The sequence below is a fragment of the Anomaloglossus baeobatrachus genome, unplaced genomic scaffold (assembly GCF_048569485.1).
Source record: "Anomaloglossus baeobatrachus isolate aAnoBae1 unplaced genomic scaffold, aAnoBae1.hap1 Scaffold_2945, whole genome shotgun sequence".
NCBI lineage: Eukaryota > Metazoa > Chordata > Amphibia > Anura > Aromobatidae > Anomaloglossus > Anomaloglossus baeobatrachus.
Window position 1 is genome coordinate 1 of NW_027442388.1, and position 69,881 is coordinate 69,881.

At 53.6% G+C, this 69,881-nt stretch overlaps 2 protein-coding genes across 2 annotated transcripts; one reads left to right on the forward strand and one right to left on the reverse strand.

Moving 5' to 3' along the window:
* Nucleotides 1–830: 830 nt before the first annotated feature.
* On the forward strand, nt 831–20,547 carry PREB (prolactin regulatory element binding). The gene is made up of 6 exons (XM_075332331.1): nt 831–932; nt 1,017–1,141; nt 1,743–1,916; nt 12,696–12,768; nt 19,314–19,473; nt 19,772–20,547. Exons 1-6 carry the CDS (start codon nt 861–863, stop codon nt 19,864–19,866), a joined length of 699 nt encoding a protein of 232 aa, XP_075188446.1. The 5' UTR covers nt 831–860; the 3' UTR covers nt 19,867–20,547.
* Nucleotides 20,530–37,363, reverse strand: LOC142267330 (phospholipase ABHD3-like). The gene is made up of 10 exons (XM_075332330.1): nt 37,297–37,363; nt 35,042–35,158; nt 33,465–33,625; nt 33,177–33,359; nt 32,254–32,299; nt 32,072–32,184; nt 29,639–29,812; nt 26,944–26,992; nt 26,078–26,243; nt 20,530–22,773 (listed from the first exon to the last, which is right to left on the reverse strand). Exons 2-10 carry the CDS (start codon nt 35,141–35,143, stop codon nt 22,574–22,576), a joined length of 1,194 nt encoding a protein of 397 aa, XP_075188445.1. The 5' UTR covers nt 35,144–35,158; nt 37,297–37,363; the 3' UTR covers nt 20,530–22,573.
* Nucleotides 37,364–69,881: the final 32,518 nt, after the last annotated feature.

Sequence of the window (69,881 nt, forward strand, 5' to 3'; positions counted from 1 at the left end):
CGGGGCTCTTCTCTTGATTGTGGCTGGTTTTTGGCAGTGATGTCACCGTGTAAGGGGTGGGGCTCTTCTCTTGATTGTGGCTGGTTTTTGGCAGTGATGTCACCGTGTAAGGGGCGCGGCTCTTCTCTTGATTGTGGCTGGTTTTTGGCAGTGATGTCACCGTGTAAGGGGCGGGGCTCTTCTCTTGATTGTGGTTGGTTTCTGGCAGTGATGTCACCGTGTAAGGGGCGGGGCTCTTCTCTTGATTGTGGTTGGTTCCTGGCAGTGATGTCACCGTGTAAGGGGCGGGGCTCTTCTCCTGATTGTGGCTGGTTTTTGGCAGTGATGTCACCGTGTAAGGGGTGGGGCTCTTCTCTTGATTGTGGCTGGTTTTTGGCAGTGATGTCACCGTGTAAGGGGCGGGGCTCTTCTCTTGATTGTGGCTGGTTTTTGGCAGTGATGTCACCGTGTAAGGGGTGGGGCTCTTCTCTTGATTGTGGCTGGTTTTTGGCAGTGATGTCACCGTGTAAGGGGCGGGGCTCTTCTCTTGATTGTGGCTGGTTTTTGGCAGTGATGTCACCGTGTAAGGGGCGGGGCTCTTCTCTTGATTGTGGCTGGTTTTTGGCAGTGATGTCACCGTGTAAGGGGTGGGGCTCTTCTCTTGATTGTGGCTGGTTTTTGGCAGTGATGTCACCGTGTAAGGGGCGGGGCTCTTCTCTTGATTGTGGCTGGTTTTTGGCAGTGATGTCACCGTGTAAGGGGCGGGGCTCTTCTCTTGATTGTGGCTGGTTTTTGGCAGTGATGTCACCGTGTAAGGGGCGGGGCTCTTCTCTTGGTTAGTTCCTCATTTTTATCTGTTCTTCATCTTTTAGTTTCCAGGAATGAAAAAACTTTATGATTTCAAAGCTCATGAAGGAGAAATTGAAGATATCGCGGTCAGCGCTGACAACAAGGTGACCTGCGGGAATGATGACTCACGGGTGGATATGGGGCGTCCATAATCTGCGCCCGGTGATGACGCTGTGTGTGCTCTGCAGGTGGTGACAGTCGGCCAGGATTTCCGCTGCTGTGTCTGGGAGTCCGACCAACTTCTTTCTGAGCTCAGCTGGAATGAAAATCTGCCCAGTATCCCCGAGAAGATGTATAGATACCGCGCCTGCAGGTGAGGTCAGGGAGGGGGGTGGAGTCAGTCTAGGTGGGAAGGTGGGGGATGAAGGCCGTGTATGAGGCGGGGGTTGTGGGTTGGGAGTGGAGTGTGTTGTGGGTGGAGTTTTCTCTTGGGTGGAGTCAGTATTTCACGGGGTGGGTTTTGTGGGTGGAGTTTTTTCTCCTGGCTGGGTCAGTCTTTTAGGGGGTGGGTTGTGGATGGAGTTTTTCAGGGGGTGGGTTGTGGGTGGAGCTTTCTCTCCTGGGTGGAGTCAGTCTTGTAGTGGATGGAGTTTTTTCTTGGGTGGAATCAGTATTTCACGGGGTGGGTTGTGGGTGGAGTTTTCTCTCCTGGATGGAGTCAGTCTAGGGGGCTTGTGGGTGGAGTTTTCTCTCCTGGGTGGAGTCAGTCTAGGGGGCTTGTGGGTGGAGTTTTCTCTCCTGGGTGGAGTCAGTCTAGGGGGCTTGTGGGTGGAGTTTTCTCTCCTGGGTGGAGTCAGTTTAGGGGGTTGTGGGTGGAGTTTTCTCTCCTGGGTGGAGTCAGTCTTTCAGGGGATGGGTTGTGGGTGGATCTTTCTCTTGTGGGTGGAGTTTGAGGAGTGACTGTACATTTTCAGGTTCGGGAAGGTGCTGGACCAGAAGAACAGTCTCCGTCTCTACACAGTGCAGATCCCTCATAAAAGAGAACGCCGCCCCCCGCCGTGTTACATCACTAACTGGGACGGACAGAGCTTCCTGCCCCTCCTCACCGAGCCGTGCGGTAATGAGGTCATCTCCTGCCTGGCAGTGAGGTCAGGACGCTGCCTTATTCAGGGTCCCATCTTCCCGTTATTGGTGACCCCTCACATTGTGTGTTTCTGGGTTTTCCTTCCCTAATCCCCATCACGTCTTCTCTCCTCCTGCTGATGACTCCTCCTCTGCACGTCTTCTCTCCTCCTGCTGATGACCCCTCCCCTGCACAGCTTCTCTCCTCCTGCTGATGACCCTTCCCCTGCACGTCTCCTCTCTTCCTGCTGATGACCCCTCCTCTGCACCTATTCTCTCCTCCTGCTGATGACCCCTCCCCAGCACGTCTCCTCTCATCCTGCTGATGACCCTTCCCCTGCACGTGTCCTCTCCTCCTGCTGATGACCCTTCTCCTGCACGTCTCCTCTCCTTTTGCTGATGACCCCTCCTCTGCACCTCTTCTCTCCTCCTGCTGATGACCCTTCCCCTGCACATCTCCTCTCCTCCTGCTGATGACCCTTCCCCTGCACATCTTCTCTTCTTTTGCTGATGACCCCTCCCCTGCACGTCTTCTCTCCTCCTGCTGATGACCCCTCCCATGCACGTCTCCACTCCTCCTGCTGATGACCCCTCCCCTGCACGTCTCCTCTCCTCCTGCTGATGACCTGTCCCCTGCACGTCTCCTCTCCTCCTGCTGATGACCCTTCCCCTGCACGTCTCCTCTCCTCCTGCTGATGACCTGTCCCCTGCACGTGTCCTCTCCTCCTGCTGATGACCCCTCCCCTGCGCGTCTTCTCTCCTCCTGCTGATGACCTGTCCCCTGCACGTCTCCTCTCCTCCTGCTGATGACCCTTCCCCTGCACGTCTCCTCTCCTCCTGCTGATGACCCTTCGCCTGCACGTCTCCTTTCCTCCTGCTGATGACCTGTCCCCTGCACGTCTCCTCTCCTGCTGCTGATGACCCTTCTCCTGCACGTTTCCTCTCCTCCTGCTGATGACTCCTCCTCTGCACCTCTTCTCTCCTCCTGCTGATGACCCCTCCCCTGCACGTGTCCTCTCATCCTGCTGATAACCCCTCCCCTGCACGTGTCCTCTCCTCCTGCTGATGACCCTTCTCCTGTACGTGTCCTCTCCTCCTGCTGATGACCCTTCTCCTGCACGTCTCCTCTCCTTTTGCTGATGACCCCTCCCCTGCACGTGTCCTCTCCTCCTGCTGATGACCCTACTCCTGCACGTCTCCTCTCCTTTTGCTGATAACCCCTCCCCTGCACGTGTCCTCTCCTCCTGCTGATGACCCTTCTCCTGCATGTCTCCTCTCCTTTTGCTGATGACCCCTCCCCTGCACGTTTCCTCTCCTCCTGCTGATGACCCTTCTCCTGCACGTGTCCTCTCCTCCTGCTGATGACCCTTCTCCTGCACGTGTCCTCTCCTTTTGCTGATGACCCCTCCCCTGCACGTGTCCTCTCCTCCTGCTGATGACCCTTCTCCTGCACGTCTCCTCTCCTGCTGATGACCCTTCTCCTGCACGTCTCCTCTCCTCCTGCTGATGACCCTTCTCCTGCACGTCTCCTCTCCTCCTGCTGATGACCCTTCTCCTGCACGTGTCCTCTCCTCCTGCTGATGACCCTTCTCCTGCACGTGTCCTCTCCTCCTGCTGATGACCCTTCTCCTGCACGTGTCCTCTCCTCCTGCTGATGACCCTTCTCCTGCACGTGTCCTCTCCTCCTGCTGATGACCCTTCTCCTGCACATGTCCTCTCCTCCTGCTGATGACCCTTCCCCTGCACGTCTCCTCTCCTCCTGCTGATGACCCTTCTCCTGCACGTGTCCTCTCCTCCTGCTGATGACCCTTCTCCTGCACGTGTCCTCTCCTCCTGCTGATGACCCTTCTCCTGCACGTGTCCTCTCCTCCTGCTGATGACCCTTCTCCTGCACGTGTCCTCTCCTCCTGCTGATGACCCCTCCCCTGCACGTCTCCTCTCCTCCTGCTGATGACCCTTCTCCTGCACGTGTCCTCTCCTCCTGCTGATGACCCTTCTCCTGCACGTCTCCTCTCCTCCTGCTGATGACCCCTCCCCTGCATGTTTCCTCTCCTCCTGCTGATGACCCCTCCCCTGCACGTCTCCTCTCCTCCTGCTGATGACCCCTCCCCTGCACGTCTCCTCTCCTCCTGCTGATGACCCTTCTCCTGCACGTCTTCTCTCCTCCTGCTGATGACCCTTCTCCTGCACGTCTCCTCTCCTCCTGCTGATGACCCTTCTCCTGCACGTCTCCTCTCCTCCTGCTGATGACCCTTCTCCTGCACGTCTTCTCTCCTCCTGCTGATGACCCTTCTCCTGCACGTCTCCTCTCCTCCTGCTGATGACCCTTCTCCTGCACGTGTCCTCTCCTCCTGCTGATGACCCTTCTCCTGCACGTGTCCTCTCCTCCTGCTGATGACCCCTCCCCTGCACGTCTTCTCTCCTCCTGCTGATGACCCTTCTCCTGCACGTCTCCTCTCCTCCTGCTGATGACCCTTCCCCTGCACGTCTTCTCTCCTCCTGCTGATGACCCTTCTCCTGCACGTCTCCTCTCCTCCTGCTGATGACCCTTCTCCTGCACGTCTCCTCTCCTCCTGCTGATGACCCTTCTCCTGCACGTCTTCTCTCCTCCTGCTGATGACCCTTCTCCTGCACGTCTCCTCTCCTCCTGCTGATGACCCTTTTCCTGCACGTCTCCTCTCCTCCTGCTGATGACCCTTCTCCTGCACGTCTCCTCTCCTCCTGCTGATGACCCCTCCCCTGCACGTCTCCTCTCCTCCTGCTGATGACCCTTCCCCTGCACGTCTCCTCTCCTCCTGCTGATGACCCTTCTCCTGCACGTCTCCTCTCCTCCTGCTGATGACCCCTCCCCTGCACGTCTCCTCTCCTCCTGCTGATGACCCTTCTCCTGCACGTCTCCTCTCCTCCTGCTGATGACCCTTCTCCTGCACGTCTCCTCTCCTCCTGCTGATGACCCTTCTCCTGCACGTCTCATCTCCTCCTGCTGATGACCCCTCCCCTGCACGTCTTCTCTCCTCCTGCTGATGACCCTTCTCCTGCACGTCTCCTCTCCTCCTGCTGATGACCCTTCCCCTGCACGTCTCCTCTCCTCCTGCTGATGACCCTTCTCCTGCACGTCTCCTCTCCTCCTGCTGATGACCCTTCTCCTGCACGTCTCCTCTCCTCCTGCTGATGACCCTTCTCCTGCACGTGTCCTCTCCTCCTGCTGATGACCCTTCTCCTGCACGTCTCCTCTCCTGCTGATGACCCTTCTCCTGCACGTCTCCTCTCCTCCTGCTGGTGACCCTTCTCCTGCACGTGTCCTCTCCTCCTGCTGATGACCCTTCTCCTGCACGTGTCCTCTCCTCCTGCTGATGACCCTTCTCCTGCACGTGTCCTCTCCTCCTGCTGATGACCCTTCTCCTGCACGTGTCCTCTCCTCCTGCTGATGACCCTTCTCCTGCACGTGTCCTCTCCTCCTGCTGATGACCCTTCTCCTGCACATGTCCTCTCCTCCTGCTGATGACCCTTCCCCTGCACGTCTCCTCTCCTCCTGCTGATGACCCTTCTCCTGCACGTGTCCTCTCCTCCTGCTGATGACCCTTCTCCTGCACGTGTCCTCTCCTCCTGCTGATGACCCTTCTCCTGCACGTGTCCTCTCCTCCTGCTGATGACCCTTCTCCTGCACGTGTCCTCTCCTCCTGCTGATGACCCCTCCCCTGCACGTCTCCTCTCCTCCTGCTGATGACCCTTCTCCTGCACGTGTCCTCTCCTCCTGCTGATGACCCTTCTCCTGCACGTCTCCTCTCCTCCTGCTGATGACCCCTCCCCTGCATGTTTCCTCTCCTCCTGCTGATGACCCCTCCCCTGCATGTCTCCTCTCCTCCTGCTGATGACCCCTCCCCTGCACGTCTCCTCTCCTCCTGCTGATGACCCTTCTCCTGCACGTCTTCTCTCCTCCTGCTGATGACCCTTCTCCTGCACGTCTCCTCTCCTCCTGCTGATGACCCTTCTCCTGCACGTCTCCTCTCCTCCTGCTGATGACCCTTCTCCTGCACGTCTTCTCTCCTCCTGCTGATGACCCTTCTCCTGCACGTCTCCTCTCCTCCTGCTGATGACCCTTCTCCTGCACGTGTCCTCTCCTCCTGCTGATGACCCTTCTCCTGCACGTGTCCTCTCCTCCTGCTGATGACCCCTCCCCTGCACCTCTTCTCTCCTCCTGCTGATGACCCTTCTCCTGCACGTCTCCTCTCCTCCTGCTGATGACCCTTCCCCTGCACGTCTGCTCTCCTCCTGCTGATGACCCTTCTCCTGCACGTCTCCTCTCCTCCTGCTGATGACCCTTCTCCTGCACGTCTCCTCTCCTCCTGCTGATGACCCTTCTCCTGCACGTCTTCTCTCCTCCTGCTGATGACCCTTCTCCTGCACGTCTCCTCTCCTCCTGCTGATGACCCTTCTCCTGCACGTCTCCTCTCCTCCTGCTGATGACCCTTTTCCTGCACGTCTCCTCTCCTCCTGCTGATGACCCTTCTCCTGCACGTCTCCTCTCCTCCTGCTGATGACCCCTCCCCTGCACGTCTCCTCTCCTCCTGCTGATGACCCTTCCCCTGCACGTCTCCTCTCCTCCTGCTGATGACCCTTCTCCTGCACGTCTCCTCTCCTCCTGCTGATGACCCCTCCCCTGCACGTCTCCTCTCCTCCTGCTGATGACCCTTCTCCTGCACGTCTCCTCTCCTCCTGCTGATGACCCTTCTCCTGCACGTCTCCTCTCCTCCTGCTGATGACCCTTCTCCTGCACGTCTCCTCTCCTCCTGCTGATGACCCCTCCCCTGCACGTCTTCTCTCCTCCTGCTGATGACCCTTCTCCTGCACGTCTCCTCTCCTCCTGCTGATGACCCTTCCCCTGCACGTCTCCTCTCCTCCTGCTGATGACCCTTCTCCTGCACGTCTCCTCTCCTCCTGCTGATGACCCTTCTCCTGCACGTCTCCTCTCCTCCTGCTGATGACCCTTCTCCTGCACGTCTCCTCTCCTCCTGCTGATGACCCCTCCCCTGCACGTCTCCTCTCCTCCTGCTGATGACCCTTCTCCTGCACGTCTCCTCTCCTCCTGCTGATGACCCTTCTCCTGCACGTCTCCTCTCCTCCTGCTGATGACCCTTCTCCTGCACGTCTCCACTCCTCCTGCTGATGACCCCTCCCCTGCACGTCTCCTCTCCTCCTGCTGATGACCCTTCTCCTGCACGTCTCCTCTCCTCCTGCTGATGACCCTTCTCCTGCACGTCTCCTCTCCTCCTGCTGATGACCCCTCCCCTGCACGTCTCCTCTCCTCCTGCTGATGACCCTTCTCCTGCACGTCTCCTCTCCTGCTGATGACCCTTCTCCTGCACGTCTCCTCTCCTCCTGCTGATGACCCCTCCCCTGCACGTCTCCTCTCCTCCTGCTGATGACCCTTCTCCTGCACGTCTCCTCTCCTCCTGCTGATGACCCTTCTCCTGCACGTCTCCTCTCCTCCTGCTGATGACCCTTCTCCTGCACGTCTCCTCTCCTCCTGCTGATGACCCCTCCCCTGCACGTCTCCTCTCCTCCTGCTGATGACCCTTCTCCTGCACGTCTCCTCTCCTGCTGATGACCCTTCTCCTGCACGTCTCCTCTCCTCCTGCTGATGACCCTTCTCCTGCACGTCTCCTCTCCTCCTGCTGATGACCCCTCCCCTGCACGTCTCCTCTCCTCCTGCTGATGACCCTTCTCCTGCACGTCTCCTCTCCTCCTGCTGATGACCCTTCTCCTGCACGTCTCCTCTCCTCCTGCTGATGACCCTTCTCCTGCACGTGTCCTCTCCTCCTGCTGATGACCCTTCTCCTGCACGTGTCATCTCCTCCTGCTGATGACCCTTCTCCTGCACGTCTCCTCTCCTCCTGCTGATGACCCTTCTCCTGCACGTCTCCTCTCCTCCTGCTGATGACCCTTCTGCACGTCTCCTCTCCTCCTGCTGATGACCCTTCTCCTGCACGTCTCCTCTCCTCCTGCTGATGACCCTTCTGCACGTCTCCTCTCCTCCTGCTGATGACCCTTCTCCTGCACGTCTCCTCTCCTCCTGCTGATGACCCTTCTCCTGCACGTCTCCTCCCTCCTGCTGCTGATGACCCTTCTCCTGCACGTCTCCTCCCTCCTCCTGCTGATGACCCTTCTCCTGCACGTTTCCTCTCCTCCTGCTGATGACCCTTCTCCTGCATGTTTCCTCTCCTCCTGCTGATGACCCTTCTCCTGCACGTGTCTTCTCCTCCTGCTGATGACCCTTCTCCTGCACGTTTCCTCTCCTCCTGCTGATGACCCCTCCCCTGCACGTCTCCTCTCCTCCTGCTGATGACCCTTCTCCTGCACGTCTCCTCTCCTGCTGATGACCCTTCTCCTGCACGTGTCATCTCCTCCTGCTGATGACCCTTCTCCTGCACGTCTCCTCTCCTCCTGCTGATGACCCTTCTCCTGCACGTCTCCTCTCCTCCTGCTGATGACCCTTCTGCACGTCTCCTCTCCTCCTGCTGATGACCCTTCTCCTGCACGTCTCCTCTCCTCCTGCTGATGACCCTTCTGCACGTCTCCTCTCCTCCTGCTGATGACCCTTCTCCTGCACGTCTCCTCTCCTCCTGCTGATGACCCTTCTCCTGCACGTCTCCTCCCTCCTGCTGCTGATGACCCTTCTCCTGCACGTCTCCTCCCTCCTCCTGCTGATGACCCTTCTCCTGCACGTTTCCTCTCCTCCTGCTGATGACCCTTCTCCTGCACGTTTCCTCTCCTCCTGCTGATGACCCCTCCCCTGCACGTCTCCTCTCCTCCTGCTGATGACCCTTCTCCTGCACGTCTCCTCTCCTCCTGCTGATGACCCTTCTCCTGCACGTCTCCTCTCCTCCTGCTGATGACCCTTCTCCTGCACGTCTTCTCTCCTCCTGCTGATGACCCTTCTCCTGCACGTCTCCTCTCCTGCTGCTGATGACCCTTCTCCTGCACGTTTCCTCTCCTCCTGCTGATGACCCCTCCCCTGCACGTCTCCTCTCCTCCTGCTGATGACCCTTCTCCTGCACGTCTCCTCTCCTCCTGCTGATGACCCTTCTCCTGCACGTCTCCTCTCCTCCTGCTGATGACCCTTCTCCTGCACGTCTCCTCTCCTCCTGCTGATGACCCTTCTCCTGCACGTCTCCTCTCCTCCTGCTGATGACCCTTCTCCTGCACGTCTCCTCTCCTCCTGCTGATGACCCCTCCCCTGCACGTCTCCTCTCCTCCTGCTGATGACCCTTCTCCTGCACGTCTCCTCTCCTCCTGCTGATGACCCTTCTCCTGCACGTCTCCTCTCCTCCTGCTGATGACCCCTCCCCTGCACGTCTCCTCTCCTCCTGCTGATGACCCTTCTCCTGCACGTCTCCTCTCCTCCTGCTGATGACCCTTCTCCTGCACGTCTCCTCTCCTCCTGCTGATGACCCCTCCCCTGCACGTCTCCTCTCCACCTGCTGATGACCCTTCTCCTGCACGTCTCCTCTCCTCCTGCTGATGACCCTTCTCCTGCACGTCTCCTCTCCTCCTGCTGATGACCCTTCTCCTGCACGTCTCCTCTCCTCCTGCTGATGACCCCTCCCCTGCACGTCTCCTCTCCTCCTGCTGATGACCCTTCTCCTGCACGTCTCCTCTCCTCCTGCTGATGACCCTTCTCCTGCACGTCTCCTCTCCTCCTGCTGATGACCCTTCTCCTGCACGTCTCCTCTCCTCCTGCTGATGACCCCTCCCCTGCACGTCTCCTCTCCTCCTGCTGATGACCCTTCTCCTGCACGTCTCCTCTTCTCCTGCTGATGACCCTTCTCCTGCACGTCTCCTCTCCTCCTGCTGATGACCCTTCTCCTGCACGTGTCCTCTCCTCCTGCTGATGACCCTTCTCCTGCACGTGTCATCTCCTCCTGCTGATGACCCTTCTCCTGCACGTCTCCTCTCCTCCTGCTGATGACCCTTCTCCTGCACGTCTCCTCTCCTCCTGCTGATGACCCTTCTGCACGTCTCCTCTCCTCCTGCTGATGACCCTTCTCCTGCACGTCTCCTCTCCTCCTGCTGATGACCCTTCTGCACGTCTCCTCTCCTCCTGCTGATGACCCTTCTCCTGCACGTCTCCTCTCCTCCTGCTGATGACCCTTCTCCTGCACGTCTCCTCCCTCCTGCTGCTGATGACCCTTCTCCTGCACGTCTCCTCCCTCCTCCTGCTGATGACCCTTCTCCTGCACGTTTCCTCTCCTCCTGCTGATGACCCTTCTCCTGCACGTTTCCTCTCCTCCTGCTGATGACCCTTCTCCTGCACGTGTCTTCTCCTCCTGCTGATGACCCTTCTCCTGCACGTTTCCTCTCCTCCTGCTGATGACCCCTCCCCTGCACGTCTCCTCTCCTCCTGCTGATGACCCTTCTCCTGCACGTCTCCTCTCCTCCTGCTGATGACCCTTCTCCTGCACGTGTCATCTCCTCCTGCTGATGACCCTTCTCCTGCACGTCTCCTCTCCTCCTGCTGATGACCCTTCTCCTGCACGTCTCCTCTCCTCCTGCTGATGACCCTTCTGCACGTCTCCTCTCCTCCTGCTGATGACCCTTCTCCTGCACGTCTCCTCTCCTCCTGCTGATGACCCTTCTGCACGTCTCCTCTCCTCCTGCTGATGACCCTTCTCCTGCACGTCTCCTCTCCTCCTGCTGATGACCCTTCTCCTGCACGTCTCCTCCCTCCTGCTGCTGATGACCCTTCTCCTGCACGTCTCCTCCCTCCTCCTGCTGATGACCCTTCTCCTGCACGTTTCCTCTCCTCCTGCTGATGACCCTTCTCCTGCACGTTTCCTCTCCTCCTGCTGATGACCCTTCTCCTGCACGTGTCTTCTCCTCCTGCTGATGACCCTTCTCCTGCACGTTTCCTCTCCTCCTGCTGATGACCCCTCCCCTGCACGTCTCCTCTCCTCCTGCTGATGACCCTTCTCCTGCACGTTTCCTCTCCTCCTGCTGATGACCCTTCTCCTGCACGTCTCCTCTCCTCCTGCTGATGACCCTTCTCCTGCACGTCTTCTCTCCTCCTGCTGATGACCCTTCTCCTGCACGTCTCCTCTCCTGCTGCTGATGACCCTTCTCCTGCACGTTTCCTCTCCTCCTGCTGATGACCCCTCCCCTGCACGTCTCCTCTCCTCCTGCTGATGACCCTTCTCCTGCACGTCTCCTCTCCTCCTGCTGATGACCCTTCTCCTGCACGTGTCTTCTCCTCCTGCTGATGACCCTTCTCCTGCACGTTTCCTCTCCTCCTGCTGATGACCCTTCTCCTGCACGTGTCTTCTCCTCCTGCTGATGACCCTTCTCCTGCACGTTTCCTCTCCTCCTGCTGATGACCCCTCCCCTGCACGTCTCCTCTCCTCCTGCTGATGACCCTTCTCCTGCACGTCTCCTCTCCTCCTGCTGATGACCCTTCTCCTGCACGTGTCATCTCCTCCTGCTGATGACCCTTCTCCTGCACGTCTCCTCTCCTCCTGCTGATGACCCTTCTCCTGCACGTCTCCTCTCCTCCTGCTGATGACCCTTCTGCACGTCTCCTCTCCTCCTGCTGATGACCCTTCTCCTGCACGTCTCCTCTCCTCCTGCTGATGACCCTTCTGCACGTCTCCTCTCCTCCTGCTGATGACCCTTCTCCTGCACGTCTCCTCTCCTCCTGCTGATGACCCTTCTCCTGCACGTCTCCTCCCTCCTGCTGCTGATGACCCTTCTCCTGCACGTCTCCTCCCTCCTCCTGCTGATGACCCTTCTCCTGCACGTTTCCTCTCCTCCTGCTGATGACCCTTCTCCTGCACGTTTCCTCTCCTCCTGCTGATGACCCTTCTCCTGCACGTGTCTTCTCCTCCTGCTGATGACCCTTCTCCTGCACGTTTCCTCTCCTCCTGCTGATGACCCCTCCCCTGCACGTCTCCTCTCCTCCTGCTGATGACCCTTCTCCTGCACGTTTCCTCTCCTCCTGCTGATGACCCTTTTCCTGCACGTCTCCTCTCCTCCTGCTGATGACCCTTCTCCTGCACGTCTTCTCTCCTCCTGCTGATGACCCTTCTCCTGCACGTCTCCTCTCCTGCTGCTGATGACCCTTCTCCTGCACGTTTCCTCTCCTCCTGCTGATGACCCCTCCCCTGCACGTCTCCTCTCCTCCTGCTGATGACCCTTCTCCTGCACGTCTCCTCTCCTCCTGCTGATGACCCTTCTCCTGCACGTCTCCTCTCCTCCTGCTGATGACCCTTCTCCTGCACGTCTCCTCTCCTCCTGCTGATGACCCTTCTCCTGCACGTCTCCTCTCCTCCTGCTGATGACCCTTCTCCTGCACGTCTCCTCTCCTCCTGCTGATGACCCTTCTCCTGCACGTCTCCTCTCCTCCTGCTGATGACCCTTCTCTTGCACGTCTCCTCTCCTCCTGCTGATGACCCTTTTCCTGCACGTCTCCTCTCCTCCTGCTGATGACCTGTCCCCTGCACGTCTCCTCTCCTCCTGCTGATGACCTGTCCCCTGCACGTCTCCTCTCCTCCTGCTGATGACCTGTCCCCTGCACGTCTCCTCTCCTCCTGCTGATGACCCTTCTCCTGCACGTTTCCTCTCCTCCTGCTGATGACCCCTCCCCTGCACGTCTCCTCTCCTCCTGCTGATGACCCTTTTCCTGCACGTCTCCTCTCCTCCTGCTGATGACCCTTCCCCTGCAGTCTTTTTCTGGTTGTCACCCCTCCATTGTGACTCTCTTCTGCTCCGAGTTGTGATCTTTCCATTAATGCCCCGTTGCTTGGTTGTTGCAGTGATTGTGGAACGTTCCTGGGCCTGGGCTCCGTCACCGGCTCCGTCGCCATCTACATCTCCTTTTCTCTTCAGGTTTGTAGCGCTATGTTGTAATGGGCGCAGGGGTGTTAACGGTTCTTGTGGCAGTTTATGGAGCATCATGTGGAGCGCAGCACAGGGGGAATTAACGCTCGCGAGTCCATATCTCAGACGGGACCATAGAATATGATGTTCTGGGTGCAGCTCTAGCAGTGACTGGAGTAGGATATGTGCAGGTCAGTGCAGCAGCCTCCAGACCGCGATCATTTTCCTGACGTGTAATGTCCCGTAGTCATCCATTTAGCGGGGGAAAGCTGAACGTCTGTTCTTTCGCCTTCATCAGGCCGCCTCGTGTGAGCTTATACTGTATAGCAAAGAACAGTCTAATGCATAGGACCCCTGTACAGAGATGTATGCCACGCAGCATGTGGGTCCCTATGGTGGACGGACGCCGCGATAGTCCTCTTTACTGTTCACAGTGTCGGGGGCTTACCTCTCTGACAGCCGGCACATACGCAGTGTGGACGGAGGGGGTCGGGGGCTTACCTCTCTGACAGCCGGCATATACGCAGTGTGGACAGAGGGGGTCGGGGGCTTACCTCTCTGACAGCCGGCATATACGCAGTGTGGACGGAGGGGGTCGGGGGCTTACCTCTCTGACAGCCGGCATATACGCAGTGTGGACGGAGGGGGTCGGGGGCTTACCTCTCTGACAGCCGGCACATACGCAGTGTGGAAGGAGGGGGTCGGGGGCTTACCTCTCTGACAGCCGGCACATACGCAGTGTGGACGGAGGGGGTCAGGGGCTTACCTCTCTGACAGCCGGCACATACGCAGTGTGGACGGAGGGGGTCAGGGGCTTACCTCTCTGACAGCCGGCACATACGCAGTGTGGAAGGAGGGGGTCGGGGGCTTACCTCTCTGACAGCCGGCACATACGCAGTGTGGACGGAGGGAGTCGGGGGCTTACCTCTCTGACAGCCGGCACATACGCAGTGTGGACGGAGGGGGTCGGGGGCTTACCTCTCTGACAGCCGGCACATACGCAGTGAGGACGGAGGGGGTCAGGGGCTTACCTCTCTGACAGCCGGCACATTCGCAGTGTGGACGGAGGGGGTCGGAGGCTTACCTCTCTGACAGCCGGCACATACGCAGTGTGGACGGAGGGGGTCGGGGGCTTACCTCTCTGACACCCGGCACATACGCAGTGTGGACGGAGGGGGTCAGGGGCTTACCTCTCTGACAGCCGGCACATACGCAGTGTGGACGGAGGGGGTCGGGGGCTTACCTCTCTGACACCCGGCACATACGCAGTGTGGACGGAGGGGGTCGGGGGCTTACCTCTCTGACAGCCGGCACATACGCAGTGTGGACGGAGGGGGTCGGGGGCTTACCTCTCTGACAGCCGGCACATACGCAGTGTGGAAGGAGGGGGTCAGGGGCTTACCTCTCTGACAGCCGGCACATACGCAGTGTGGACGGAGGGGGTCGGGGGCTTACCTCTCTGACAGCCGGCACATACGCAGTGTGGACGGAGGGGGTCGGGGGCTTACCTCTCTGACAGCCGGCACATACGCAGTGTGGACGGAGGGGGTCGGGGGCTTACCTCTCTGACAGCCGGCACATACGCAGTGTGGACAGAGGGGGTCGGGGGCTTACCTCTCTGACAGCCGGCATATACGCAGTGTGGACGGAGGGGGTCGGGGGCTTACCTCTCTGACAGCCGGCACATTCGCAGTGTGGACGGAGGGGGTCGGAGGCTTACCTCTCTGACAGCCGGCACATTCGCAGTGTGGACGGAGGGGGTCGGGGGCTTACCTCTCTGACAGCCGGCACATTCGCAGTGTGGACGGAGGGGGTCGGAGGCTTACCTCTCTGACAGCCGGCACATTCGCAGTGTGGACGGAGGGGGTCGGGGGCTTACCTCTCTGACAGCCGGCACATACGCAGTGTGGACGGAGGGGGTCGGAGGCTTACCTCTCTGACAGCCGGCATATACGCAGTGTGGACGGAGGGGGTCGGAGGCTTACCTCTCTGACAGCCGGCACATACGCAGTGTGGACGGAGGGGGTCAGGGGCAGAACGAGTATGACCATCTTATCTGGAGCTTCCAGTTATTGATGATTGTGCCCCCAACCCCCCCACACAAGGGGGAAAGGTGCAGATTAATCCTGTAGAGATTTGTCCTAAGAGATGGGCTAAGCTTGACGAAAGATGGTTATACCAGCAATAATGTGCCATGTGGTGGGTATATGGTAAAAATCTGATAATGTGTTGTCCCATCTGCCCTGTGTTTGTGCATCTCATTATCCTATTCCTTATTCTCCTTTTTATCATTCTCCCCAACCCCTCCATCTTTATTTTTCCCCCCTTTCTTCCACTTTCTTCTTCTCTTCCTCCTCTTCTTTCTACACTTAGTCCTCTTCTTTCTTCTGCACCCTCTGTCCCTCCTCCTGCGCCCTCTGTCCCTCCTTCTGTGCCCTCTGTTCCGCCTCCTGTGTCCTATAAATCTTTCTTTCTGCAATTCCCCCCTTCTCTTTTCCACTGTGCTCCCCTTTCTTCCTCATTTCACTTTCACTCCATTTTCTCATTTTTCCACCCCACATCCTTATTACCTTCTTTTCCCCCATTGCTGTATTCTCCTCCTGTTTCCCTCCGCTCCCTTCCCCTCCTCTGTTTCCCTCCGCTCCCTTCCCCTCCGCTCCCTTCCCCTTCTCTGTTTCCCTCCGCTCCCTTCCCCTCCTCTGTTTCCCTCCGCTCCCTTCCCCTCCTCTGTTTCCCTCCGCTCCCTTCCCCTCCTCTGTTTCCCTCCGCTCCCTTCCCCTCCTCTGTTTCCCTCCGCTCCCTTCCCCTCCTCTGTTTCCCTCCGCTCCCTTCCCCTCCTCTGTTTCCCTCCGCTCCCTTCCCCTCCTCTGTTTCCCTCCGCTCCCTTCCCCTCCTCTTTCACTCCGCTCCTTTCCCCTCCTCTGTTTCACTCCGCTCCTTTCCCCTCCTCTGTTTCACTCCGCTCCTTTCCCCTCCTCTGTTTCCCTCCGCTCCCTTCCCCTCCTCTGTTTCCCTCCGCTCCCTTCCCCTCCTCTGTTTCCCTCCGCTCCCTTCCCCTCCTCTGTTTCCCTCCGCTCCCTTCCCCTCCTCTGTTTCCCTCCGCTCCCTTCCTCTCCTCGGTTTCCCTCCGCTCCCTTCCTCTCCTCGGTTTCCCTCCGCTCCCTTCCTCTCCTCGGTTTCCCTCCGCTCCCTTCCCCTCCTCTGTTTCACTCTGCTCCTTTCCCCTTCTCTGCTCCCTTCCCCTCCTCTGTTCCCCTGTGCTCCCTTCCCCTCCTCTGTTTCCCTCCGCTCCCTTCCCCTCCTCTGTTTCCCTCCGCTCCCTTCCCCTCAGCTGTTTCCCTCTGCTCCCTTCCCCTCAGCTGTTCCCCTCAGCTGTTTCCCTCTGCTCTTTTTTTCCCCTTGTTCTGTTTTTTCCTGTTTTCCCCTCCGCTCCCTTTTCCCCTCCGCACCCTTTTGTTCTTCTCTTCCCCTCCTTTACATTCTCTTCGTCCTTTTTTTTCCTCTTTTCCCCTCTGCTCCCTTTTTTCCTCTTCTTTTCCCCTCCGCTCTTTTTTTTTCCTCTTTTCCCCTCCACTCCCTTTTCTTCCTCCTTTCCCCTGCACTTCCTTTTTCTCATTCTTTCCCCTCCGCTCCCTTCTCTTATTTGTTCCTCCTTCGCTCCCTTTTTTTCCTCATTCTTTCCGCTCCCTTTTCGTCCTCTTCCGCTCCTTTCTCTTATTCCTTTCCCCTCCGCTCCTTTCTTTTATTCCTTTCCCCTCCGCTCCTTTCTTTTATTCCTTTCCCCTCCGCTCCCTTCTCTTATTCCTTTCCCCTCCGTTCCCTTCTCTTATTCCTTTCCCCTCTGCTCCCTTCTCTTTTTCCTTTCCCCTCCGCTCCTTTTTATCATTCTCCCCAACCCATCCATCTTTCCCCCCCGCCCCCTTTATTCCACTTTCTTCTTCTCTTCCTCCTCTTCTTTCTACACTTAGTCCTCTTCTTTCTTCTGCGCCCTCTGTTCCGCCTCCTGTGCCCAATTAATCCTTCTTTCTGCAATTCCCCCCTTCTCTTTTCGACTGTGCTCCCCTTTCTTCCTCATTTCCCTTTCACTCCATTTTCTCTCTTTTTTTACCCCACATCCTTATTACCTTCTTTTCCCCCATTGCTCTATTCTCCTCCTGTTTCCCTCCGTTCCCTCCGTTCCTTTCCCTCCTCTGTTTCCCTCTGCTCCCTTCTGCTCCCTTCCCCTCCTCTGTTTCCCTCTGCTCCCTTCCCCTCCTCTGTTTCCCTCTGCTCCCTTCCCCTCCTCTGTTTTCCTCTGCTCCCTTCCCCTCCTCTGTTTCCCTCTGCTCCCTTCCCCTCCTCTGTTTCCCTCTGCTCCCTTCCCCTCCTCTGTTTTCCTCTGCTCCCTTCCCCTCCTCTGTTTCCCTCCCCTCCCTTCCCCTCCTCTGTTTCCATCTGCTCCCTTCCCCTCCTCTGTTTCCCTCCGCTCACTTCCCCTCCTCTGTTTCCCTCTGCTCCATTCCCCTCCTCTGTTTCCCTCTGCTCCATTCCCCTCCTCTGTTTCCCTCTGCTCCATTCCCCTCCTCTGTTTCCCTCTGCTCAATTCTTCTCCTCTGTTTTCCTCTGCTCAATTTCCTTCCCCTGTTTCCCTCCCCTCCCTTCCCCTCCTCTGTTTCCCTCTGCTCCCTTCCCCTCCTCTGTTTCCATCCGCTCCCTTCCCCTCCTCTGTTTCCATCCGCTCCCTTCCCCTCCTCTGTTTCCCTCTGCTCCTTTTTTTCCCCCATTTTTCCCCTTGTTCTGTTTTTTCCTCTTTTTCCCCTCTGCTCCCTTTTTTCCTCTTTTTCCCCTCTGCTCCCTTTTTTTTCCCTCTTTTTTCCCCTCCGCTCTCTTTTTTTTTTTCCTCTGTTCCCCTCCGCTCCCTTCTCTTATTTGTTCCTCCTTCGCTCCCTTTTTTCCCTCATTCTTTCCCCTCCCTTTTCTTCTTCCTCCGCTCCTTTCTCTTATTCCTTTCCCCTCCGCTCCTTTCTCTTATTCCTTTCCCCTCCGCTCCCTTGTCTTATTTGTTCCTCCTTCGCTCCCTTTTTTCCCTCATTCTTTCCCCTCCCTTTTCTTCCTCCTCCGCTCCTTTCTCTTATTCCTTTCCCCTGCACTTCCTGTTTCTCATTCTTTCCCCCCTGCTCCCTTTTCTTATTCCTTTCCCCTCCGCTCCCTTCTCTTATTCCTTTCCCCTCTGATCCCTTCTCTTATTCCTTTCCCCTCCGCTCCCTTTTCTTCCTCCGGTCCCTTCTCTTATTCCTTTCCCCTCCGCTCCCTTCTCTTATTCCTTTCCCCTCCAATCTCTTCTCTTATTCCTTTCCCCTCCGCTCCCTTCTCTTATTCCTTTCCCCTCCGCTCCCTTCTCTTATTCCTTTTCCCTCCGATCTCTTCTCTTATTCCTTTCCCCTCCGCTCCCTTTTCTTCCTCCGGTCCCTTCTCTTATTCCTTTCCCCTCTGCTCCCTTTTCTTCCTTTTTCGCACCCTTCTCTTATTTCTCCCTCCTTCACTCCCTTTTCTTCCTCCTCTGCTCCCTTCTCTTATTCCTTTCCCCTCCACTCCCTTCTCTTATTCCTTCCTCCTTTGCTCCCTTCTCCTATTCCTTTCCCCTCTGTTCCCTTCTCTTATTCCTTTCCCCTCTGTTCCCTTCTCTTATTCCTTTCCCCTCCGCTCCCTTCTCTTATTCCTTTCCCCTCTGCTCCCTTCTGTTATTTCTTTCCCCTCCGCTCCCTTCTGTTATTTCTTTCCCCTCCGCTCCCTTCTGTTATTCCTTTCCCCTCTGCTCCCTTCTCTTATTCCTTCCCCTCCTCTCCCTTTTCTTCCTCCTTTCTCCTGCACTTCCTTTTTCTCATTCTTTCCCCTCAGCTCCCTTTTTTTTTTCTCTCTTCCCCTCCGCTCCCTTTTTTCCCTTGCGCTCCCTTTTTTCCCTTACGCTCCCTTTTTTCCTCTTTTCCTCTCCACTTCCTTTCCCTCATTCTTCCCCCTCTGCTCCCTTCTCTTATTCCTTTTCCCTCCGCTCCCTTTTTTTTTTCCTCTTTTCCCCTCTGCTCCCTTCTTCCCCCTCCGCTCCCTTCTCTTATTCCTTTCCCCTCCGTTCCCTTCTCTTATTCCTTTCCCCTCTGCTCCCTTCTCTTATTCCTTTCCACTCCGCTCCCTTTTTTTTCTCTCTTCCCCTCCACTCCCTTCTTTCCCCTCCGCTCCCTTTTTTCCTCTTTTCCCCTCCACTTCCTTTCCCTCATTCTTCCCCCTCTGCTCCCTTCTCTTATTCTTTCCCCTCTTCTCCCTTCTCTTATTCCTTCCTCCTCTGTTCCCTTCTCTTATTTCTTTCCCCTCCGCTCCCTTCTCTTATTCCTTTTCCCTCCGCTCCCTTCTCTTATTCCTTTCCCCTCCGCTCCCTTTTTTATCCTCTTTCCCCTCCGCTCCCTTTTTTATCCTCTTTCCCCTCCGCTCCCTTTTTTTCCTCTTTTCCCCTCCGCTCCCTTCTCTTATTCCTTCCTCCTTTGCTCCTCTTTGTCTTCATGCTCTGCTGTCTTTCTGTACAGAAGCTGTACTACGTGCAGGAAGCTCACGGCATTGTGGTCACGGACTTGGCCTTCTTCCCGGATACGACGCAAGGACAGATTCTACGTGGTGACAATGAGGCGGCCATGCTGAGTGTGGCGGTGGACAGTCGCTGTAAACTACACGTGGTGCCCAATAGACGTAGGTGTCCTCAGCTCAGTAGAGAGAGGGATGTGGGGTTGTTGGGGTCAGCGTGCTGTAATAACAGTGATGACATGGTGGATGGGCAGTGCGGGATACTGATCACTGCTGGTTGCTCGGATTATAGTCTATGATCACACTACAGCACAGAGTCTACATAATCTAAAGTCGGAGGCTAGATGGATGGAAGGGGATATAGGGATGGAGCCAGGTTCTGTGGGCTGAATAGTAGGCGAGCCCTTGCAGTGTGTATAGTCACTGATGCCTTTACTGACGTCTCCTGCATTTTCCCATTCAGGTACCTTCCCTGTGTGGCTGCTATTCCTCTTGTGTGCAGTGCTGGTCGTCGGCGCCATCATTCTGCTCCAATACACGTTTCCAGGCTTCTTCTAGGAGTGTCCTCTGAGTGGAGATCTATGACAGTCCAGGACATGACCTGGAGCCGGTGTGTATGGAGGAATGAGAAGATCCCATGGTCATGATGAAGGGGAGACGTCTTACTCATTTATCCGCACATGATTTCTCTCCGGACAATGAGCGGCTGCAATGAGAAGGATCGAAGTTCTCCTCGTCCTCCTCTCCACATTCCATGTCATCTGCTCTATTGAAATTACTGGTCAATGAACTAATGTTGAAACATGATGGTCGACTATGAAGGGCCGACCATTTATCTCACTGATTATGGACCATTGTGTACTAATGTCGCCTCTGTGGATACATCCGCCTGTAGACTGATGTGCTCTTGTCCATGGTGGTTGATTCTCCACCATGACTCGTAGAACCTGCATAACCCCACGTCACGGCCATCCATACAGCATCTCCATGTTGGAGACCACCCTGCATGTGCGGAGACGGCTGAGCTAGAAATGTACTAATAAAGGGGGATTTTATACTCTCGCTTTTCAGCCCTGCATGCTTGTTATCTGGTCGTGCCGTGATATTCACAGCAGACCGTGTATGAAGGTGTACTGCTACGTGGATGTGAGGAGGGGGCGCAGCACTGGTCGCCTGCGGATAGTCTTCTGTGTAAGACCAGTAAAGGACTAGAAATACAGATTTTATCTAATTTTATAACGCTTATTTTATTTTCCAAAATATTCACAAATTACATTCTCCCATACACTTAGTCCGTACACAACTGGAATGATTGAACGGTGTCACTGTGACCACAGGTCAGGGGCCGGACGGCCACATTTACTCAGGAACGTTTCCTTCCACGTCCAGCTGCTCCCGTCTAGTGGATGAAACTCTGGTGATGGCTAAAGGATCCAGAAGCCAAGACATTCACTGATAGAAGCGAAGATCTCAGCCCCAACTTTTGGTGTTGGTTCTCCTCTGGGGATATCAGGCTGGTGAGGAGATCACGGTCATGGCTGAGGCTCGGTATCGTCATAATGTGACTAGTATTATACCATCAGGCCCATAAAGCTATTACTGTGGCTTCTGTACGGTGACCACGGTTTTCATCATTTCTCCTCCGTACAGCAGAATCAATGTGAATAATGCGGAGACTGCCGTGGTCACACGTCATGAAGGTTGTAATCTTGGTGTGTCATCACATCTAATGTCTGACTATGTGGTCACACTGTGACTACAAAAAATCCAAACCTCCTAGATGATTTAGGTGTCAGGTGTGAGTCTCACCTGATTTTGCCACCGTGGACCATCGTTCATGTCGCGTGTGACTTGCTTGGGTACCTGCCTTTGATTTAATTTTGCATGACTAATGTCACCATGATTCAATGGGACTAACACAAATCCTGCACGATCGTTTCTTTCTTAACCCTTCCACTTTCTCAAGTCATTGGACAGTTGAGTGATCGACTGTTCCTTGTCCTCGGCCCCTATTATTTCACTACAAATTAAGGACATGAAATGTCTGGCGATAGTAATGAGTAATGAAATGTTATATTGGCTGTTATTCTGCTCTGCAAACGTGTAGGTGAAAGTGGCCGCCATGTGGCTGAAAAAGAGACCTTCAAGGAAAATGTTAGATACCTTCATGAATGTGAATCCTGAGGGTGATCTAATTATCAAAGTACTGGTGTATAAGAACAGAGAGGCAGAATACAGCTAGAGAAGGCAGAAGCCAAGAAACAAAGGCTCCTGATCGGTGGACCGAGACATCAGCCGGCACACATGGTGGCCGTATGGTTTTGGTGCCAATGAAGCCATTGGTGTATATTGTACAAGAGACCCTAGATGGGGAGGTGGCAGGACACCTAAACTGATGTGACAATTCTCAGTACAGACAGAGCGCGCGACAGCAAAGACATGAAATAATCTTCACCGACGTCAACCTAACTGAGCGTGAAGACAGAAACCAACAAACAAGCAAGTGCCGGCAGCTGGAGGCAAAACAAAGCATGACGAGGGCCGAATGCCAGTTCTGATGGTGTCCATGCTTCAGTCATTGACCACATCCAACGTTATGAGGAGTTTGAGGTTGTGGCTGCGGAGGATATTCCGAAGTGGCAGTGTAATATTTCTGGTTATCCCTTTAATTAACTCACAGTCTGCACCTTATTCTCATCCTGATGGCTTTACACATTCATTGTGAAAAAATGACCATTGTTACCATCCCTACAGGACTGTAGTAGTGATCGGATGGTGGAGCCATTACCATGAATGAAGGCTGTACCGGATCTGGTGTAGCCACGCGTGGAGTAGTAGTCTCCTCTGCTGACTAATGAGGTAGCACTGGTGACCTGGGTTGATTCATTAAGGTTAGCACCTCTGTATTTTCGGTCCATGAATGGGCCCTATTACATAGAGAAGGCAGATCTTGGTTTTTGAGTTTTCTCAGTAAATACTGATGGTGCAGACGGTAGATGATGTGATGACTGCAGTATAGACAGATGTGGGGTGAGTGCCTTTTACATGGCTATTGATGTCAGACTTGTGTTCTGAACGTCTCCCTCCCCTGATAAGTTGATGGACAGTTGACAAGGCGCCTTCTGTGATTAGAGCCTCAGAGTCGGTCATTGGAGGCCTGGGTCCCAGGATGCGTGGTTGGTGTTAGTCCAGATGATTATTTTATGAGTCCAGATGATTATTTTATATTTGCTCAGGTATTTATTAGAAGAATTAATGTTTGTGATTAGTTTTTGAGTCTACTCCTGGTAACGTTCTTGAGCTCTTCATATTGTTGCACTGATGCGCCCACAAACTGTGAAAAAACACGATTCATGTATCGCTGGTGATACGGAAAGAGACCTTCTAGAAAACCAATGTGACCACCGTGAGCCAGAACCAGCAGAGCCACGTAAGGATGGGAAGAGGCTTCATCCATGGGAAGTGCTATCACAAAAGAAAAGAGATTGTAGAAATGAGTACAATATATCAAGCTGGACCCCCATCTAAAGAAGCCCCCTCTATACAATCTGCCCCAGACTCCAGACCTAGACCTAAGAGAGTCGAGTCCCCAGTTTACAGTCTGTTCCGGATTCCTACCTAAAGAGGCCCCAAGTCTACAGTCTGCCCCAGACTTAAAGAAGGTTACAATCTGCACCAAACCTAAAGAGCCCCCTCTATACAATCTGCCCCAGACCTAACGGAGTCCCCAGTTTACAGTCTTCTCCAGATTCCGACCTAAAGAAGCCCCAAGTCTACAGTCTGCCCCATACTTAAAGAAGGTTACAATCTGCACCAGACCTAAAGAAGCTCCCTCTATTCAATCTGCCGGGATCTAGACCAAAACATAAAAACAAACCCTACATACTGCCTCACATTCCAGACCAGACCTAAAGAAGTACACACAGTCTGCCACAGACTACCAGACCCAGACCTAAAGAGGTCACCTCCTCTTCAATATGCTCCAGACTCCTGGCCTGGACCTAAAGAATTCCCCAGTCTGCCACAGACTCCGGGCCAGATCTAAATAGGTCACCAACTCTACAATTTGCTCTGGACTCCAAACCCAGACCTAAAGAAGCACCCAGTCTCTAAAGAAGGTACCCATTTTACAATTCGCTACAGCCTCCAGACCAAAACCTAAAGAAGCCCCCAGCCTACAGTCTGACCAAACTTAAGGAGGGCATCATTTCTACAATTTGCTACAGACTCTAGACCCAGCCCTAAAGAAGGTTATAGTCTGCCGCAAACTCTGGACCCAGACCTAAAGAGGTCACCTATTCTACAATTTGCTTCAGACTCTGGACCTAAAGAAGTCCCCAATCTACAGTCTGAACCAAACCTAAAGAGGGCACCCACTCTACAAATTGCTCCAGACCTAAAAAGTCAACAGAGTACCTCAGACTCCGGACCCATATCTAAAGAAGCTTCCTCTGAACATTCTGCTACAGGATCTTGACTAAAATATAAAAAAAATCCCATCTATACATATTGCTTTACATTTTGGACTAAGGCCTAAAGAAGACTACAGTCTGCTACAGACTTCGGACCTAGACCTAAAGAAGCTCACAGTCTACAGTTTGATCCAGACCTAAAGAGGGCATCCACTCTACACTTTGCTCCAGACCCTAGACCCAGACCTAAAGAAGTCTACAGTCTGCCACAGACTCCTTACCTAGCCCTAAAGAGGTCACTAACTCTACAATTTGCTCCAGCCTTCAGTCCCGGACTAAAGAAGCTCCCAGTCTCTGTCAGACTCTGGACCTAGAACTAAAGAGGTTACCATCTCTACAATTTGCCCCAGACTTCAAGAAATCTACATTCTGCCGCAAACCAAAAGAGGCCCCCCCAGTCTACACTTTGCTCTAGGATCCAAACCAAGATCTAAAAATGTTAGTATTATATCTACTGCTTCAGAATTCACGTCCAGATTCAAAGAGACTCCCACTCTACAATCTTTGACCATACTCTGGACCCGGGCCCAAAGAGGTCCCCACTATACAATCTGCTTCAGACTTAGGCGGGCTTTGCACGTTGCGACATCGCAAGCCGATGCTGCGATGTCGCACGCGATAGTCCCCGCCCCCGTCGCAGCAGCGATATCTTGTGATTTCTGGCGTAGCGAACATTATCGCTACGCCAGCTTCACATGTACTCACCTATCCTGCGACGTCGCTCTGGCCAGCGTCCCGCCTCCTTCCTAAGGGGGCGGGTCGTACAATGTCACAGCGACGTCACACGGCAGGCGGCCAATCAAAGCGGAGGGGCGGAGATGAGCAGGATGTAAACATCCCGCCCACCTTCTTCCTTCCGTATACCCGCCGGTGGCAGGTAAAGTGATGTTCCTCGCTCCTGCGACTTCACACACAGCGATGTGTGCTGCCGCAAGAACGAGGAACAACATCGTACCTGTCGCTGCAGCGTAATTATGAAAAAGTCGGAGCCTACACCGATGATACGATAACGATGCTTTTGCGCTCGTTAATCGTATCATCTAGGATTTACACCCTACGATGTCGAAAGAGACGCCGGATATGCGTCACTTTCGATTTGACCCCACCGACATCGCACATGCGATGTTGCAACGTGCAAAGCCGCCCTTAGACTTAAAGAGGCCACCAAAATACAAAATCTAGACCAAAATCTAAAAAAAAGCCTCTACTATAGATTTTGCTCAAGGATTAGGCTCTATATCTAAAGAAATCTTTTTATTAAAGAATCTGACCCCAGATCTAAAGAGGCCCCGACTATACAATCTGACCTAAAGCGTAAAATTGAATTTGGCACTCGAGCTGAAGACTCAGTAGAATTTATTCAATGTAATCCAAGCCACAAAAGTTTCGATACAGAGAATGGACCTTCATCAGTGCTGAAAATACATCATGGTTTATCCATGCAAAAAATAAAAACATGAAATATGGGAAACAAAAAGGCAATCCATCACAGTCTTGTGGGAATGTGCTCCTGAGGCTGGGCAATTTGTGTTCTTTAGGATTACCCGGAATCAATTCTTCTACGTTTTCACCTTAATTGAGTGCCAAGTTCTATTTTATCTAAGACCTAAAGAGCTCTGCACTATAAAGTCTTATGATCTAGATCTCAAAAATTCCCACACTATTCAATCTTCTCCAGGAACCAGACCCAGATCTAAGAAGAAGCCCCCACTGTGTAATCTACACGGGGCTCTGGCCCCAGATCCAAAGATGCCACAACTATAATCTGTGGTGTAATCCTGACCCAGATCTAAAGAGGTCCCCACTATACAATTTGCCACTGACCCAAATAGGACCCCACTATACACTGTGCCCCAGGATCCGGACATGGATATTACATGTAATTAAAAGGACTATTCTATTCATTGGGGGATCTCGTGTCTCGGCATTGCCCCACATGCACATTTTTGGGTTGAGATTATGGAAAGCTATGGCAAAGTCTGATCTGCTTCTAGAAGTAGATCTGATTGTTCTTCACAGATAAATCTGTTATAATTGATGATTTTGAGCTCAGATTGTTACACTTTTCTGAAGTAATTCATACATAGATACTCATCCGTGGTCCTAGGATTTGTGGTTCTTTCAATGAGCTGCACGGCGTTCACATGACTAGTGGGATTATCTATCTCACACCCCAAATACCAACTCATAACATGGGCAAGTGATATTAGATTGTGAGCTCCTGGGCTCAATGACGATGGAGTGACCATTCTGTTTACACTGCTGTGGGTCACATCTCGGTCCACTTTATGACTGACCTTCACTTGGAGAGAACGGGTCATCGGCAGCGTTGAGGCAGAGCACAGGTGTCTTGATCTTCTGCAGCTTGTCATGAGGGCTGGCATCATGGTAATATTCATCACATGAGCCGTAACCAAACACGACCGACGTGTACCGCTCATCAAACTCCCGGATGGAGCGAGACTGAAACAAAAGAAGGAAACCGATGAAGGAGTGAAGAGCATCTTGTGTAGGATTCTGCTCCGGGCCGTGGCTCCTCAGCCTCTCACGCACTGCATCTAGGAGCAGTCTCTTGTTTTTCCCCCACCTGATTCCTTTACAGTCCATTGAGGTATTTACGAAGTTACAGTCTATGGATACAACCTGTGCTAAATGACCAGATTGTACAGTATATATGGCAAGAACAGTTTCCACTCATGCAGTGGACGGAGTGCACCAGTGTGCGAATGGGAGACAATGGGGTCACGGGTGTAATGCTTCACCATTGAATACTCTACCGTTTTTCTTAAATTTACAATTATTTTTTTCTTTTTTGCCAGTGTATAAAGTGTGAACTGAAATAAGATGAGCCCGACTGAAAGTGTGCAGGTTGTGTCTTTTAGTGATGGATACAAGGGTCACTTATAGCTCCGTTCTCACATTACATCTCCACTGCGGACCTCCTGCACCAGCAATTTCCACTACACATCTTGTAAAGAAGACGCGAGAGCCGCATATTTCATACTCCACATCCACAGCATTAACCGACAGACTTCTTCTGTCTGCAGTGATTCCCCGCATGTAAGCTTAGCCTATATCTAAGAAAATGAGACCTCCAACAAGTGTGGAGACCTCTAGAATAATATTGTCCACATAGACGTCTCAGATTTGTGCAGCTTCTCACCTGTAAGATATAGTCAACATCGAGGGCTTTACCAATTATGTCACGGAACCTAGAAAACAAAAGTCGCTGAAAGTTTGAAAGATGCGGAGAGCTGGGGAAAAGAGACCAGAGGTCGAAGACACAATAGAGAGATCCAGAGCGGTCAGGAAAAAAGAAGAAAAGAAACCAGGGTTTGAGGACACAATAGAGGGAGCCTGAGATCTGGGGAAAGTGGAAGAAAAGAGACCAGGGGCTGAGGACACGATGGGGAGATCCTGAGAGGTGGGGAAAAGAAACCACGGGTCAAGGACAAGATAGAGATCCAGAGACCTGTGGAAAGGGAAGAAAATAGACCAGGGCTGAAAAAATAATGGAGAGCCAGAAAAAAGACCAGGGGCCGAGAGCACGATAGAGAGACCTTGAGAGGTGGGGAAAAAGAAGAAAAGAAACCGGGGTTTGAGGATATGATAGAGAGATCCTGAGATCAGGGGAAAGTGGAAGAAAAGAGACCAGGGGCTGAGGACACGATGGGGAGATCCTGAGAGGTGGGGAAAGGGAAGTAAAAAGACCAGGGGCTGAGAGAGCACGATGGAGAGATCCTGAGATCTGGGGAAAAAGAAGAAAAGAAACCAGGGTACAAAAACAAGATAAAGAGATGCTGACAGCTGGGGAAAGTGGAAGAAAAGAAACCAGGGGTCGAGGACACAATAGAGGGAACCTGAGATGTTCGGAAAGTGGAAGAAAAGAGACCAGGGGCTGAGGACACGATGGAGAGATCCAGAGAGGTTGGGAAAAATAAGAAAAGAAACCAGGGGTCAAGGACAAGCTAAAGAGATCCTGAGAGGTGGGGAAAGGGAAGAAAAGAGACCGGGGGCTGAGGACACGATGGAGAGATTCAGAGAGGTTGGGAAAAGAAGAAAAGAAACCAGGGTTCAAGGGATAGAGGGCGCCTGAGAGGTGGGGAAAGTGGAAGAAAAGAGACCAGGGGCTGAGGACACAATGGTGAGATCCTGAGAGGTGGGGAAAAAGAAACCAGGGGTCAATGACAAGGTAGAGATCCAGAGACCTGGGGAAAGGGAAGAAAATAGACCAGGGCTGAAAAAATAATGGAGAGACAGAAAAAAGACCAGGGGCCGAGAGCACGATAGAGAGACCTTGAGAGGTGGGGAAAAAGAAGAAAAGAAACCAGGGTTTGAGGATATGATAGAGAGATCCTGAGATCAGGGGAAAGTGGAAGAAAAGAGACCAGGGGATGAGGACACAATGGAGAGATCCTTCTGAGAGCTGGGGAAAGGGAAGTAAAAAGACCAGGGACTGAGAGCCCGATGGAGAGATCCTGAGAGCTGGGGAAATAGAAGAAAAGAAACCAGGGGTCAAAAACAAGATAAAGAGATGCTGACAGCTGACAAAAGTGGAAGAAAAGAAACCAGGGGTCGAGGACACGATGGGGAGATCCTGAGATATGGGGAAAGGGAAAAAAACAGGGGCTGAGACCATGATGGAGAGATTCTGGGAGGTGCGGAAAAAGAAGAAAAGAAACCAAGGGTCAAGTACAAGATAGAGAGATCCTAAGACTGGGGAAAGGGAAGAAAATAGACCAGGGGCTGAGGAAATAATGGAGAGACAGAAAAAAGACCAGGGGCCGAGAGCACGATAGAGAGATCCTGAGATCTGGGGAAAAAGAAGAAAAGAAACCAGGAGTCAAAAACAAGATAAAGAGATGCTGACAGCTGACGAAAGTGGAAGAAAAGAAACCAGGGGTCGATGACACAATAGAGGGAACCTGAGATGTTCGGAAAGTGGAAGAAAAGGGACCAGGGGCTGAGGACACGATTGAGAAATCCAGAGAGGTTGGGAAAAATAAGAAAAAAGAACAGGGGTCAAGGACAAGATAAAGAGATCCTGAGAGGTGGGGAAAGTGGAAGAAAAGAGACCAGGGGCTGAGGACACGATGGAGAGATCCATAGAGGTTGGGAAAAAGAAGAAAAGAAACCAGGGGTCGAGGACAAGATAAAGAGATCCTGAGAGGTGGGGAATGGGAAGAAAAGAGACCAGGGGCTGAGGACACGATTGAAACATGCTGAGATGCTGGAGAAGAGGAAGAAGAGAGCCTAGGGGCTGAACACACAATGGAGAGATGGGAATAAGAGAGGCTAGGAGCTGAGGACACGATGGAGAGAGGCCGAGAGCTGGGGAAAGGAAAGAAAAGAAGCTGAGGGCCAAAGATACAATGGAGAGACGCTGAGAGCTGGGGAAGGGGAAGAAAAGAGACAGGGGGCTGAGGACACGATGGAGAGATCCATAGAGGTTGGGAAAAAGAAGAAAAGAAACCAGGGGTCGAGGACAAGATAAAGAGATCCTGAGAGGTGGGGAATGGGAAGAAAAGAGACCAGGGGCTGAGGACACGATTGAAACATGCTGAGATGCTGGAGAAGAGGAAGAAGAGAGCCTAGGGGCTGAACACACAATGGAGAGATGGGAATAAGAGAGGCTAGGAGCTGAGGACACGATGGAGAGAGGCCGAGAGCTGGGGAAAGGAAAGAAAAGAAGCTGAGGGCCAAAGATACAATGGAGAGACGCTGAGAGCTGGGGAAGGGGAAGAAAAGAGACAGGGGGCTGAGGACACGATGAAGAGAGGCTGAGAGGTTGTGAAAGTGAAGATAAGAGGCTAGGAGCTAAGTCATGATGGAGAAGCTGCTGCTAAGATGTCTCTTACTTGTTCACCGTGTCCCGGAGTGTGATAACCAGTGAGCGATTGAATAACCGGTAGTTTAGTGGCTGCTCCAGGGAACTGGTGGACACAAAGACATTCCACGGGGTGGAGAAGACCAGAGCTGCACAGAGCTGAGATTTGTGACCAGTTGCAGCCAAATAATTTAACAGCAACATTCTAAAAAGTGAGAAAAAATGTATTTGTGTTAGTGAAAAGAGGATGCGTGATGGTGAGCAGAGTTAATATTTGTGATGAAAAATAACAGGGTTCATGTATGCGATGGTCAGGAAGCAAGGTCAATCACAAGCAGTTCCAATGATGATGGTCAGGAGCGGGGTCAATACATATGATGGTCAGAAGCGAGATCTTTACAGGAGATGGCGGTCAGGAGCGGGTTCAGTACAGATAATGACGGTCAGGAGCGGGGTCAGTACAGGTAATGACTGTCAGGAGCGGGGTCAGTACAGGTAATAACTGTCAGGAGCGAGGTCAGTACAGGTAATGACTGTCAGGAGCGGGGTCAGTACAGGTAATGACTGTCAGGAGCGGGTTCAGTACAGGTAATGACTGTCAGGAGCGGGTTCAGTACAGGTAATGACTGTCAGGAGCGGGGTCAGTACAGGTAATGACTGTCAGGAGCGGGTTCAGTACAGGTAATGACTGTCAGGAGCGGGTTCAGTACAGGTAATGACTGTCAGGAGCGGGGTCAGTACAGGTAATGACTGTCAGGAGCGGGTTCAGTACAGGTAATGACTGTCAGGAGCGGGTTCAGTACAGGTAATGACTGTCAGGAGCGGGTTCAGTACAGGTAATGACTGTCAGGAGCGGAGTCAGTACAGGTAATGACTGTCAGGAGCGGGGTCAGTACAGGTAATGACGGTCAGGAGCGGGGTCAGTACAGGTAATGACTGTCAGGAGCGGGTTCAGTACAGGTAATGACTGTCAGGAGCGGGTTCAGTACAGGTAATGACTGTCAGGAGCGGGTTCAGTACAGGTAATGACTGTCAGGAGCGGAGTCAGTACAGGTAATGACTGTCAGGAGCGGGGTCAGTACAGGTACAGGTAATGACGGTCAGGAGCGGGGTCAGTACAGGTAATGACGGTCAGGAGCGGGGTCAGTACAGGTGATGACGGTCAGGAGCGGGGTCAGTACAGGTGATGACGGTCAGGAGCGGGGTCAGTACAGGTGATGACGGTCAGGAGCGGGGTCAGTACAGGTGATGACGGTCAGGAGCGGGGTCAGTACAGGTGATGACGGTCAGGAGCGGGGTCAGTACAGGTAATGACTGTCAGGAGCGGGGTCAGTACAGGTAATGACTGTCAGGAGCGGGGTCAGTACAGGTAATGACTGTCAGGAGCGGGGTCAGTACAGGTAATGACAGTCAGGAGCGGGGTCAGTACAGGTAATGACGGTCAGGAGCGGGGTCAGTACAGGTGATGACGGTCAGAAGCGAGATCTGTACAGGTGATGGCGGTCAGGAGCGGGGTCAGTACAGGTAATGATGGTCAGAAGCGAGATCTGTACAGGTGATGGCGGTCAGGAGCGGGGTCACTACAGGTAATGACTGTCAGGAACGGGGTCAGTACAGGTGATGACTGTCTGGAGCACTGTCAGTACAGGTGATGACGGTCAGGAGCGGGGTCAGTACAGGTGATGACGGTCAGGAGCGGGGTCAGTACAGGTGATGACGGTCAGGAGCGGGGTCAGTACAGGTGATGACGGTCAGGAGCGGGGTCAGTACAGGTGATGACGGTCAGGAGCGGGGTCAGTACAGGTGATGACAGTTATGAGCTGGGTTAGTACAAGTGATGATGGTCAGCAATGTCAGTACAGGTGATGACGGTCAGGAGCGGGGTAAGTCCAGGCTATGACAGTCAAAAGTGGGGTCAGTACAGGTGATGACAGTTATGAGCTGGGTTAGTACAAGTGATGATGGTCAGCAATGTCAGTACAGGTGATGACGGTCAGGAGCGGGGTAAGTCCAGGCTATGACAGTCAAAAGTGGGGTCAGTACAGGTGATGACGGTCAGGAGCGGGGTCAGTACAGGTGATGACGGTCAAGAGCGGGGTAAGTCCAGGCTATGACAGTCAAAAGCGGGGTCAGTACAGGTGATGACGGTCAGGATTGGGGTCAGTACAGGGTTAGTATCTGCTTTTGTTGTGACTGGAGCATAGTGTAAAGGTCATTTATAGTCGCTCGGTGTTATCCTTGTAGATGATGTTCAGCTGGATGTACCAGGAGGGCAGTGCCAGGTCCTAGTCACATCTTTCAAGTGACACCATTTATCACCCGACCCCAAGTGTTGTCCATCATACCCACATCACAGGTTGGCTACAGATCTAGTTGCACCTGGAGGACCCTGGCTGTCATTCAAATCCATGAGGTATGGAGCATACTCACTCTTATAAGCCTGAAGACCTGATGCGCCACTTACCCTCCCATTGACACCCCCACAGCCACCAAAGGAGCTACAGGGAGGCAGTTGTGGACATGGTTGACCACCCAGGCCAGGTCTTCTGTGTTGGCTGCACAGAAAGTGCGATGAGTCTGTGGAGACATGGAAAATGTCACCACCTTTCAACGTCTCCACATGGGTCATATGTGATGGCTACCTACCAGCAACTTCTCCCCTCCGAAGCCACGGTTATTAAACACAACGCACCTGTCAGGAAGGAGCAAAGACGCCATGTTAGGATGAATCACCAGCACCGCTTCATCCTGTGACCACCTCCCCAAAACCGCATCATTTGGGACCACCTCCTTGACACACATCATCCTGTTCACCACCTCCCCTGCACCACATCATCCTGTGACCATCTCCTCGGCACCACATCATCCTGTGTTGACCTCCTCGGCACCACATCATCCTGTGACCACATACTCGGCAACAAATCAGACTGTGACCACCTCCCCAGAACAGCAGCATCCTGTGACCACCTCTTTGACACACATCATCCTGTTCACCACCTCCCCAACGCTACATCATCCTGTGACCTCCTCCTCAGCACCACATCATCCTGTTCACCACCTCCCCAACGCCGCATCATCCTGTGACCTGCTCCTCAGCACCACATCATCCTGTTCACCACCTCCCCAACGCCGTATCATCCTGTGACCTCCTCCTCAGCACCACATCATCCTGTGACCACCTTCCCGGTACCGCATCATCCTGTGACCACATCCTCGGCACCTCCCCATCCTGTGACCACCTCCTCGGCACCGCATCATCCTGTGACCACCTTCCCGGTACCACATCATCCTGTGATCTCCTCCTCGGCACCGCACCATCCTGTGACCTCCTCAGCACCGCACCATTTTGTGACAACCTCCTTGACACACATAATTCTGTTCACCACCTCCTGAGCACCGCATCGTCCTGTGACCACCTCCTTGACACACATCATTCTGTGGCCACCTGCTCCACACTGAATAATCCTGTAGTCACATCCCTGGCACGGCATCATCCTGTGAACACCTATTCGGCAGCGAATCATCCTGTGGTCACATCCTTGGCACTGCATCATCCTGTGTCCACTCACCTGTAGCCATCGCTGCGGGCCTGGCTCACCAGGTGCAGTATATAAGACTGCTGACTGTTTCCAGTGATGCCTGGCAGTAGGATAACAGTGGGCCGAGAGGTAGAATCCGGAAAGTGGGAACTCTCTTCATTGTCTATCCAGTCCAAGGATATCTGGCCCCCATCCTCAGTGCTGATGACCTCACTGCATGGAGAAACCACAAGGTGACAGTAATAATTATGGAGGACTCCATGCACTCACATGACATCTTCAGGTATGTGAACAATGAGTGCAGGAGGGGTCACATACTTTCTGTAGGACACATGAGGTTTGGAGACCAACATGGCCCCCACAATGGTCTGTAGTCGTCCTCCATGGCACCAGAAAGTCGGGCAGAACTTTTCCATCACTACTGGACAGTGAGACTCCAGGAACTGGCGCAAGGGCCCCGAGGACACCAGGCGCGGTCTCTACAAGGACAGCAGAGATAAATCTACCAACATGGCAGAGATACAGGGAGAGTAAGAGAAGTAACATACAAATCATTTAGCAAAAATGGAATGTCTTATACATAGGATCTCTCTAGAGTGCACTGAGGGGTCCAGAGAGAAGACAGATCAGGAGATGTTACTAGTGCTCTAGAGGGCGACATCTGGAAGAGGGGAAACAGGTCTAAAGAAGGAGAAGAGTCTGGTGCAGGAGGAGGAGAACAGGATTCTGGAAAAGAACAGAAAAGTCTAGTGGAGGAGGACAAAGGAGTCAGAAGGACAAAGGAGTCTGGAGAAGAACAGAGGATTATGAAGAAAATGAGTTTGGGAGGCATGGAGAACAGAGGAGTCCAGAGGGAAGACAGATCAGGAGATGTTCATGTGCCTCTAAAGGGTGATATCTAGAAGAGGGGAAAAAGGGGTATAAAGAAGGAGAATAGTCTGGTGCAGGAGGAGAGAGGATTCTAAAGGAGGACTGAGGAGTCTGAGGGTGGAGGAGAACAGAAGATTCTGGAAAAGAACAGAGGAGTCTAGTGGAGGAGGACAGAGGCGTCTGGAGAAGAACAGAGGAGTGTGGAAGATGGGGAGGACAAAGGCATCTGGAGGGAGGAGAATAGAGGAGTCCAGTGGGATGTTCATAAGGCTCTAGAGGGAGACATCTAGAACAGGAGTCAAAATAAGAAGAGTTTAGAGGAAGAGGGGATAGAGGAATCTACAAGAAAACAGAAGAGCCTGGAGAAGGAGGAGAACAGAGAAGTCTGGAGAAGAACAGAGGCGTTTGAAGGAGGAGGACAGAGGGGTCTGGAGTGAGTAGGACAGAGAAGTCTGGAGGAGGAAGAGGACATAGAAGTCTGAAGGAAAAAAACAGAGAAGTCTAGAAAAGGACAGAGAAGTCTGGGGAGGATAACAGAGAAGTCTGGGGAGGGGGAGAACAAAGGAGTCTGGAGGAGGACAGAGAGGTTTGGAGAAGAACAGAGAAGTCTGAAGGAGGAGGACAAAGGGGCTTGGAGGGAGTAGGATAGAGAAGTCTGGAGGAGGAGAGGAACAGATGAGTCGAGAGAAGATCAGAGAAGTCTGGGAGAGGACAGAGACATCTGGAGGAGGATGACAGAGGAGTCTGGGGAGGACAGATCAATGATCTCTAGTCTTTGGTTAGTTCTCTGTTGTATGGGATTCTTGATTACAAAGAGTGGCACAGACCACGTGAAGTGCAGGCGGTTCTGCTGCAGTTTTCGTGGGTCACTTCAGCTACTGCAGGTTTTATGATTCTAAACACTTAGTGAAACCTGAATCTAAAGAATAAGTGAGAAATAGAGGACAGGTCGGGAGGAGGAGGGGCCGGAGGATTGAGAAGATGGGGTCAGGATCAGAGCAGAAGCTCCGCAACCAAGTACTGACCCGACATATCTGTGTCCAGTAATAGAGCAGCCAGCTCACCCCAACACCCAGAAACAGGGGGGTCCAGCCAAAAGGTGGGACCTCAGGTGGGACCTCCTGCATGTCTCCTGCTGCCGCCTGAGGAAGAGAAGCACAGACTGCACAAAAAGCAGCAGAAACAATGTAACAATCATCAGCAGAAAGAATGTAACAATGAGATGATGGCTGTCACACAGCCCCTGCTCCACTGTACCCTGCACCCCTCTATCCTGCACCACTGTACCCCTCTATCCTGCACCCCTCTATCCTGCACCCCTCTATCCTGCACCCCTCAATCCTGCACCCCTCAATCCTGCACCCCTCTATCCTGTACCCCTCTATCCTGCACCACTGTACCCTGCACCCCTCTATCCTGCACCCCTCTATCCTGCACCACTGTACCCTGCACCCCTCTATCCTGCACCCCTCTATCCTGCACCCCTCTATCCTGCAACCTTCTATCCTGCACCACTGTACTCTGCACCACTGTACCCTGCACCCCTCTATCCTGCACCCCTCTATCCTGCACCCCTCTATCCTGCACCCCTCTATCCTGCACCCCTGTACCCTGCACCACTGTACCCTGCACCATTGTACCCTGCACCCCTCTATCCTGCACCACTGTACCCTGCACCACTGTACCCTGCACCCCCCTCTATCCTGCACCACTTTACCCTGCACCCCTCTACCCTGCACCACTGTACCCTGTACCCCTCTATCCTGCACCACTCTACCCTGCACTCCTCTACCCTGCACCACTGTACCCTGCACCCCTCTATCCTGCACCCCTCTATCCTGCACCACTGTACCCTGTACCCCTCTATCCTGCACCACTGTACCCTGTACCACTGTACCCTGCACCACTGTACCCTGCACCCCTCTACCCTGCACCCCTCTACCCTGCACCACTGTACCCTGCACCCCTCTATCCTGCACCACTGTACGCCTCTATCCTGCACCGCTCTATCCTGCACCCCTCTATCCTGCACCCCTCAATCCTGCACCCCTCAATCCTGCACCCCTCAATCCTGCACCCTCTATCCTGCACCCCTCTATCCTGCACCCCTCTATCCTGCACCACTGTACCCTGCACCCCTCTATCCTGCACCCCTCTATCCTGCACTCCTCTATCCTGCACCCCTGTACCCTGCACCCCTGTACCCTGCACCCCTGTACCCTGCATCCCTGTACCCTGCACCCCTCTATCCTGCACCACTGTACCCTGCACCCCTGTACCCTGCACCACTGTACCCTGCACCATTGTATCCTGCACCCCTCTATCCTGCACCACTGTACCCTGCACCCCCCCTCTATCCTGCACCACTTTACCCTGCACCCCTCTACCCTGCACCACTGTACCCTGTACCCCTCTATCCTGCACCACTGTACCCTGCACTCCTCTACCCTGCACCACTCTACCCTGCACCCCTCTATCCTGCACCCCTCTATCCTGCACCACTGTACCCTGTACCCCTCTATCCTGCACCACTGTACCCTGTACCCCTCTATCTTGCACCACTGTACCCTGTACCACTGTACCCTGCACCACTGTACCCTGCACTTTACCCTGCACCCCTCTATCCTGCACCCCTCTACCCTGCACCACTGTACCCTGCACTTTACCCTGCACCCCTCTACCCTGCACCCCTCTACCCTGCACCACTGTACCCTGCACCACTTTACCCTGCACCACTTTACCCTGCACCACTGTACCCTGCACCCCTCTACCCTGCACCACTGTACCCTGCACCACTGTACCCTGCACCCCTCTACCCTGCACCCCTCTATCCTGCACCACTGTATCCTGCACCCCTCTATCCTGCACCACTTTACCCTGCACCCCTCTATCCTGCACCACTGTATCCTGCACCCCTGTACCCTGCACCACTTTACCCTGCACCCCTCTATCCTGCACCACTGTACCCTGCACCACTTTACCCTGCACCCCTCTGTCCTGCACCACTCTATCCTGCACCCCTCTATCCTGCACCACTGTACCCTGTACCACTTTACCCTACACCCCTCTATCCTGCACCACTGTATCCTGCACCCCTCTATCCTGCACCACTTTACCCTGCACCCCTCTATCCTGCACCCTGCACCCCTCTATCCTGCACCACTGTACCCTGCACCCCTCTATCCTGCACCCTGCACCCCTCTATCCTGCACCACTGTACCCTGCACCCCTCTATCCTGCACCCTTCTATCCTGCACCACTGTACCCTGCACCATTGTACCTTGCAGCACTGTGCTCCGGCTCTAGAGTTCAGTCCTGGGCTTCCTCTGAATGTGACAGCGCAGACACTCACATCATGCACTGGCACAAGCCCTGCCCACACGACACCTCTGCAGCCATCTTTCTAATGGGAAGCTTTGTTAACCCCTCAGTGTCCAGAGAGCAGGACGTCATGCCAGAAGGAAAGTAAAGCCATTCATGCATTTACTATAGAAACTCCTGCTTCAGTGTAATAAATACTGCAGAGAACAATAGTAATGTAACAATGATAAAACAGTGGAGAATTCTAATAATAGAATCCAGAGAACAATAGTAATGTAACAATGATAAAACAGTGGAGAATTCTAATAATAGAATCCAGAGAACAATAATAATGTAACAATGATAAAACAGTGGAGAATTCTAATACTAGAATACAGAGAACAATAATAATGTAACAATGATAAAACAGTGGAGAATTCTAATAATAGAATACAGAGAACAATAATAATGTAACAATGATAAAACAGTGAAGAATTCTAATAATAGAATACAGAGAACAATAATAATGTAACAATGATAAAACAGTGAAGAATTCTAATAATAGAATACAGAGAACAATAATAATGTAACAATGATAAAACAGTGGAGAATTCTAATACTAGAATACAGAGAACAATAATAATGTAACAATGATAAAACAGTGAAGAATTCTAATAATAGAATACAGAGAACAATAGTAATGTAACAATGATAAAACAGTGGAGAATTCTAATAATAGAATACAGAGAACAATACTAATGTAACAATGATAAAACAGTGGAGAATTCTAATAATAGAATACAGAGAACAATAATAATGTAACAATGATAAAACAGTGGAGAATTCTGATAATAGAATACAGAGAACAATAATAATGTAACAATGATAAAACAGTGAAGAATTCTAATAATAGAATACAGAGAACAATAATAATGTAACAATGATAAAACAGTGGAGAATTCTAATAATAGAATACAGAGAACAATAATAATGTAACAATGATAAAACAGTGAAGAATTCTAATAATAGAATACAGAGAACAATAATAATGTAACAATGATAAAACAGTGAAGAATTCTAATAATAGAATACAGAGAACAATAATAATGTAACAATGATAAAACAGTGGAGAATTCTAATAATAGAATACAGAGAACAATAATAATGTAACAATGATAAAACAGTGGAGAATTCTGATAATAGAATACAGAGAACAATAATAATGTAACAATGATAAAACAGTGGAGAATTCTAATACTAGAATACAGAGAACAATAATAATGTAACAATGATAAAACAGTGGAGAATTCTAATACTAGAATACAGAGAACAATAATAATGTAACAATGATAAAACAGTGAAGAATTCTAATACTAGAATACAGAGAACAATAATAATGTAACAATGATAAAACAGTGGAGAATTCTAATAATAGAATACAGAGAACAATAATAATGTAACAATGATAAAACAGTGGAGAATTCTAATAATAGAATACAGAGAACAATAATAATGTAACAATGATAAAACAGTGGAGAATTCTAATAATAGAATACAGAGAACAATAATAATGTAACAATGATAAAACAGTGGAGAATTCTAATAATAGAATACAGAGAACAATAATAATGTAACAATGATAAAACAGTGGAGAATTCTAATAATAGAATACAGAGAACAATAATAATGTAACAATGATAAAACAGTGGAGAATTCTAATAATGTGATAATCCAGAGAACAATAATAATGTAACAATGATAAAACAGTGGAGAATTCTAATAATAGAATACAGAGAACAATAGTAATGTAACAATGATAAAACAGTGGAGAATTCTAATAATAGAATACAGAGAACAATAATAATGTAACAATGATAAAACAGTGGAGAATTCTAATAATAGAATACAGAGAACAATAATAATGTAACAATGATAAAACAGTGAAGAATTCTAATAATAATGTGATAATCCAGAGAACAGCAATAGTCATAGATATAGAAGCTACAGAAAAATAATAATAACATAATACTACAGAGCAGTATAAGGCCGGCTTCAGACATCCGTGTGTAATCAAGATCTAGTCACATGCATGGTTATAGTCACAAGTGTGACATCCGTGTTTACACATGTGTGACAGGTCCCGGAGAAAACACGTGTCTGTGAAATAAACAGATGCTCCATATTTACCTGCTGCCTCCGGCTCCTGACTCCAGCTCTGCTGCCTCCGGCTCCTGACTCCAGCTCTGCTGCCTCCGGCTCCTGACTCCAGCTCTGCTGCCTCCGGCTCCTGACTCCAGCTCTGCTGCCTCCGTCTCCTGACTCCGGCTCTGCTGCCTCCGGCTCCTGACTCCGGCTCTGCTGCCTCCGTCTCCTGACTCCAACTCTGCTGCCTCCGGCTCCTGACTCTGGCTCTGCTGCCTCCGGCTCCTGACTCCGGCTCTGCTGCCTCCGGCTCCTGACTCCGGCTCTGCTGCCTCCGGCTCCTGACTCCGGCTTCTGACTCCGGCTCTGCTGCCTCCGGCTCCTGCCTCCGGCTCTGCTGCCTCCGGCTCCTGACTCCGGCTCCTGACTCCGGCTCTGCTGCCTCCGGCTCCTGACTCCGGCTCTGCTGCCTCCGGCTCTTCTGACTCCGGCTCTGCTGCCTCCGGCTCCTGACTCCGGCTCTGCTGCCTCCGGCTCCTGACTCCGGCTTCTGACTCCGGCTCTGCTGCCTCCGGCTCCTGACTCCGGCTCTGCTGCCTCCGGCTCCTGACTCCGGCTCTGCTGCCTCCGGCTCCTGACTCCGGCTCTGCTGCCTCTGGCTCCTGACTCCGGCTCTGCTGCCTCCAGCTCCTGACTCCGCTCATTATATTCGTCGATTATTCACCGCACTCAGGACCTTGAAACCGGATCAGCGCGGGGACAGCACCGCCGAAGACAGCACCACGGGGACAGGTGAGTGTTCTGCAAGCACAGTGACATCCAGGAGTTCCCAATTAACTCTGATGACCCCCCTGCGAACCCCGCGCTACAGCTTCACGAGTTCATTGGGAACTGTGGTGAGTCCCCGATGCTGTCCCCGCGATGTTCCGGCTTCCATGTTCTCATCACACACACACACGTATACACTGAGCACATATACACACACATATGTATACACATAGCGCACACACATGTATACACTGAACACATACACACACACTCTGCTGTATACTCACTGAGCGATGTGGTCACCGGCACTGAAGTCCCCAGCGCTGCTCCAGCTTCAAGCTCCACAGAGCACTGAATATTCAGAGAGTATAATGAGCGGGGGTCAGGAGCGGGGGTCAGGAGCGGGAGGCAGCAGAGCCGGAGAGAGGTAAATACAGTATAGAAAATCTTTTTATTAAAAAGACCCGTGTTTTCTCCGGTCCGTGTCACACTGATGTCACACGGATCACATCAGTGTGCGATCTGTGTAGCACCCGTGCTGCCGGAGAAAAACGGACATGCGTGTGTGCGTGCGGAGTCATGAGAGGTCACACGGTCTGTGTGAAAACACGAACGTGTGATTATCAGCAAATAATAACATGGGTACGTGTGGCATCCGTTTTAAAAATGTATGTCACACGTACCTAAAACACGGACGTCTGACACTGTGGCAGATCTGTGACAGATCTGTGGCAGATCTGTGGTAGATCTGTGGCAGATCTGTGGTAGATCTGTGGTAGATCTGTGGTAGATCTGTGGTAGATCTGTGGTAGATCTGTGGTAGATCTGTGGTTGCAGTGAAATTGTGGACAATCAGTGCCAGGTTTGTGGCTGTGTACAAATGGAACAATATGTCCATGATTTCACTGCAACCACAGATCTGCCAAAGATTTATCTCTGTGTGTGACGGGGCCTTTAGACTATGTTTTGAGGAGAAAAAGGGGTCTTCACTGCATAACCTTCAGCTTTCTCTTGGGTCTCTGCAGTGTAACCTTCAGCTTTCTCTTGGGTCTCCGCAGTGTCACCTTCAGCTTTCTCTTGGGGCTCCACAGTGTCACCTTCAGCTTTCTCTTGGGTCTCCGCAGTGTCACCTTCAGCTTTCTATTGGTTCTCTGCAGTGTCACCTTCAGCTTTCTATTGGGTCTCTGCAGTGTCACCTTCAGCTTTCTCTTGGGTCTCCGCAGTGTCACCTTCAGCTTTCTCTCAGGTCTCTGCAGTGTCATCTTCAGCTTTCTCTTGGGTCTCCGCTGTGTCACCTTCAGCTTTCTCTTGGGTCTTCGCTGTGTCACCTTCAGCTTTCTCTTGGGTCTCTGCAGAGTCATCTTCAGCTTTCTCTTGGGTCTCCGCAGTGTCACCTTCAGCTTTCTCTTGGGTCTCTGCAGTGTCACCTTCAGCTTTCTCTTGGGTCTCCGCAGTGTCACCTTCAGCTTTCTCTTGGGGCTCTGCAGTGTCACATTCAGCTTTCTCTTGGGTCTCCGCAGTGTAACCTTCAGCTTTCTCTCAGGTCTCTGCAGTGTCATCTTCAGCTTTCTCTTGGGTCTCTGCAGTGTCACCTTCAGCTTTCTCTTGGGTCTCCACAGTGTCACCTTCAGCTTTTTCTTGGGTCTCCGCTGTGTCACCTTCAGCTTTCTCTTGGGTCTCCACAGTGTCACCTTCAGCTTTCTCTTGGGTCTCCGCAGTGTCACCTTCAGCTTTCTCTTGGGTCTTCGCTGTGTCACCTTCAGCTTTCTCTTGGGTCTCTGCAGAGTCATCTTCAGCTTTCTCTTGGGTCTCTGCAGTGTCACCTTCAGCTTTCTCTTGGGTCTCCGCAGTGTCACCTTCAGCTTTCTCTTGGGGCTCTGCAGTGTCACATTCAGCTTTCTCTTGGGTCTCCACAGTGTCACCTTCAGCTTTTTCTTGGGTCTCCGCTATGTCACCTTCAGCTTTCTCTTGGGTCTCCACAGTGTCACCTTCAGCTTTCTCTTGGGTCTCCGCAGTGTCACCTTCAGCTTTCTCTTGGGTCTCCGCAGTGTCACCTTCAGCTTTCTCTTGGGCCTCCGCAGTGTCACCTTCAGCTTTGTCTTGGGTCTCCGCAGTGTCATCTTCAGCTTTCTCTTGGGGCTCTGCAGAGTCACCGTCAGCTTTTTCTTGGGTCTCCGCAGTGTCACCTTCAGCTTTCTCTTGGGTCTCCACAGTGTCACCTTCAGCTTTCTCTTGGATCTCCGCAGTGTCACCTTCAGCTTTCTCTTGGCTCTCTGCAGTGTCACCTTCAGCTTTCTCTTGGGTTTCCGCAGTGTCACCTTCAGCTTTCTCTTGGCTCTCTGCAGTGTCACCTTCAGCTTTCTCTTGGGTCTCCGCTGTGTCACCTTCAGCTTTCTCTTGGGTCTCTGCAGTGTCACCTTCAGCTTTCTCTTGGGTCTACACAGTGTCACCTTCAGCTTTCTCTTGGGTCTCTGCAGTGTCACCTTCAGCTTTCTCTTGGGTCTCCGCTGTGTCACCTTCAGCTTTCTCTTGGGTCTCCGCAGTGTCACCTTCAGCTTTCTCTTGGGTCTCCACAGTGTCACCTTCAGCTTTCTCTTGGGTCTCCACAGTGTCACCTTCAGCTTTCTCTTGGGTCTACACAGTGTCACCTTCAGCTTTCTCTTGGGTCTCCGCAGTGTCACCTTCAGCTTTCTCTTGGGTCTCCGCAGTGTCACCTTCAGCTTTCTCTTGGGTCTCCGCAGTGTCACCTTCAGCTTTCTCTTGGGTCTCCGCAGTGTCACCTTCAGCTTTCTCTTGGGTCTCCGCAGTGTCACCTTCAGCTTTCTCTTGGGTCTCCGCAGTGTCACCTTCAGCTTTCTCTTGGGTCTCCGCAGTGTCACCTTCAGCTTTCTCTTGGATCTCCGCAGTGTCACCTTCAGCTTTCTCTTGGGTCTCCACAGTGTCACCTTCAGCTTTCTCTTGGGTCTCCACAGTGTCATCTTCAGCTTTCTCTTGGGGCTCTGCAGTGTCACATTCAGCTTTCTCTTGGGGCTCTGCAGTGTCACATTCAGCTTTCTCTTGGGTCTCCGCAGTGTCACCTTCAGCTTTCTCTTGGGTCTCTGCAGTGTCACATTCATCTTTCTCTTGGGTCTCCGCAGTGTCACCTTCAGCTTTCTCTTGGGTCTCCGCAGTGTCACCTTCAGCTTTCTCTTGGGTCTCCGCAGTGTCATCTTCAGCTTTCTCTTGGGGCTCTGCAGAGTCACCTTCAGCTTTTTCTTGGGTCTCCGCAGTGTCACCTTCAGCTTTCTCTTGGGTCTCCGCAGTGTCACCTTCAGCTTTCTCTTGGATCTCCGCAGTGTCACCTTCAGCTTTCTCTTGGCTCTCTGCAGTGTCACCTTCAGCTTTCTCTTGGGTCTCCGCAGTGTCACCTTCAGCTTTCTCTTGGCTCTCTGCAGTGTCACCTTCCGCTTTCTCTTGGGTCTCCGCTGTGTCACCTTCAGCTTTCTCTTGGGTCTACACAGTGTCACCTTCAGCTTTCTCTTGGGTCTACACAGTGTCACCTTCAGCTTTCTCTTGGGTCTCTGCAGTGTCACCTTCAGCTTTCTCTTGGGTCTCCGCTGTGTCACCTTCAGCTTTCTCTTGGGTCTCCGCAGTGTCACCTTCAGCTTTCTCTTGGGTCTCTGCAGTGTCACCTTCAGCTTTCTCTTGGGGCTCCGCAGTGTCACCTTCAGCTTTCTCTTGGGTCTCCACAGTGTCACCTTCAGCTTTCTCTTGGGTCTCCGCAGTGTCACCTTCAGCTTTCTCTTGGGGCTCCGCAGTGTCACCTTCAGGTTTCTCTTGGGTCTCCGCAGTGTCACCTTCAGGTTTCTCTTGGGTCTCTGCAGTGTCACCTTCAGCTTTCTCTTGGGTCTCTGCAGTGTCACTTTCAGCTTTCTCTTGGTTCTTCGCAGTGTCACCTTCAGCTTTCTCTTGGGTCTCCGCAGTGTCACCTTCAGCTTTCTCTTGGGTCTCCGCAGTGTCATCTTCAGCTTTCTCTTGGGTCTCTTCAGTGTCACCTTCAGCTTTCTCTTGGGTCTCCGCAGTGTCACCTTCAGCTTTCTCTTGGGTCTCCGCAGTGTCACCTTCAGCTTTCTCTTGGGTCTCCGCAGTGTCACCTTCAGCTTTCTCTTGGGTCTCCGCAGTGTCACTTTCAGCTTTCTCTTGGGTCTCCACAGTGTCACTTTCAGCTTTCTCTTGGGTCTCTGCAGTGTCACCTTCAGCTTTCTCTTGGGTCTCCACAGTGTCACCTTCAGCTTTCTCTTGGGTCTCCGCAGTGTCACCTTCAGCTTTCTCTTGGGTCTCCACAGTGTCACTTTCAGCTTTCTCTTGGGTCTCTGCAGTGTCACTTTCAGCTTTCTCTTGGGTCTCCACAGTGTCACCTTCAGCTTTCTCTTGGGTCTCTGCAGTGTCATCTTCAGCTTTCTCTTGGGTCTCCACAATGTCATCTTCAGCTTTCCCTTGGGTCTCTGCAGTGTCACCTTCAGCTTTCTCTTGGGTCTCCACAGTGTCACCTTCAGCTTTCTCTTGGGTCTCCGCAGTGTCACTTTCAGCTTTCTCTTGGGTCTCCGCAGTGTCACCTTCAGCTTTCTCTTGGGTCTCTGCAGTGTCATCTTCAGCTTTCTCTTGGGGCTCTGCAGTGTCACATTCAGCTTTCTCTTGGGTCTCCACAGTGTCACCTTCAGCTTTCTCTTGGATCTCTGCAGTGTCACATTCAGCTTTCTCTTGGGTCTCCGCAGTGTCACCTTCAGCTTTCTCTTGGGTCTCCGCAGTGTCACCTTCAGCTTTCTCTTGGGTCTCCGCAGTGTCACCTTCAGCTTTCTCTTGGGTCTCTGCAGTGTCACTTTCAGCTTTCTCTTGGGTCTCTGCAGTGTCACTTTCAGCTTTCTCTTGGGTCTCCGCAGTGTCACCTTCAGCTTTCTCTTGGGTCTCCGCAGTGTCATCTTCAGCTTTTCTTGGGTCTCTGCAGTGTCACCTTCAGGTTTCTCTTGGGTCTCCACAGTGTCACCTTCAGATTTCTCTTGGGTCTCCACAGTGTCACCTTCATCTTTCTCTTGGGGCTCTGCAGTGTCACCTTCAGCTTTCTCTTGGGTCTCTGCAGTGTCACCTTCAGCTTTCTCTTGGGTCTCCGCAGTGTCACCTTCAGCTTTCTCTTGGGTCTCCACAGTGTCACCTTCAGCTTTCTCTTGGGTCTCCACAGTGTCACCTTCAGCTTTCTCTTGGGTCTCCGCAGTGTCACCTTCAGCTTTCTCTTGGGTCTCCGCAGTGTCACCTTCAGCTTTCTCTTGGGTCTCCACAGTGTCACCTTCAGCTTTCTCTTGGGTCTCCGCAGTGTCATCTTCAGCTTTCTCTTGGGTCTCCACAGTGTCACCTTCAGCTTTCTCTTGGGTCTCCGCAGTGTCATCTTCAGCTTTCTCTTGGGTCTCCGCAGTGTCACCTTCAGCTTTCTCTTGGGTCTCCACAGTGTCACTTTCAGCTTTCTCTTGGGTCTCTGCAGTGTCACCTTCAGCTTTCTCTTGGGTCTCCGCAGTGTCACCTTCAGCTTTCTCTTGGGTCTCTGCAGTGTCACCTTCAGCTTTCTCTTGGGTCTCCGCAGTGTCATCTTCAGCTTTCTCTTGGGTCTCTGCAGTTTCACCTTCAGCTTTCTCTTGGGTCTCCGCAGTGTCACCTTCAGCTTTCTCTTGGGGCTCTGCAGTGTCATCTTCAGCTTTCTCTTGGGTCTCTGCAGTGTCACCTTCAGCTTTCTCTTGGGTCTCCGCAGTGTCACCTTCAGCTTTCTCTTGGGTCTCCGCAGTATCACCTTCAGCTTTCTCTTGGCTCTCTGCAGTGTCACCTTCAGCTTTCTCTTGGCTCTCTGCAGTTTCACCTTCAGGTTTCTCTTGGGTCTCCGCAGTGTCACCTTCAGGTTTCTCTTGGGTCTCCGCAGAGTCACTTTCAGCTTTCTCTTGGGTCTCCACAGTGTCACCTTCAGCTTTCTCTTGGGTCTCCACAGTGTCACCTTCAGCTTTCTCTTGGGTCTCCACAGTGTCACCTTCAGCTTTCTCTTGGGTCTCCACAGTGTCACCTTCAGCTTTCTCTTGGGTCTCCGCAGTGTCACCTTCAGCTTTCTCTTGGGTCTCCGCAGTGTCACCTTCAGCTTTCTCTTGGGTCTCCGCAGTGTCACCTTCAGCTTTCTCTTGGGTCTCCGCAGTGTCACTTTCAGCTTTCTCTTGGGTCTCCACAGTGTCACCTTCAGCTTTCTCTTGGGTCTCCGCAGTGTCACTTTCAGCTTTCTCTTGGGTCTCTGCAGTGTCACTTTCAGCTTTCTCTTGGGTCTCTGCAGTGTCACTTTCAGCTTTCTCTTGGGTCTCCGCAGTGTCACCTTCAGCTTTCTCTTGGGTCTCCGCAGTGTCATCTTCAGCTTTCTCTTGGGTCTCCGCAGTGTCACCTTCAGCTTTCTCTTGGGTCTCCACAGTGTCACTTTCAGCTTTCTCTTGGGTCTCTGCAGTGTCACTTTCAGCTTTCTCTTGGGTCTCCACAGTGTCACCTTCAGCTTTCTCTTGGGTCTCTGCAGTGTCATCTTCAGCTTTCTCTTGGGTCTCCACAGTGTCATCTTCAGCTTTCCCTTGGGTCTCTGCAGTGTCATCTTCAGCTTTCTCTTGGGTCTCCACAGTGTCACCTTCAGCTTTCTCTTGGGTCTCCGCAGTGTCACTTTCAGCTTTCTCTTAAGTCTCCGCAGTGTCACCTTCAGCTTTCTCTTGGGTCTCTGCAGTGTCATCTTCAGCTTTCTCTTGGGGCTCTGCAGTGTCACATTCAGCTTTCTCTTGGGTCTCCGCAGTGTCACCTTCAGCTTTCTCTTGGATCTCTGCAGTGTCACATTCAGCTTTCTCTTGGGTCTCCGCAGTGTCACCTTCAGCTTTCTCTTGGGTCTCCGCAGTGTCACCTTCAGCTTTCTCTTGGGTCTCCGCAGTGTCACCTTCAGCTTTCTCTTGGGTCTCCGCAGTGTCACTTTCAGCTTTCTCTTGGGTCTCCACAGTGTCACCTTCAGCTTTCTCTTGGGTCTCCGCAGTGTCACTTTCAGCTTTCTCTTGGGTCTCTGCAGTGTCACTTTCAGCTTTCTCTTGGGTCTCTGCAGTGTCACTTTCAGCTTTCTCTTGGGTCTCCGCAGTGTCACCTTCAGCTTTCTCTTGGGTCTCCGCAGTGTCATCTTCAGCTTTTCTTGGGTCTCTGCAGTGTCACCTTCAGGTTTCTCTTGGGTCTCCACAGTGTCACCTTCAGATTTCTCTTGGGTCTCCACAGTGTCACCTTCAGCTTTCTCTTGGGGCTCTGCAGTGTCACCTTCAGCTTTCTCTTGGGTCTCTGCAGTGTCACCTTCAGCTTTCTCTTGGGTCTCCGCAGTGTCACCTTCAGCTTTCTCTTGGGTCTCCACAGTGTCACCTTCAGCTTTCTCTTGGGTCTCCACAGTGTCACCTTCAGCTTTCTCTTGGGTCTCCGCAGTGTCACCTTCAGCTTTCTCTTGGGTCTCCGCAGTGTCACCTTCAGCTTTCTCTTGGGTCTCCACAGTGTCACCTTCAGCTTTCTCTTGGGTCTCCGCAGTGTCATCTTCAGCTTTCTCTTGGGTCTCCACAGTGTCACCTTCAGCTTTCTCTTGGGTCTCCGCAGTGTCATCTTCAGCTTTCTCTTGGGTCTCCGCAGTGTCACCTTCAGCTTTCTCTTGGGTCTCCACAGTGTCACTTTCAGCTTTCTCTTGGGTCTCTGCAGTGTCACCTTCAGCTTTCTCTTGGGTCTCCGCAGTGTCACCTTCAGCTTTCTCCTGGGTCTCTGCAGTGTCACCTTCAGCTTTCTCTTGGGTCTCCGCAGTGTCATCTTCAGCTTTCTCTTGGGTCTCTGCAGTTTCACCTTCAGCTTTCTCTTGGGTCTCCGCAGTGTCACCTTCAGCTTTCTCTTGGGGCTCTGCAGTGTCATCTTCAGCTTTCTCTTGGGTCTCTGCAGTGTCACCTTCAGCTTTCTCTTGGGTCTCCGCAGTGTCACCTTCAGCTTTCTCTTGGGTCTCCGCAGTATCACCTTCAGCTTTCTCTTGGCTCTCTGCAGTGTCACCTTCAGCTTTCTCTTGGCTCTCTGCAGTTTCACCTTCAGGTTTCTCTTGGGTCTCCGCAGTGTCACCTTCAGGTTTCTCTTGGGTCTCCGCAGAGTCACTTTCAGCTTTCTCTTGGGTCTCCACAGTGTCACCTTCAGCTTTCTCTTGGGTCTCCACAGTGTCACCTTCAGCTTTCTCTTGGGTCTCCACAGTGTCACCTTCAGCTTTCTCTTGGGTCTCCACAGTGTCACCTTCAGCTTTCTCTTGGGTCTCCGCAGTGTCACCTTCAGCTTTCTCTTGGGTCTCCGCAGTGTCACCTTCAGCTTTCTCTTGGGTCTCCGCAGTGTCACCTTCAGCTTTCTCTTGGGTCTCCGCAGTGTCACTTTCAGCTTTCTCTTGGGTCTCCACAGTGTCACCTTCAGCTTTCTCTTGGGTCTCCGCAGTGTCACTTTCAGCTTTCTCTTGGGTCTCTGCAGTGTCACTTTCAGCTTTCTCTTGGGTCTCTGCAGTGTCACTTTCAGCTTTCTCTTGGGTCTCCGCAGTGTCACCTTCAGCTTTCTCTTGGGTCTCCGCAGTGTCATCTTCAGCTTTTCTTGGGTCTCTGCAGTGTCACCTTCAGGTTTCTCTTGGGTCTCCACAGTGTCACCTTCAGATTTCTCTTGGGTCTCCACAGTGTCACCTTCAGCGTTCTCTTGGGGCTCTGCAGTGTCACCTTCAGCTTTCTCTTGGGTCTCCGCAGTGTCACCTTCAGCTTTCTCTTGGGTCTCCACAGTGTCACCTTCAGCTTTCTCTTGGGTCTCCACAGTGTCACCTTCAGCTTTCTTTTGGGTCTCCGCAGTGTCACCTTCAGCTTTCTCTTGGGTCTCCGCAGTGTCACCTTCAGCTTTCTCTTGGGTCTCCACAGTGTCACCTTCAGCTTTCTCTTGGGTCTCCGCAGTGTCATCTTCAGCTTTCTCTTGGGTCTCCACAGTGTCACCTTCAGCTTTCTCTTGGGTCTCCGCAGTGTCATCTTCAGCTTTCTCTTGGGTCTCCGCAGTGTCACCTTCAGCTTTCTCTTGGGTCTCCACAGTGTCACTTTCAGCTTTCTCTTGGGTCTCTGCAGTGTCACCTTCAGCTTTCTCTTGGGTCTCCGCAGTGTCACCTTCAGCTTTCTCTTGGGTCTCTGCAGTGTCACCTTCAGCTTTCTCTTGGGTCTCCGCAGTGTCATCTTCAGCTTTCTCTTGGGTCTCTGCAGTTTCACCTTCAGCTTTCTCTTGGGTCTCCGCAGTGTCACCTTCAGCTTTCTCTTGGGGCTCTGCAGTGTCATCTTCAGCTTTCTCTTGGGTCTCTGCAGTGTCACCTTCAGCTTTCTCTTGGGTCTCCGCAGTGTCACCTTCAGCTTTCTCTTGGGTCTCCGCAGTATCACCTTCAGCTTTCTCTTGGCTCTCTGCAGTGTCACCTTCAGCTTTCTCTTGGCTCTCTGCAGTTTCACCTTCAGGTTTCTCTTGGGTCTCCGCAGTGTCACCTTCAGGTTTCTCTTGGGTCTCCGCAGAGTCACTTTCAGCTTTCTCTTTGGTCTCCACAGTGTCACCTTCAGCTTTCTCTTGGGTCTCCACAGTGTCACCTTCGGGTTTTTACTTGGGTCTCCACAGTGTCACCTTCAGCTTTCTCTTGGGTCTCCACAGTGTCACCTTCAGCTTTCTCTTGGGTCTCCGCAGTGTCACCTTCAGCTTTCTCTTGGGTCTCTGCAGAGTCACTTTCAGCTTTCTCTTGGGTCTCCACAGTGTCAGCTTCAGCTTTCTCTTGGGTCTCCACAGTGTCACCTTCAGCTTTCTCTTGGGTCTCCGCAGTGTCACCTTCAGGTTTCTCTTGGGTCTCCGCAGAGTCACTTTCAGCTTTCTCTTGGGTCTCCACAGTGTCATCTTCAGCTTTCTCTTGGGTCTCCGCAGTGTCACCTTCAGCTTTCTCTTGGGTCTCCACAGTGTCACCTTCAGCTTTCTCTTGGGTCTCCGCAGTGTCATCTTCAGCTTTCTCTTAGGTCTCCGCAGTGTCACATTCAGCTTTCTCTTGGGTCTCCGCAGTGTCACCTTCAGCTTTCTCTTGGGTCTCCGCAGTGTCACCTTCAGCTTTCTCTTGGGTCTCCGCAGTGTCACCTTCAGCTTTCTCTTGGGTCTCTGCAGTATCCGTTTCTGACAGGTGTCACACCCTTCAGCGTGGTACTCTGTTCCTATTAGAGTTTGGCACTGAATTCACTGTTAACCACCCGAGTACTGGGTGGTTCACCGGTCTGCTCTGGTCACCATGTTCTTCATGGTTTTTCTCTCCATGACCACTCTCTAGGACGTCATCTCCTACAGCGCTTCCAGGATTTCATATCCTATAGTGCTCACACTCAAGAGACCATCAGCTTCACACTTGGAAATCATAGGGGACACCCCCACTACTTCCTCGGTCGGCTCCTTTTCTGTAATTTCGGCTCGCTGATTTCTGTCGTTACAATGTATCAGCTCAGATTCCGCTTTCTCTTGCAGGACCTCGCTGTCTGACTCTACATTAGCGGTTGTTGCTGGCAACGTGCCTTCCTCAACCTCCTCTGCCCCCAGACGGTATACATTGCACTACCTCTCGGCGTTTATTACGTCTTCGTTGTCGGGAAGAGGATTTGCCCCGGTCGCTCATCCGTACCCCACTGTAGTCGCTCGTCACCTCTGTAGAGTCAGTGTCTTTACTGGAGTCATCGTCACTCGCCCTGGTGTCCTGGGCTAACATGTCCCCGCTTAGCCAGGTGTCGGCCCCCTTTTCTGGAGCTCCCCCGTTACTACTGGTCATATTGTCATTTATTTCCTTATCTATCATGTCACTAAGTTGGGCATGTCCACCATTTATTCTGCTCCCCACTAACTTAGGACAGTCAATTTTAGGGGATGCTATCTCCTCCTTATCACACATAACCACCTAAGGGCCGCTTCACACGCTGCGATATTGTTACAGATATCGCTAGCGTGGGTACCCGCCCCCATCGGTTGTGCGACACGGGCAAATCGCTGCTCGTGGCGCACAACATCGCCCAGACCCGTCACACTACTTACCTGCCTAGCGACGTCGCTGTGACCGGAGAACTGCTTCTTTTCTAAGGGGGCGGTTCGTTCGACGTCACAGCGACGTCACTAAGCGGCCACCCAATAGAAGCGGAGGGGCGGAGATGAGCGGCCGTCACATCCCGCCCACCTTCTTCCTTCCTCATTGCGGGCGGCCGCAGGTAAGGTGAGGTTCCTCGTTCCTGCGGTGTCACACGTAGCGATGTGTGCTGCCGCAGGAGCGACGAACTACATCGTACACGCAGCAGCAACGATAATTGAGAATGGACCCCCATGTCACCGATGAGCGATTTTGCACGTTTTTGTGACGATGCAAAATCACTCATAGGTGTCACACGCAACGACATCGCTAAAGCGGCCGGATGTGCGTCACAAATTCCATGACCCCAGCGTGTAAAGCGGCCTTAACAAGGACCCTCTTTAGCCTCCCGCTGTGGTGGGGATTCCTTTGGACCATTCTGGCTCTTACACAAGCACCCGAACACTACCCCCTGCTTCCACGAGTCCACAAATAATTTAGAATCCCAACCTATAATAATTGGGTGCAGTAAATCTGAGACTACACCAACACCATGAGAACCCATGTCCCTGGCTGTCCTAATGACCATGCCGGCCACCAGGTATTCTTTATCATTATTGTGGGTGGGGGTGTGCCGCCCCCGTGCTAGCAGCCAGGCGCTGCTCGAGTCCGGACCTTCAGAGGTGTTGGCTCGGGGGTCTCGCGGACACGCCGAATAAAAGGGGGAACGTATATGTACGGGCTGGGCCGAATTGAGTTCGTGTCGCTGTGTCGCCCTGGGCAAGCCAGGGGACACAGATAACAACACCACCACACCCCACACCCCACACTCCAGGTAGGCACACCTGCTAACCAGAAATCCTTGTTGCCTCCCTCCAGAGGTTGATGATGCACACCAGGGGGTGGGCCAGGCGGTTGGCTCCGCCCACCAAGGAGCTCACAACTCTGGAGGCAGGAAGTAACCAGGCAGATTAGCCCAGGCAGGGCTTGAGTGCAGTCTAGTCAGGGAGGAGGAAGTGGAAGGAGTGGAGGAGTAGTCTAGACAGGGCAAAAGTAAACAACTAAGTGAAAGTGAAGGAAGGAAAGTAGTAAAGGAGGAAAAGCAAGTAAAGTGACAGAAGAGAAAGACAGCCTGAAGGGTCCAGCTTTGTGAGGGCCAGAACAGCAAGGTCAGCAACGGCGGTGACTGTCTGGAGGGGGACCGTTTGGAAGTTCCTGGAAGGACCCCGTTGGCTGTGTGCCCGGTGGTCTGGAGCAGTGTTCTGAAGGACAGTCAGCACCAGGGCAGGGGCCTCTCGGACCCCGGCAAGGCTAGGAGTCGCCAGATTTGCCAAATCCGTCAGTGACGGGGACGCAGATCCCCCAACAACCAAGTCCCGATTGAAGGCAACAGCCCAACCCGTATTGGAGAGACACCGCCACCGCAACGGCACAAGTTTCTCAGGGCCAGCGCCTGCGGGCAAAGTGTAGAGCTCCTCCGGCCCAGATTGCAGCCGGGGAGCGGGTAACCGGAGGGAATCCACCGCTACCATCAGTCAACACAGGTGCAAGGAAGAGAGACATCACCGTCACCTACCGGGAGTGCAGGTGCAGCCGTCTGTGGGACCGTCCTACCAGCCGTTGGTTTACCGTACAAACTGTGTCCGTGTGTCAGGCTGAGTGAGTACCATAGTGCCGCAAGGCACAGCGCTGCCCCCGCGTCCCTGCGCCCTCCAGGCCCTACACTTCACATCTCATCACCGGGCCCCGGGATCACCAACCCCTACCCACGGAGGGGCAACACAACACCTGGCTGCTCCGCATCACCATCCCCGGGACCCCCACACTGAGCAGCGGTGGTGCAATCACCACAACCGTGGGTGGCGTCACGAACTATAACAATCCCCACACCCAACAAACACCCCCTTTCACTCACGGGCGAGGAGTGTCGCTCGAGACACCCCGGGATCCGGCCCACCGCTCGAGCCACCACTGAGCAGCTGCCGGACCCGAGCAGAAGGGGTGAGCGCGGTGTGCTGACACCCTCCTCCCCGCCCGCGACAACTTGGCGTCACGAACAGGATCTTACCGCTCTGCCGTCAGGTAGAGGTGCGCCTTGTTACAGCCGGAGGCATCCGGCAGGAAAATTTCAGAAGCCGCCATCTTTGGCGCGAAAAGTTCCCGCTCGAGCGTCTTCTCGAGCAGTAGAGGCGCGAAGGCCAAAACCCCGCCCCGAGAGAGGAGGGGCCGGAAAGAGCTGAGGGGGACGCGATGGCGGCTGGCGGCATGTAGTCGCCGCTATAAAAGCAAGGACGCCAGGACCTTGCCAGAATACCGTTCCTGGAACCAAACAGTGGAGATACCATGTGGATGCCGTCCCGAAACACCGTGGCCCCCGCACCGGGAACCGCAGCGTGGGTGGAAATCCGGACCGCGCAGCTCCACCTAAGGCTGCAGGTCAAGATGCAGCTCCTCATGGAGGAGTGGGAGACCGACATGGCGGACGTTGTGGCAGCCGTGCGGAGACGCGAGGAGGAAGCGGAGGAAGGGAGGGTGAGTGACCCACGCCCCTATGTCCCGGAGGGACCGGTCGCTGCGGCTGAGGGACCCGGTCCAAGCCCTCTCCCCCCGTTGCCTTCTTCGCCACCCGTCCCGGAGGCCGTGACCCCGCCACTAGGCCCGCTACCACCGCAACCGGTAGCGATACCCAGCCCGTCCGCCCCAGCGGACCGACCTGTAGCCGGAGCCCGAAGCCAGCCGGAGGCATTGCCATGGAAGGCCCCGAAGAGTGTGCCAGAGACAGTCCCCGAGCAGTTCCCCGAGCCGGAGCCGATGACCCGCTCCGAGCCGAAGGCCCAACTGCGGAAAGCCCCTGTGCCCATCCCCCACACCTCGGCTGAGGTGGCGCCGGGTTGTTGCTGCAAGGCAGCGCCCAAGGCCATGACACCGCGGGATACGCCGCCCACCTTTCTGACAGTGGGTAACGTACTGGATGTCCCGCGGGGCTCAACCCGTGCGCCGGAGCCATACTGGGACAGGAAGCCGACCAAGCTGGGCCTGGAAATCGCGGAGAGGGAGCGAAGAAAAGCCGAGCTGGTAGCCCGAGCCATCCGGGAAAAGGAGAACCTGCGGCAAGCGACCTTCCGTGTCCGGGGCCCGTTCTACGAGGGGCAGGTGCGGCGCTTCGATATCCGCCGGGGCTACGGGTTCATATACGAACCGGGCCTGGAGGCCGAGGTGTTTGTAGCCCGGCGGGATGTGCATGCCCATCTGCCCGAGGAGCATCCTGGCCGCAACCTAATACCAGGGGACATGGTGCGTTACACTCGGCACTGCGGAGAGAGGGGGTGGTTTGCCCTGGACGTAAAGCTGAAGGGCAGCCCGGAGAGCAAGGTGAGCTCTGCACCCCCCTCCCTCGGAGGAAGCAGCAGCAGGACCGGAGTAGGGCAGCGGATGCCCGTCGCACCGTCCCCCGTTGGGACCACCACTGAGTTGTTTGTTGTTTAAAAAGTTTTGAAAAATGAAAAATGATTTACCGAAGTTTACCTGATTGTCTGCAGTGATTAGCAACCGGCCGGAGCCGGCACCGTTGTCCCCGTGGGGACCGTTTAAAGTTTGAAAAAAAAATGCATGGGAACTAGCCATGGACAAGCCCGTGAACTCTGCAGGGCAACCACAAACGTTAGTGGCTTGTAAATATGTTGGGTACCGTTACCGTTTCCGCAATGCCGCCTCCGGAGAGGCAGGTTGGAGGGAGGGCCCTGAGCAGAGCAGGCCAGGGCCCAGCCACCAAAGGGACCGGTGGCCACCCTCTGGAGGGGAAGGACAGATCCCGCTCGGGTGACTTGTGCTGGACTGTGGGTCAAGGGGTGCTGCCTGGGTTTTAGGGGCAGCATCAGGGCCAGGTTGCTTGGGTGGGAGAGAGCGGAAACCGTGACCGTACACCGTTGAAACGTTAAAAGTAAAATGTGCCTCCCGTCTTGGGAAGAGTTGATTAAAAATGTGAAGCTTATGTTATGTTTAACCCTGTTATCCCCTTTTTACAGAAAAATAAAACCGGTGTAGGACGGCAGCCCGCGGACGGTCTGCATTTTGCTAAGGGGGAATGTGTCGCCCTGGGCAAGCCAGGGGACACAGATAACAACACCACCACACCCCACACTCCAGGTAGGCACACCTGCTAACCAGAAATCCTTGTTGCCTCCCTCCAGAGGTTGATGATGCATACCAGGGGGTGGGCCAGGCGGTTGGCTCCGCCCACCAAGGAGCTCACAACTCTGGAGGCAGGAAGTAACCAGGCAGATTAGCCCAGGCAGGGCTTGAGTGCAGTCTAGTCAGGGAGGAGGAAGTGGAAGGAGTGGAGGAGTAGTCTAGACAGGGCAAAAGTAAACAACTAAGTGAAAGTGAAGGAAGGAAAGTAGTAAAGGAGGAAAAGCAAGTAAAGTGACAGAAGAGAAAGACAGCCTGAAGGGTCCAGCTTTGTGAGGGCCAGAACAGCAAGGTCAGCAACGGCGGTGACTGTCTGGAGGGGGACCGTTTGGAAGTTCCTGGAAGGACCCCGTTGGCTGTGTGCCCGGTGGTCTGGAGCAGTGTTCCGAAGGACAGTCAGCACCAGGGCAGGGGCCTCTCGGACCCCGGCAAGGCTAGGAGTCGCCAGATTTGCCAAATCCGTCAGTGACGGGGACGCAGATCCCCCAACAACCAAGTCCCGATTGAAGGCAACAGCCCAACCCGTATTGGAGAGACACCGCCACCGCAACGGCACAAGTTTCTCAGGGCCAGCGCCTGCGGGCAAAGTGTAGAGCTCCTTCGGCCCAGATTGCAGCCGGGGAGCGGGTAACCGGAGGGAATCCACCGCTACCATCAGTCAACACAGGTGCAAGGAAGAGAGACATCACCGTCACCTACCGGGAGTGCAGGTGCAGCCGTCTGTGGGAACGTCCTACCAGCCGTTGGTTTACCGTACAAACTGTGTCCGTGTGTCAGGCTGAGTGAGTACCATAGTGCCACAAGGCACAGCGCTGCCCCCGCGTCCCTGCGCCCTCCAGGCCCTACACTTCACATCTCATCACCGGGCCCCGGGATCACCAACCCCTACCCACGGAGGGGCAACACAACACCTGGCTGCTCCGCATCACCATCCCCGGGACCCCCACACTGAGCAGCGGTGGTGCAATCACCACAACCGTGGGTGGCGTCACGAACTATAACAATCCCCACACCCAACAAACACCCCCTTTCACTCACGGGCGAGGAGTGTCGCTCGAGACACCCCGGGATCCGGCCCACCGCTCGAGCCACCACTGAGCAGCTGCCGGACCCGAGCAGAAGGGGTGAGCGCGGTGTGCTGACACCCTCCTCCCCGCCCGCGACATCGCCACCCACGGTGCGTGGTGAGTTGGGACACCACCGCTGCAGTTATGGGGCACCCGGGGGAGATGTTGCTCAGCAAGTTGTTAACCCCTCCGTGGGCAGGGATGGTGGCCCCGGGACCCGATGGCTGTGGTGCAGGGGGATAGCGACCGCAAGGTGGTGCTGGTGTACTCACTGTTAGTAAAACACACAAGTCTCTGGTAAACCAATGTGATGGTGGCCGGCGCCGCGGCCGGTTGCATTCAGGGTCCCCCACCCGGCTGGTGGTCTCTATCTCTGTCCTCTGCACTGTTTTAAGTAGAAATGACTTCCTAGTGTGAAACGTAGGAGTCCGCTCCCGGCTGGATGTGGCTTAAGGAGCCGTGCCCGCAGACGCTGTGGGCCCTGGCGGTGACCTCTTATCCCTAATCGGTGGGCTGTTGTCTTCTATGAGGGACTTTGGGTGGGACAGGACCTCTAGTCCTGGCCTCAATCGGTTACTTAACCAGTCCAGTCGTTTCTGGTTTCCGGCTTCAGGGTCCGAGTACCCCCTTGTGCTACGGTTTCTGGGTCGGTTCCCCGTGTCGGTACCGGCGGGCCACTACCCTATCCCGGTCCACCTCGATTCCACCGAGCCGTCTTCCCGTCTCCTGCTGATGGAGACCACCGTCTGCCACCTAGCCAAAGGCACCAGGGCTCCTACCCTGGCACCGTTCAGCTTGACCTCCTGTGCTGGAGCCGCACACAGCCACAGCACACCTCCTCTCAACTTGAACTACAGATTAAACTAAACTGACTGTTTTCCCACCCTGGGCTGTCTAGACCCCTAGGTGGGCGTGCACCAACCGCCTGGTCACGCCCACTGGTGTGTCTATCTTTCCCTAAGGGGGGGGGTGACTAGGGTTTCAGGTCGGCTGTGTGTTACCTAATGTGGGAATGGTATAATGCAGTGGCCTATCTGTGACTACCTGGATTCTTCAGGGTCCCCCACCCGGCTGGTGGTCTCTATCTCTGTCCTCTGCACTGTTTTAAGTAGAAATTAGTTCCTAGTGTGAAACATAGGAGTCCGCTCCCGGCTGGATGTGGCCTAAGGAGCCGTGTCCGCAGACGCTGGCCCGTGGGATCTATGGGCCCTGGCGGTGACCTCTTATCCCTAATCGGTGGGCTGTTGTCTTCCATGAGGGACTTTTGGTGGGACAGGACCTTTAGTCCTGGCCTCAATCGGTTAATTAACCAGTCCAGTCTTTTCTGGTTTCCGGCTTCAAGGTCCGAGTACCCCCCCTTGTGCTACAGTTTCCGTGTCGGTTCCCTGTGTCGGTACCGGTGGGCCACTACCCTGTCCCGGTCCACCTCGGTTCCACCGAGCCATCTTCCCGTCTCCTGCTGATGGAGACCACCATCTGCCACCTAGCCAAAGGCACCAGGGCTCCTACCCTGGAACCGTTCAACTTGACCTCCTGTGCTGGAGCCACACACAACCCCAGCACACCTCCTCTCAACTTGAACTACAGATTAAACTAAACTGACTGTTTTCCCACCCTGGGCTGTCTAGACCCCTAGGTGGGCGTGCACCAACCGCCTGGTCACGCCCACTGGTGTGTCTATCTTTCCCTAAGGGGGGGTGACTAGGGTTTCAGGTAGGCTGTGTGTTACCTAATGTGGGAACGGTGTAATGCAGGGGCCTATCTGTGACTACCTGGATTCTCCAGGGCGTCACACTGTTAGCGTGGATCTTCCTTCCAGGAATCAGGTAGACATCAAATGTGGCCCTCACCAGGGTCACCAAGCTCCTTGAGTCTAAGAGTCCAGTTACAGATTCCCCATCCACTTCCACGGTACACAGACGTGGCTTCTCGTCAGATAGGTGGTCTATACTGCAGACACTTGCAGCATGAACACCTTTGTCCTTGGCTACTGTCCATCTGCGCCACTGCGCCCTTGTCTATGGGATGCTCCACTCCCTTTTGGGCAACCACCCCTTTATAGCACTCCACCCCCTTTTGGGCAAACACTCCTTTATGGGACTCCACACCCTTTTGGGCAACCACCCCTTTATGGGACTCCACACCCTTTTGGGCAACCACCCCTTTATGGGACTCCACACCCTTTTGGGCAACCCAGTCCACAGAGGGTACATTCCATGGCCTTTCCAGGGAAAACTCATGTGCCAACCACACAGTACCTCGGTGCTCCAGGTGTCCTCCTGGGCACCCTGTGTCTGCACTGGCCCCACAAGAGACTATACCAACTTGTCCAGCGCCACCATGTCTAGACGCTCTGCCAGCGATTCCTGTTGCCGCTGCAGCTCCTGCTGCTGTTGCTTTACCTCTTGGCGGCCGGTCTCCTGCAGTCGCTGCTCCCTGACCCGCACCAGGTACTTTAACAGTATATCATCCAGGCAAGACGCTTCCTGCAGCCTCCAGCGCACAATCTCCATATGCAGCCCACTCTCAGACTTCTGTGTGTCTCTAAACTAACCCCGGACACCCCCACAGGTGGAGGTATGTGATTCTCCACACCTGTCTATTGTTAAAGGGAACCTGACCCACAATACTATACCAGAAGTCTTGTGGAACCACAGGTCCCATAGCAACATCTTTAGTTTAACTTTGCAGGGGACCATCTCCACTATGACACATAGCGACTATTCACAACATTGGTGGTCACCACATCACAATATATATACAAAATATTTACATTGGTCAGTTGCACATTGTTAACTGTTGTTATACACTCATTTCCCAGTACCGGGTTGACTTCCAACCTAAGTTGCTCCGTAGAGACCTACTGGGAATTGGCTGCAACCCCTCACTATTGGGTAATTCTCCTGACCTAACACAGCTGTCTACGGTTATGCTGGAGAATGGCCCTGTGCTTTCTGGCAGAGCAGGTAGACTCACTCCATCCCTCCACTTCCTAGACATTGTGGGCACGCCAGGTTCACCGCAAGCAAGGGGCAGGTCTCCCGGGTCCTCTTTGGACGTGACATCCACTTCACTGGCAGATAGATCTTCAGACGGGGCTGAAGCCACGATCACTTCTCGTGGGACAACTTGATGGAAGGTCAAGACCGGTACTACAACAGCTTGAGATCACTGTTTCCAGGTGTTGGGGAACGATCCTAGGACGGTTTGGATAGTCTCTTCTTCTTGTGCTTCAGGTTGGGAAACTTCAGGGCTATTTTCACCAATCCGCAGCTGATCAGGGCATATCTTCAAGTGATCTCTGGAAACGGCTGTTGAGTTTTTCTCCCATCTTTACTAATGAGACACACCTTGAAATTATGAAAGCTTGACTGCATAACAGTGTACGGCTCAGCTTCCCATTGATCATCTAATTTGTGCATTCTTCGTTTTCTCTTGAGGACCTGTTCTCCCAGTGCCAGGGGAGCTGCTGAAGCGGTTTGGTTATAGTTCTCCTGTCTCTGCGTGGCCTCAGATAGACTTCTTTCCACACACTCTTGGACCTGACTATACCGTTGTTGTCGCTCAGTGTCCCAGTCTACCTCTGATGGAGCTGCGTCGGGTTCCAAGACTCCCATGTCCAGGTCAATAGGCAGCCTGCCAGGTCTTGCACCGAATCAGATAGGCCGGGGTACAGTTGGTGGACTTCACCGGGATAGCCTTCTAACATATCTACCAAGTCTGGCAGCTTCTCCGGCGACAGGTTCCTTTTCACAAGAGGCAGAGTCTTGAGCAAGTTCAGCACCACCTGGTTCATCCGCTCACAAATTCCGTTACCTTGCGGGTGATACGGTGTCGTTCTTATGTTTTTACAGCCGTACAGGTGATAGAATTCCTGGAACACTTCGGCTTCAAAGGCTGGTCCCTGATCGGTGACTACACTTTCAGGGTAACCATGTGGTCAAGAGAAGTACTCCTGGAATGCCTTAGCTGTAGTTCTGGCCATATGGTCTTTCACCGGGTCCACCACCAGGAATCGGGAGTAATGGTCCACTATGGTGAGGGCATAGACATAGCCGGTCCGACTTAGAGTGAGCTTCACGTGATCCAGAGCTACCAGTTCCAGTGGCTGCCTTGTGACATTTGGCTGAAGGGGGGCTCTCTGACTTTCACATCCCTTTAATTTAGTGTGGCTGCACTTACCACACTCCCAACACCACCGCTCGATTGATATTCTCATTCCGACCCAGTAAAACTGAGGGTGCAGCAAGGCTTCCAGTTTTTTCCACGTGAAATGCCCTGTCCCGTCGTGGTAAGCTTCCAGGACCATTTTGGGTATCCCTCTGCGGAACGACTATCGGCCAGGACATGTCATTGGTTCTGGGATCAATTGTTCTTCTACACAGGGTTCATTTGCTGTCAGTTTGCCCTTCTCATTCCATAGCTGTTGCGCCTCCTGGGGGGCATCGGGGCCAGGGTATGAATCAGCTTGGGTCAACAGTTCCTTGACCAATTTGACGGCCGGGTCACTATCCTGTGTTTCCTCCTATCTGTGGTGGACTAACGGGCTGAAGGAAGCTACTTGATCAGGTGCTCGCCTGTCATTCGCCTGGTGTGAATGTCGCGGGCGGAGGAGGGGATGCTGCACTCTTCCACTGCTCGGGTCCGGCCGCTGCTGCTGCTGCTCGGTGGTGGTTCGAGCGGTGTGCCGGATCCCGTGGACTCGAGCGGCGCTCCTCGCCCGTGAGTGAAAAGGGTGAGGAATTGATTGTGGGGATTGGATATTGTCTGTGACGCCACCCACGGTTGTGGTGATATTGGTGACACTACCGCTGCTCTGGACGGGGATCCCGGGAGCGATGACAGGGAGCAGCCTGGATGGTAGTTCTCCCCTCCGTGGGTAGGGGGTTGGTTGTCCAGGGGCCCGGAGATGGGGGTAGGGATGGATGACAGGCGGGTTGCGGGGCCTGGCGAGGTGCAGGGTCGCGGGGGCAGTGCTGTGCCGCACGGCACGGTGGTACTCACTCAGCCAATGATGAGGACACAGTTCTCGGTAAAACACACGGCTGGATGGACGGGTCCCACAGACGGCTGCGGTGTTTCTCCTCCCGGCAGGTTGATGGTGACTGCCTTTCCCTGCACCTGTGTAACGTGTACGGTTCCAATGGGTTCCCACCGGTAACCCGCTCCCCAGCTTGGATGGGTGCTGAAGGAGCCCCTTTTGCCCGCAGGCTCTGGCCCTGGGAACTTTAGCCTTGGCGGTGACTGTGTTTCCCTCTCTCGGTTGGACTGTTGCCTTCTGTCGGGACTTGGCTGCTGGGAAACCCAGGAGGTTCCCTTCGCTAACGGATTTGGAAAATTCACGGTGACTCCTAGCCTTGCCGGGGTCCGCAAGCCCCTACCAGATGGTGCTGGCTTCTCTTTGCGTACCGGTCCGGTACCGCTGGGCCACCGCCCGTCCACGGTCCTTACGGTAAGCTCCAATAGGCCACTCCTGCAGACGGTCACCACCGTCTGCCAACCTTGCTGATCCGTCCGGGCCACACACCCGGACCAACTTCTGTCTGCTCCTTTACCACTTTCCTCCTTCCACTTCAAACTCCACAACTCAACTCATCTGCCTGCTTTTCCCGCCTCCAGGACTGTGAACTCCTCGGTGGGCGGGGCCAACCGCCTGGCCCACCCCCTGGAGTGAACATCAGCCCCTGGAGGAAGGCAACAAGGGTTTTTGTCTGACTTAGGTGTGCCTGACTGGGAGTGTGGGGTGTGCTGGTGTAGTGCTTGTGACAACCTGGCCTGTCCAGGGCGCCACATGAACACTGGGAAACACAGTATCGATAGAAGGCTGGCATTTCTACCTTTTCCATCTCATCCACGTCTTCTCCAGTTTCCGGCAGATGTGGCATTCGGGACAGGGCATCAGCATTTGCATTCTTCCATCCTGCTCGGTATTTGAATGTGAAGTCATAGTTGGACAGCCGGGCCATCTATCACTGCTCCAATGCACAAAGTTTTGCTGTCTGCAGGTGGGTCAGCGGGTTGTTGTCAGTGTGTATGATAAATTTAACCGAAGCCGGGTAGTGTTTGAAGCGTTCTGTGATTGCCCAGAGCATGGCAAGGAACTCTAGCTTGAAGGTGCTGTAGTTCTCCGGGTTCCGCTCAGTGGGCTGCAGCTTCCTGCCAGCAAAGGCTATCACCTTCTCCTTGCCCCCTTAAATCTGGGACAGCACGGTTCCCAATCCCACATTGCTGGTGTCAGTATAGAGGAAGAAAAGCTGCCTGTAGTCCGGGTAGGCCAGGATCTCTTGTCCGGTAAGAACCCGCTTTAACTGGATAAAGGCCTCTTCATGTTGGTTGGCCCACGCGAATGGAGGTCCACGGTTCTTGGCTCGGCCCACCAGGAGGTCTTGGAGAGGCGACGCCATCTTAGTGAATCCTCCAATGAACTTTCGGTTATAGCCTACCAGGCCAAGCAGCTGCCGCACTTCCTTAATGGTGGTGGGTCTGGGCCAGTCCCTGATGGCAGTGATCTTCTCCGGATCGGGGGCCACACCGTCTGCACTCACCATGTCCCAGGTTCTGTACTTTTGGTTTCAGCAGGTGACATTTGGACGGCTTTACCTTCAGGCCGAACTCAGACAGAGCCTCAAACACGTCAGCCAGGTGCTGCAGATGATCCTCATACGTTTTCGAGTTCACTATCACATCATCCATAAAGAAATGAAAACTACAATTAGCCATATGAAAAATTGAAAATGTGACATTGCATAACTGCTGAGCATTACTTGAAAAAAAAAAGATATTTAGCTAATGTATTGATCAATTCATTAAAGCCCGATAACCACTTCACGGTCAGCAGTCATGCAATGTCACATTTTTAATTTTTCATGTGGCTGATTATATTTTTAATTTCTTTATGTATTATAAAGCAGTTATGCTTGTTCATATTTCTCTGAATTTGGTGTGCAGCTTTCACTTCATATAGATTGTGTATTTTTGGCTAGCACCCTGTTCACATTTACAATGGTGTTCCAGTAGTCTTTTTGATTATCACATAATCCAGGTACACCAGGACGGTCTCGTAGTTCCTATGCTCCAGGCAGCACTCCATCAGCCTCTGAACCGTCCCCGGTGCACTACAGAGTCCAAACGGCAAACAATTGAACTCGCAGTCGTGAATGCGGTCTTCTCTTTATCAGCCTCTGCCACGGGAACCTGCCAGTACCTGTGATGCCCTGGACCCCAGGGGTCACAGGTCACAACACTCACCACATACACCCCCACACTAGAAAGGTACCATCAGTCAACCACAAAGACCTGATTGCCTCCCTCAGTGTTAGATAGGCACACCAGGTGGGTGGAGTCAGGCGGAAAGACAGGCCCCCCCCGCCCCTCCCCCGAGGAGTCTGCTGGCCTGAGGCGGGAAGACAGGAGAGAGTTAGTCCAGACAGTCAGTGCAGACAGACGGTCCAAACAGTCAGGCAGGCAGACGGCAGTGGCCGCCTGCAGGAGACCGGGAATACAACCTGCGGAACCGTAAGGGACCGGGACAGGGTAGTGGCCCGCCGGAACCGAACCAGGGAGCTAACAGGATACCGAAGCACCAGGCTTGGTACTCAGACCCCGAACTAGGCTATATGCCACCACCATAGTCAAATTAACTGATTGCGGTCTGGACCTCAGGGGTTCATTCTTACCAAAGTCCCGTTTGAAGGCAACAGCCCAACCCGTCCGGATAGTAGCCACCGCCAGAGGCCAGAGATCCAAGGGCCAGCGCCTGCTGGCAAAAGGGGCTCCTATGACACATACACGCCGGGGAGAGGACTACCAGTGCCCAGGCACGGTGGTCACACTACAAACACAAGTGTAGGAGAAAGGCGGACATTGGCAACCCAACTAGGAAGCTGCAGCCGGCTGCAGGCCCCGTTCATACCTTCGTTTGGTTCACCAGTGACTCTGTGTGGTTTAATCATGAGTACAACAGTGCCATCAGGCACCGCACCACGCTGCACTGCAACACTGCGCTCCGCACCCCCCTGCCCACAGCCCAACCGGGCCCCGGGACCAACATCCACTACCCACGGAGGAGTCAATGCCTAGCTGCGCCACTACACTGCTCCCGGGAGTCCCCGCACCTTTACCGCAGCGGTGGTGTCCACCATCACCACAACCTGTGTGTAATGCCAACCCCCTTGCAGAGCGACGTGACCCCCGGGTCCGTGAGAGGCTCGAGCCACCACCCGTAGAACGCGAGCACGGGTCCGAGCGGCTCAGCGGCCACAGCCGAGGCCGCGGGGCGGTAAACATCGACTCTTCTGGCGCTGTGAACAGGCTAGAACCAGTCTACTTACTGGTAGAAGTGCACCTTGTAGTTCAAGTCAGCGGCATCCCGCTGGAAAATCTGACGATCCGCCATCTTTGGCGCGAAAGTTTCCCGCTCGAGTCGTCTTCCCCGAGCAGTGGAGGCGCGAAAGTGAAGCCCCGCCCCCAAAGAGAGAAGTGCTGTAGAAAAACCAAGGGGGGACGGAAAGAAGATGGTTGCCCCTACCGGAGACGGCGGAGAGGCGTCAGCTGCAGAAGCGGCGGGGCCCGAAGAGGGGAACGTGGCGGCCCTCGCTCCGGTCGCAAGAGCAGGGGAGGCCGCAGGTCCAGCGGTCGCCCAGGTAATGCCGATCTCCCTGCCGTACGTGCCCGGTGCTACTTGGCTACCCCAGTACGATGGGAAGCCCGATGCTTTACAGGTGTTCCGGAAAAAGATAAACCCAATTCTTGACCTGTATGCCATGACTAGCAGACAGCAGGCGACGGTGGTACTCAGGCAGCTGACCGGCGCAGCCGAGCAGGAGACGGAGACCTGAACCGACGCGTACCGGGCCTCAGTAGTCACTATTTTTGAGAAACTCCAGACCGCCTTTGAGACCCGGACCGAGGCTGAGTTGCGGATGCAGTTCTACCAATGTCGGCAGCGGCCCGCAGACAGTATCAGAGACTATGCCCTGCGCTTGCAGATGGCCCTCCGAACCCTGAGGTGGGTGGACACCGTCAGTGACGCCGACAGCAACAAGATGGTGGAGCAGTTTCTACAGGGACTGGGGTCTGCTGAGGATCGCAAACAGCTGCGGTTATGGACTCTGGAGTATGCCGACTTAGACTTTACGGTACTAAAGGAGCGGGCCATCAAGGCCCTGCAAACATCAACTGGTGGCGCTCCTGACACGGCCCCTTGGCCGGCTGAAACTGCTCCCGTCTCAGGGGCACCCCCTCCCTTAGCTCTACCGGCCCCTGCTACTGCCGTCGGGACAATAGAAGCGCTGGCCTTGCAGGTCAGGCGTATGAATGAAGATCTTACCCGGATCCTCGCCGCACTCCAGCTCCCGACGAGAGTCAAGCCCCAAGAGTAGATTCAGCTCGCCGACAGCCCGGAGGACGTCCCGTGGATGCAGCGGAGGAAGAACACCGACCTGCGGTATGGGCCGCCCGTGTGCTACAGGTGCAACAAGCCTGGCCATTACTCTAGGCGATGTCCGTTAAACGAGCAACCCCTGAGGCCAAGGGCCAATCCTCAGGAGTAGACCCGCATGGCCCGGCTGACTGGAGAGACGGGTTGGTGGGAGGCCACCCCATTATCCCCCTGGCAGTGGACGGCGTCCCGACTATGGCCCTGCTGGACACTGGATCCCAGGTAACCACTATGCATTATTCATTGTACCAACGATATTGGGCCGATAGTGAACTCGTCCCTCCCGATGATAGCATGACCGTTATTGCGGCCAATGGGCTCCCCATGACCCAAGTGGGACTCAGGGAGGTAACCCTGACTGTGGGATGGACCCAGCTGAAACGCCAAGGGATCATTGTGGTGCTGAATGAGTCCAGTGACCGTAACCCAAAAGTGGTCCTCGGGGCCAATGTGATTGAGCACTGTATGGGAGAGGTGTTGAGCTTGCTGCAGCAACTGTCTGCCACTGCAGGAGGAGGGCGGCAGAGGGCCCTGCAACGTGAGATCTGGGCCCTCCTGCACCAGCAGCAAGTGAGCCTGACGGGTGGAGAGATTGGTGGGGTACGAGTGATGGATGCAGCTCCCTTGGTGGTCCCGCCAAGAAGCAAAATGATGATTTGGTGTAGGGCAGCAGTAGGCCCCCAGGGACGGGATTACCCAGCGTTAGTGGAACCTTCGCCTTCCGAGCACTGGCCCACAGTAATGGTAGCCAGAGGGGTGATTGACGTCAAAAAGGGGAGAGCGCCTGTGAGAGTGCTAAACTGCGGGGAGGAAGAGGTTAGGCTCCCCTGCTACGCCACCATAGCTAAGCTGTTTACCATCGACCCCCCCTACTACCTCTACACCCGACATGAGTAGTAACACTCCATCTCCGCCACTACAGGAGTGGTGCCGAGAGCTACACGTCGGCACCGAATCTACCCCGGTACATCACAAAGACGGGGTATACAGGGTAGTACAGGAGGATGGGCAGGTTTTTAGCAAGCACCCGGTAGATTTTGAGAGGATTAAAGGGGTTCAACATCATATCCCCACAGGCACGCATGCACCTATCAAAGAGAGGTATAGGCCAATACCACCAGCACACTATCAATGCGCCAAAGACATGTTGAGGAACATGAAGGAGGCAGGGGTCATCCGGGATAGTTGTAGTCCCTGGGCAGCTCCGTTGGTGCTGGTAAAGAAGAAAGACGGTACCATGAGGATGTGTGTGCATTAACGGAAGTTCAACCAGATAACGCACAAAGATGCCTACCCTCTCCCCCGCATTCAAGAGTCGCTGGCTGCACTAAAAACTGCTAATTATTTCTCTACCCTTGACCTTACCAGCGGATACTGGCAGGTGGCGGTCGCACCAGAAGACCGCGAGAAGGCCGCATTTGCTACCCACATGGGACTCTGCGAGTTCAACAGTATGCTGTTCGGGCTGTGCAACGCCCTGGCAACCTTCCAACGGCACATGGAGTGCTGCTTGGGGCATCTCAACTTCGAGACTGTCCTATTGTATCTGGACGATGTGATCGTGTATTCCAAGACGTATGAGGCCCACTTGGAGCACCTGGCAGAAGTGTTCGCAGCCCTCTCCAAGTATGGGATGAAGTTGAAGCCGTCAAAGTGCCATCTGCTGAAACCCAAAGTGCAATACCTCGGACATGTGGTGAGCACCGAAGGCGTAGCCCCGGATCCGGAGAAGGTTGCCGACATCCAGAGCTGACCACAACCGACCACGGTGAGAGAAGTTAGGCAGTTCCTGGGCCTGGTGGGCTACTACCGCCGTTTCATCAATGTATACACGAAGATGGCCACGCCCATGCAAGACCTAGTGGGACAGACCAAGAATGGGAGAGCCCCTGGCCCCCCGTTTGTGTGGCGTGAGAAACATGAGGAGTCCTTCCACCAGTTGAAGTCAGCCCTGACGGGCGAAGAAATCCTGTTCTACCCAGACTACGGTCTCCCGTTCGTCCTCTATACCGACGCCAGTAATGTGGGCCTGGGCGCGGTCCTGTCCCAGGTGCAGGATGGGAAGGAAAGGGTGATCGCCTACGCTAGCAGAAAGCTTCGGCCAACGGAACGTAACCCCGAAAATTACAGTTCCTTCAAGCTTGAGTTCTTAGCCCTTGTGTGGGCAATAACTGAAAGGTTCAAGCATTACCTCGCAGCGGCGAAGTTTACTGCCTACACGGACAACAATACGTTGACACATCTAGACACGGACAAGCTGGGTGCCCTGGAGCAGCGGTGGATGGCTCGACTGTCCAACTACGATTTCACTATCAAGTACAGGGCCGGCCGCAAGAACACCAATGCAGATGCGCTGTCCCGAATGCCGCACCTACCTGATGACGGGGTGGAGAACGATGACTTTGAAGAAATTGAGTTACCCGCCTTCCACCAGCCCCGAGATGAGTAGCCCTGCATTAACCAACAGCAGGTGAACCTTGACCCGCTGCCCGGTCAGGGGTGGCAGGAAGCCCAGGATCAGGAACCTGCGGTGCAGCTGGTTAAAGCCATGATCGCGCAGGGCTCCTCCCGGATGGATCCCACGGCCCCCTCAGAAGCCCAACGGTTGTGGAAGGAGAGAAACCGGCTGCACCTGCATCAGGGAAAGCTGTGCCGGGAAAAAATCAACCCAAAGACCCATGAGAAGGTTCGCAAAGTGGTGGTCCCTAAAGCCAGTGTACCCAGGGTCCTGAAGGCCTACTACGATGGTGCAGTACAATTCGGTTGGAAGAAGCTGGAGATGTTGTTGAGAGAGCGGTTCTACTGGAGTGGGATGCGGGAGTCTGTGGAGGCCTGGTGTCGAGAATGTGGCCCTTGCACCCTGAGAAGGCGGGATGAGGCCAGCCAGAAGGCCCCCCTTCAGCCGATCATCACCCACCAGCCATTGGAGTTGGTTGCCTGGACCACGTCAAGCTCACGCCCAGCCGAAGCGGGTACACATATGCCCTGACCATCGTGGACCATTACTCCAGGTTCATGTTGGTTGTCCCAGTTAAAGATCTGATGGGCCGTACCGCAGCTAGAGCCTTCCAGGCCTACTTCTGTTGACCGCACGGCTACCCAGAAAGGGTGCTCACAGACCAGGGCTAGGCCTTTGAAGTGGAGGTGTTCCAGGAATTCTGTCACTTGTATGGGTGTAAGAAGATCCGGACTACGCCATACCATGCCCAGACTAATGGGATGTGTAAGAAAATGAATCACCTGGTCCTGAACCTCCTCAAGACGCTACCGCTAGAGGAAAGGAACCTGTGGCCTGAGAAGATGCCTGGCCTGGTGGATATGTACAATAACATCCCCTGCAGTTCCACCAAGTGCACGCCGGCATATCTAATGAGAGCCCGACCGGGGCGGCTGCCTGTAGACCTGGAGATGGATATAGAAGCACCCAAAGCCCTCTCAGCCACTAACCGCTGGGACGCCAATCGACAAATGCAGTATTGACAGATCCAGGAATATGTGGAAAGGAATCTGCTCCAGAGCCGATAAAAACAGGAGCAGCGCTTCAACAGGTGGGCTCCGGCTGCCTCCTTTGCACCTGGGGATGTGGTACTAAGACGCAAGAGAAGGACGCACAAGCTCGATGATCAGTGGGAGAGGACCCCATATGTGGTACAACCCACTGGATGGGTAAATGAGAAGACTTATCTGATCAGTCGCAACCAGGGGAAGACCACGGCTACCATTTCTAGAGACCACCTGAAGAGATGCCCAGATCCCCTAAGGCTGGTAGATGGTGTGACGTGAAAACATACCCT

What these genes read in the sequence shown, in the direction of transcription:
- LOC142267330 (XM_075332330.1), bottom strand. Translation starts at nt 35,143, where the DNA reads ATGCAGGAGGTCCCACCTGAGGTCCCACCTTTTGGCTGGACCCCCCTG. An exon ending in ATGTTGACTATATCTTACAG is followed by an intron (nt 26,244 to 26,943) that starts GTGAGAAGCTGC and finishes CTTTTGTTTCAG; the next exon opens with TCTCGCTCCATCCGGGAGTT. An exon ending in CCCGTTCTCTCCAAGTGAAG is followed by an intron (nt 22,774 to 26,077) that starts GTCAGTCATAAA and finishes CTTTTGTGATAG; the next exon opens with CACTTCCCATGGATGAAGCC.
- PREB (XM_075332331.1), top strand. Translation starts at nt 861, where the DNA reads ATGAAAAAACTTTATGATTTCAAAGCTCATGAAGGAGAAATTGAAGAT. An exon ending in CGGTCAGCGCTGACAACAAG is followed by an intron (nt 933 to 1,016) that starts GTGACCTGCGGG and finishes TGTGCTCTGCAG; the next exon opens with GTGGTGACAGTCGGCCAGGA. An exon ending in ATCTCCTGCCTGGCAGTGAG is followed by an intron (nt 1,917 to 12,695) that starts GTCAGGACGCTG and finishes TGGTTGTTGCAG; the next exon opens with TGATTGTGGAACGTTCCTGG.